The sequence below is a fragment of the Protobothrops mucrosquamatus genome, unplaced genomic scaffold (genome assembly GCF_001527695.2).
Source record: "Protobothrops mucrosquamatus isolate PMUCROS unplaced genomic scaffold, P.Mucros_1.0 scaffold812, whole genome shotgun sequence".
Lineage (NCBI taxonomy): Eukaryota > Metazoa > Chordata > Lepidosauria > Squamata > Viperidae > Protobothrops > Protobothrops mucrosquamatus.
In genome coordinates, this window is record NW_015387075.1 from 1 (window position 1) to 72,089 (window position 72,089).

At 37.0% G+C, this 72,089-nt stretch overlaps 2 protein-coding genes across 3 annotated transcripts; one reads left to right on the forward strand and one right to left on the reverse strand.

Annotated features, from left to right (window-relative positions):
* The first annotated feature begins 10 nt into the window (after nt 1-10).
* PPP2R3A (protein phosphatase 2 regulatory subunit B''alpha) lies at nt 11-26,045 on the forward strand. Of its 2 annotated transcripts, none has more exons than XM_015818883.1 (13): nt 11-2,129; nt 5,208-5,468; nt 7,260-7,363; nt 10,767-10,869; nt 11,287-11,361; nt 12,709-12,795; nt 13,155-13,311; nt 15,487-15,535; nt 16,059-16,148; nt 17,870-18,045; nt 19,226-19,344; nt 22,023-22,129; nt 23,553-26,045. In XM_015818883.1, the coding sequence occupies exons 1-13, from the start codon at nt 195-197 to the stop codon at nt 23,647-23,649; spliced, it is 3,360 nt and encodes a 1,119-aa protein (XP_015674369.1). In that variant the 5' UTR covers nt 11-194; the 3' UTR covers nt 23,650-26,045. The 2 variants fall into 2 exon arrangements, with proteins under 2 accessions (XP_015674369.1, XP_015674370.1); XM_015818884.1 differs by lacking the exon at nt 11-2,129 and adding an exon at nt 2,826-3,676.
* Nucleotides 26,046-35,410: 9,365 nt separating this feature from the next.
* Nucleotides 35,411-48,538, reverse strand: MSL2 (MSL complex subunit 2). The gene is made up of 2 exons (XM_015818885.1): nt 48,394-48,538; nt 35,411-39,398 (listed from the first exon to the last, which is right to left on the reverse strand). Exons 1-2 carry the CDS (start codon nt 48,536-48,538, stop codon nt 37,819-37,821), a joined length of 1,725 nt encoding a protein of 574 aa, XP_015674371.1. The 3' UTR covers nt 35,411-37,818.
* Nucleotides 48,539-72,089: the final 23,551 nt, after the last annotated feature.

Sequence of the window (72,089 nt, forward strand, 5' to 3'; positions counted from 1 at the left end):
TATTATCTAAAAGACAATTATACATTATGCTGGACATTTTAATTTTTTATAGATTATTGTCTGCAATCTTGACAATGTATTGATTTTAGTACATTTTTAACAAAACTACGTCAGTGCTTATAGATGTATGAATATGAGATTTAAAGGGGGGTAAAGTGATTGCTCTCAGAGTGCAACAAATTGAAATTCATATCATGGCAGCAAACTATAAAAGAGTAATAACAACAGTGAATTGTTACAGCAGTGTTATAATAGATAATCAGCTTCATAATGTTGTGCATTATTGCACAGGGACATGTCAAGTATTCAAACAAGGAGTTATGTGCATAGTGGCCCACCACAGTGTTTGTGCAAAACTAATTAAAGTTTCTACACCTAATTTTAGAAATTCAGATTTGACCCACAGATTTTCGATGCCTGAAAATTCCATTGCTTTGTCCGGGGATGAAGATTATCATCAACTCCTTCCTAGTAATCCAAAACTCAAAAAAGGATCTTCTGTTCAAAGCAGTGGAAATCTGAAAGATATCACTGAAGAAGCCATAAATCTTGCTAGTGGAAAAATAAAAGAATTCTCATTTGAAAAACTAAGAAATTCTTCAAATCAAGCGAACTATAGAAAAGGAAGAAAAGTTAAGTCAGACCCATTCAGTAGAAGATCACTAGATTTTGACTTGATTAGTGGACATTTCAGCAGTGATGAAACTTTGTTCCCTCCTAATGGCATTCTAAATAATTGTTCCCATGAAGAAAAATGGCAGGTCAACAGCACCCCAGTTAAGGGAAGTGAGAGTTCTATATTTCCTTTGCCTATAGAAACTTTTTCTGATGGCAGTTTTATAACACAAATTTTGGAAAAGCACAAACTGGATGGTTCTTCCAGTGGAGATATTAAGATGTGCTTAGATATCTTGCTAAAATGCTCAGAGGACTTGAAGAAGTGTACAGATATAATAAAGCAATGCATTAAGAAGAAATATTCAGGTAATGTCAGTAGCGGAAATAATAGTGAGTCATTGGCCAATTCTGAAATAATCTATATGAATTTAATGACAAGATTTTCTTCCTACCTTAAACAGTTGCCTTTTGAATTTAGACACCCGGGTGACGTCGTAGAACTGATTAGTAGTTTGTCTGCTTTGGAGCAGTCTCATTTCTCCCCAATATTTGGCAATGAGCAACCACCAAGATATGAAGATGTTGTAACTTCTGCATCATCTGTGGCAAAGCAGCCATTTACCTCTAACTTAAAAAGAATTCAGGAAAATAATGATACAAATTCCTCAACCAACCTTATTCAAGTCCCCAGTGTAGATATTTCCTCAAATGCATTGCAGAACAATATAGATTCTAGAAATGATTCTCATGTACTATCTCAGTTACAATTTCTAAATCCATCAGATTGCGTTTTCCCCACAGAATCTCTCTATATTGTAGAAGAATCAGATGAAAAAAAAGTAAGGGGAAGTGCGTCAAGTGTTCAGAGTAAAACAATATGGGGAAATTCAGAGAGCAACCAGGAGCGAGCCGAATGGGTAAATCCTTTGGAACTTACTAAAACTTCACCTACTATTGCGCAGCCTCTATCAAAGGGTGAGCTCTCCATTTTAGCAGATTCCATTGATCAAACCTTTAACTATAATGTTCAGATCCCTAAAGAAGAGCCTAGAAAAAACAATCAAGAAGAGATAGACAAACTTTTGTTGGATTTGGAGAATTTTTCTCAGAAAATGGAAATTACACTGAGAGAAACTAATGTTGAGCAGAATGACCCTAGCTGTTTGAAAAGCAGTGGTTTAACCACTGAAAACAAAGGCAAAGATTGTTTTCCTGAAGACAAAAGCATGCCTTCTTCCTTATCAAAACTTGTAGAAATCAATGGTCATAAAATGGATGAAGATGACAAAACTCTTTTATTGCGTATTTTGGAGAGTATTGAAGACTTTGCCCAAGAACTAGTAGAATTCCAATTGGGCAAAGGAAGCCTATCAAAGGAGAAAGAAGTGATGCATATTCTTCAGGAGACTTTAGCCACGCCTTCCGTTACAGTTGACAAGCAGAGCTACATAGATTCAGTGAAGAAAAAAACTATCTCACCATTAATTCAACAGATGCCAGAGATTATCAAGGTAAGATTGCAGGATTTTTTTTCATTAACGCTTGAACCCATTCATACAAAAACAATGTTCTATGGAAATACTGTAACAGAAAATTATTTACATGTCATTGAACTTGTCCCTCTTTATAGTAGATTGGAAATCTGCCACAAGTCCAAACTTTCTAGTGCACAATACAAAAATAGACATAGCTTGTCATGTGTGAAAACCATCCAGAATTCACTGGAGTTGGGAGGCCAATAAACTTAAATAAATTTAAAAATAAAATAAAAGCACAGGTAAATCTGTTAGTGATTTGTATGACACTTTAAGAATAAACGTGCTTATATTCATTTCACTTCCATTTTTACATAATCGTTGGTTTAAATAATTATTAATTATCCCATTTTCAATCCGAGTTTCAAAAAAAGAAGGGGTTGCTGCCATTTTTAAATGAAATTGTTCCAAAGTACCTGTTTTTTATGAGAATTGAAATCGGTTTTAATACTTTTCCCTCAAAGGCCCAAATATGTCTAACTCTCCCTCCAATAGGTTTGGTAAATCAAGATTTCATTTATATTTAGGATATCAAGGATGACAATTTGCATAATCAGGTCTTTTTTGTTCCTACATGAAATTAAACACATTCTCTGGATTTCAAGTACTGTACCGATTTTGGTAGCTCCATTTTTGATCTAATTTAAAAAGCATATTTTTAAAAGCGCTGATCTTAGGAAAGAGGTCTACTTTAAAGTGTTGTTGTCTTATTGACAAACATGTAAGGAAAATATTTAACAGCCTGATAATTACCATATAATGTCTCTTAGACAGAAGGAAGCTGTATTTTTTTAATCACATGAAACATAAAAACTAAAAGAGACTTCAGTCTTTTTATATGATAGTCTAATCAGAAAAGTCTGTGCTTTTATTGTGGCTTCTGTAGATTATGGCTTTGATTTCATTTGAGATTGATATTTAAATTTGCACCTAAAATTTCACCATGGAACATCATAAAATATGTATCTTGGAAGGTGATATATTTAGCTATCTCTGCAATAAGTCTAACTTTAGCACCACTGCTAGTAGTGTGGTGGATGCCTCCCTTCCCACAATACCTCTGCTCTGTTACCAGCCAAGGACAGATTGTCTAACTGTCATGTAGCCAGCAGGGACAGATTCTGGTGTAGATTATACTTCTTGATAAATAATTGGTAAAAAGCATCTAGAGATCTTTGTGCTCAGGGATTCTTCGAATGTCAAATAAATGGCCTTGGGATGAGATATAGACAATTCTTTCTGAGAATAAAAAGACAAGGTATGTTTCACCTAGAACTTCTTGAACCCCAACCCCCTTTCACACAAAAAAATCAAGAAACTAGTTGAAGTGATACCTCAGAAGGACTTTACATCTTTGCTGGGAAGAACAATTTTCTGAGGAAGTAACAAAAATGATGATCAAAGATAGATCTCTGCGAAGGGACCCTGATTTACGAGGAGAGTTAGCTTTCCTTGCAAAAGGCTGTGATTTTGTTCTTCCATCCCGGTTCAAGAAGAGGTTGAAGTCATTCCAGCAAGCCCAGGTTTGAATGTGCTTTATTTTTTCTTCTTATTTTGTATCTCTGTTTTAGATCAGTGGTTAGAATGGTTTCTTCGCTTAGGCTTCTCTATTTTCAGAAGGTTATTTGCACCGAATACCTATTGGTTTAAAAATAGATCTTCCAAGCTTAGTATATAAATATCTTGTTGGTAAATAAAAGGAAACAGGTATTTTTTTTTCTTTTGGTATTTTCTTCTTGAAGGTGAAAATGTTAAAATAAATAAATATTATTACCATAGTAGAACATGGTAACAAATTGACTTCTGTTTCCTTTAAAAAGAAAAAAGAAATGGTCCTGAAAATTTCTATTTATTGTATATGTTACCAGCAATGTGTGACAAGCTGGCATTGTATAGAATGTCTAAGAAATCTTATTAAATGTGTGACATTTTTAGGCAAAGTATGATTATTTTAATATGCTGTATACTTTTCCTAGGTATGATATATAATACTAGACATTATGCAGAATGATAAGAATTATTTAGGCGAAGTATGAAAAGAGTCATGAAAAGGATTAGAGTTAGGGTTAGGACCTTAGGACCTTAACACTAACCCTTTATTGAAAAGACATATATGAAAATGAAAGAAACAAATGCAAAATAAAGGACTTTCTTACTGAAAAATGTAAGAGAAAAAAACAGCATTGACCTATTTGTTGCAACAAGGAAGGCTAGAATTGCATTTTAGCGAGAGTCTTTCATACTTTGCCGGTTTACCTTTTGCCATTGCACAGAATTCCTAAGAAATGTGTGAAATATTAAGCGTTTCATACTTTGACATCCCATTTCTGGCACTCGGTACTGTACATTTCTATAAAATGCCTTATTTCATACATTAATAGTAACATATACATTTTGTACTACATTTCAAATGTATGGGGGAACAAATGCTGACTATTAAATGTAAAGTGGCTAAGGAGATTGAAGTTGTTCCCAACTAATATTCAGTGAAAAAAACGATTTAATAGTATAAAAAGTATAAAAATGCTTCAAAATAAATGTCAACGAAAACTAGCCCCTTGCACTACCCCTTACGTGGAAAAGTAAAGAAAACAAGGGTATGGACAAAATACACCATGAAGACATAAGTAGCAGGGAGCTGTAAAGAGGAAGAAGTGCTCCTGATAGCAAAATACATTTATGAATTTCTTGGTGATATCCAGTGGCTATTTTTTAGTTATATTTTGGAACTTAAAAGCTTGTCTTCTGTCCTGGAGAGCTTTGATTAGATGCTTAAGAACTTTTTAAAAATGTACAGTAATAGTACAATAAATGCAGCATTTACAAGATATAGTATATAGAGCTGAATTATTTAATCATATAGGGTGAATTGTCTATTTATACCTAGAATTTCAAAATGTTTTAATATTGTACTTTTCTGAGAGATGACTGTTCTGTATACACACAGCTTGGCTTTTTTTTATCATAACATTGTTTTGTTCATTGGAAATACTATTTTTGTACATTCCTTGTTCACATTGTATAAAAATAGTAATTTTGTTTATTAACATTTAGGTCCAAAATAAGCAAGAGAAAAAACCAGTGACACCATCTCTAACTCCTTCAAATTCAACAATCACTCCACAGTCTCTATTGTCTACAAATAAAGAAACTGTTGATGCTCCCTTGTCCATAAACATTCCAACTTTCTATTTTCCTTATGGACTTCCGAATATCTGCAGTAATCATGACGAAATTATTATCAAAGTTGAAGCAGCCTTTTCAGAGTTTGAAGATAAGAAAGTTCCCTATAATGAAATGGGGAAAATTATAAAAGTAAGCATGATTATCTCCTGAATTTACAGATTATTCAAAGCTGGAGTTTCTTTTATAATATAGATAAAAATAATAATTTATTAAAGTATAAGGAAGTTTTGGGATGAAGCATATTTTAATTTTGTGTTTATGACATGAAGCCTTGAATGAATACAAATTCTGGTATCCAATAATGACATAAACTCACTCACATCAGAACAAGAAGTGTTAGTCATTGAGCAAACACAAGTAGATCCTTTGTTGATTTTAGACTAATAAAAATCTGAACATCATAGCTTTAGGTTAGAACTGGAGAATGATCAGGAATGCAGTATCCTCTAGATGAGGCCAGAAAGTACTTTTGGGTGGTAGGCAGAGTAAAAGAATCTATAAGTTCTGGTGGACAAGAAACAAAAGGATAACAGGATCTCTAGATTTATCATCTTCATCATACGTAAAGATTTCTAAATGAATTTTTAATAGAATTTTCATAAAAAGTTTTAAAAGCAATAAGAACTAATACAAATTAAATTAGAACAGAAAAAGCAAAAAAGAAAGAACAGAAAAAGCAAAAGGCGCAATTAAAAAAAAGAACAGTGAAAAAAAAGAGAAACATATCTTCAGGGAAAAATAATACTATTTTTTTAGGAGCAGGGGAGGGTTTGGTGTTCAGTCTCATTCTGATTGCAATAATAGTGTAGTGCAATTTTATAAATTTAATACTAATACTACTAATAGTATATCCTCATGTCAATTAGATCAATTGACTCTATCCAGAGATGTTGGTAAATATAAATTAGACCTCTTAAAATATGTCTGATCTGTCTTTTGTGATATTAAATTCTGATGTATCCAAAATCACTGCTATATTTCTTATTGAGCAGAAAAGAAGCCAGATGTTCTTATTTGCACCTGATCAACTGCAAATACAAATCAATAGGAATGAAAATTAGCAACAAAGTTCCTTATTGTTATTGTTGAATGATATTTTCCCTAGGCACATTCATGGCAACCAGTTTTAAATTATTGCATCTGCGAATAGTGATGAAAAAGATAGTTCTAATGAAGGAGAAATATAAGGAAGAATAAACACCCAAATACAGTATATGCAGCTTAATAGAGCAATAGTAATTAGAAATTAAAAATATGCTGGAGATTTGAGTATTTCTGTTTAGTTTGTCATATCAATGCTACACAAGTGCTGTAAATATTAGAGTACGTTTGTAAACAGCTTTGTTCCATATAGATCAACCTTGTTAACTCTCAAGAGTCTTTTTTCTGCTATGTATTCAAAATGGACTGTGATTAATACAAGTTTTGGTGTCATTTTTCTATAACTTAATATTTGGTGCTGCTGCTTTATTATGTTATTGTTATTCTTGAGATGGTGACATTGTTCGTTGGGTGGCATTCCTTGTTTTGAGAGCGGGGCATCAGAATTTCATTTTAATGTGTGCCATTGTGTATACAGGTAAATGACAAGGTTATCTTAAATCATTTGTGGTCATTAATCCATTTAAAAATGCAAATAAAATACATTTAAAGCAATCTATTAATCTGATTAATGAGATTAAAGCTTCAAAATTGTTTCATGTATGAAAGATTTGCACAGCAAGAACTATTGTTTAAATAATTCAAATAATAAAACTATAATTTAAGAAATAAGTCTGTGAGATTCAACTCAACTATATAATGCACTGCTTATAATTTGCCTGGGTTTTATTTTCCAACATATTCTAATAAAATGGCTTGAGAAAAATAATGTCTTTTCCTGGATATTAACAACAATATTTTGTTTTGTGCTTTTTACAGATATGCGGCTGTCCCTTATACTGGAAAGCTCCCATGTTCAATGCATCTGGAGGAGAGCAGACAGGATTTGTATCTGTACATTCATTTGTGGCCCTGTGGAGAAAGTGAGCACAGTGTAAAAATATTCTCTTAAAACAGGGATCTCCAACTTATTTGTGCGCTAGGTATTTATAATTTTGAAGGCATGTCCAGAGTACTACTGCTAGTTGCCATGATATTTATATGCATTTAGAATGCTCCTTTTCTGTATATATTTATGAGTGTATGAAATGCTTGCTTTCTACGAGGGCAATTCGGAAATAAACCTCTGTTTGGTTATCAGTGACAGAACTTTTATTATAAACGTTAGAAAACTACAACATTACATTACTTTTTGACATAATGGCCCTTCAAATTGAGGCACTTGTCATAACGTCTTACAAGGTTTGAAATTCCTTATTAGTAGTCGCTCGACACCAAATCTGGGCTATGGGGGGGGGATGATGTTTTGATGAAACAGTTTCCCAATGAAACTGCTTCATAAGTTCTTGGATGCGTCTAGCGAGCATTATCATGAACCAACACCGCACCGGAAGTGGTGCCATAGAAAATCCCACCAAATGTGAAGATGCAAAGGAGTACTGCTAGTGAAGTTCATGGAGCGTGGATCGACCATTCACCAGTCTACTGTGAAACGTTACGAAAACTTAGACGAGCCATCCATAACAAGCGTCGGGGCATGCTGACTTCCGATGTGGTTCACGATAATGTTCGCCCGCACACCACTAGATGCACCCAAGAACCTTTGAAGCAGTTCCGTTGGGATGTTTTTGATCACACACCCCCATAACCCAGATTTGGCGCCGAGCAACTAAGTAGTAGTTTGAAATTCCTTAGTAGATTTCAAACCTTGTAAGATGTTACGACAAGTGCCTCGATTTGAATGGTGATTGTGTCAAAAAGTAATGTAATGTTGTAGTTTTCTAGTCTGTATAATAAAAGTTCTGTATCTGCGAGTGTCTGTCATTGATAATCAAACGGAGGTTTATTTCCAAATTGCCCTCGTACTTCCTTGTCTGTTTTATCTGGCTTCTGTTTAAGAGGATTCCCTAACCTATCCTGATAAGGTTTCTAAAACCTCCCCTCATTTACTCCAGCCTTTATGCTGAGATTCTTCCACTTTCCCTACTGGGACCTTCAGCCTTTCTTCTTCAATCCTCCTGCTAGGATTCTGCATTTCAGCACTGTTTTCCCCAACTCTCTCAACAACCTTCTCCAATCCAGCCATTCCCTCTCCCAGACCTACATTCCCTTCTGCCACCACCTACATTACTGTGCTTTCAACAACTACTTCCCATGGGGTTTCTAATCTCATTGTTTTCTCAGCATGGGAAAACAGCAGGGTTTTCCAGCACTGTCTTCTTTAAGGGCAACTCGAAAGTGGTTAAGGCCATCAGATATCCCTCTTTTACATCCATTGATTTCATAATGCTAAATCTCTGTAGAAGAAAATATAATTCAGTGAGGACTTCGCTGCAAATTTTTGTATGTTTCAGAGGAAAAAAATTTCTTTATTCCCACTTCACAAATTAGAGGGAAGAAGTTTGGTCTAGTGGTTAAGGTAACAGCCTAGAAAGTGGAAGGCTGTGAGTTCAAGTCCCACCTTAGCCATGAAAGCCAGCTGGGTGATTTTGGACCAGTCACACAGTCTCAGCCCAATTCAGGGTTGTTTCTGTGAGGAAAAGAGGAGGAAAGTGTGTTGTATATGTTTGCTGCCTTGTGTTATTTGTAAATATAATAAGGGTAGGATACAAATAAATAAAATTGCCTACATCATCCTCCATACCTGTTCTGGGTTCACATTATGACATCTGTTTTCTGCCTGGTTGTTATGAGAGGAAGCTGTAATATTAGTAAATGAGAGATGGTTCTGAAATAGTGAGATGAAAGTTCCCACTAGTGGGAAAACAAAATGTTTGCAACATCTGCAGAGCTGTGTGCAGCAAAAGAACATCCCAGCTTTCTCCCAGTTCAGATAAAGCAGCATGGAATTAGAGGGGGGGAAAGGACTGATCTAACGAACATAGCAGGCTCTGTTTTTTGTTCCCTGGAGAGATTACTTAATCCATCTAGGACACGGGTGTCAAACTCGCCGCATCATGTGACGTGTCACGATGTATCACAACTTTTTTCGCATTGCCGGAGCTGGGGTGGGTGCGGCCTCCGCATGATGCAACCGGCCCACAAGCCGGCAGTTTCATCCCCCTGATCTAGGGCATGTAGGGCAAAGAAAGCTAATTTAACTTTTTTAAGTGAATCAGATTTTTACATATCAGAAATCATAACTGTTTAAAGGTGGTCCTCATTTAGCAATTGCCTTGGACAGCAACCATTCACAGTTACAATTATGATGTACAAGTTATTGGTAGATGATTTATCCTTCCAGAGCAGAAAATTTCTACATGACTTTTTTTTTAACTTTCATTGAATCAAAAAAGAAAGGAAAGAAGGTAGACTACATGCAGGCACTTGTCAACTTACGATCACAATTGAGCCCAAAATTTCTGTTGCTAAGTTGTTAAATGAACTTTGCCCCATTTTATGATCTTTCTTGCCATAGTTGTTAAGTGAATCACCACAGTTGTTAAGTTAATAACACGGTTGTTAAATGAATCTGGCTTCCCCATTGACTTTTCTTGTCAGAAGGCCCCAAAGGTCATCACATGACCCACTGCAACAGTCAAAAATATGAACCAGTTGCCAAGTGTCTGAATTTTGATCAAGTGACTATGGGGATATTGCAATGTTCCTAAGTGTGAAAAATGGTCATAAGTCACTTTTTTCAGTGTCACTGTAATTTTGAAAATCCATTAAATGAACGAAGACCACCTGTACTATATATATTCACATTTTGTAGGGAGTTAGGAAGATTACCTTGACGGACATAGGCCAGATCTGCAACAGGGGAAAAATAAGAAGAAGGTATGTTCAAAAGACTCAGGTAGAAGATTTCTTAATTCATAATCATATTTGGGAGGAAGGATGGGGTAAAGTATAGTCAGACTTGCAAGATTCTGTTTTTATAGCCAATATTAATAAGAGTAGTTTCAACTTTGTGTTGATTTCTTGGTTTGATCTACATAGTGGGGCTGACAGATGTGCATACATAGAAATATATAGATATAGCTAGATTTATACTTTATTGTGGCCTAGTTTAGTTATTTATGTAATTTTTCTTATTATTGCTATATATGAAACAACAACAATAACCTTGCACTTAAAGGCAAATGTAACATGTAGCTTTGGCTCTATATTATAGGTATTGATTAAAAGGTTATAGCAGCCTTCCTCAGCTTGAGAGACTTCTGGTTTCATAGACTTTGGGTTCTAGAATTCCCCAAATATGTCCCTATTTGAAAAGTGCCAAGATTGGGTAATACTGAATTAAGCTGAAATCATAGAATGTTTCCCTTCTTTGGAAACTCAGATTGATCGGAATATTCTTACAGTCTTGCTTCTTCTTTGTAGGATTCTAAACAACTGTCATGATGATGCATCAAAATTCATTTGCCTTTTAGCAAAACCTAACTGTAATTATCTGGAACAGGAAGATTTCATCCCAGTACTGCAGGTATGTTTGACCAATCCTTTAAATTCAAGCCTAGAACCTCCTAATAATAAAAACAGTTTGATAGTAGAACCAGTTACTGAGATAGCTCCCCCTCACCAGATGAATTCAACTGAAAGCAGGATATAGTATCCATTTGTTACTGACTCTGCACATTGGGATTCTTGCATTGAGCAGAGAATTGTGTTTGATAGGCCCCTTCCAATGCCAAGGTTTTATNTATGATTCAGTGGTGTGGCAAAAAGAGTAGGGAAAGTCCAACATCTCTTCTTTTTTTGTTTCTACATAATTAGAGCATGTTAGCATAGCTTACATTGTGGTAATTTTTTATTTTACCTTTCCCCAGCTTCCTTTTAGGTACTGTGCTAGTTTAAAAGGTTATGGCATTTTTCAGTATTTAATAATTCTGGTGTATTTCAGGATATAGTTGAAACTCACCCAGGACTGACATTTCTAAAGGATGCCCCGGAATTTCATTCCCGCTACATTACTACGGTTTGTTGGCTACATGTATAATGTTAGCATTTCTCTCTGCAAAGTTTCATTATTTCTAGTGAGATTGAAGCATGACCAGTGTCAGAAGTAAGACAAATTCAGGTTGGCTATTTGGCAATGATTTGTTTCAGCTATTTAATTTTTCCTTAGCTTTCATATTTGGTTTGCTTTTTCTACAAACTTTGCTCAGTTCTTTACAACTATAATCAATTCATAAAATGGTTCTTTGTGGCTGCATATCCATATAGGGATTTTTAATATTATAGAAATGGTTTAACACGTTTTCCTTTCCAATTCTGCTAATGAAAGGAATTTAGTGCAACTGAATGCAATTAATATGGCAGTGTTTCTCAAACTTGGCAACTTTAAGATATGTGGACTTCAATTCCCAGAATTCCCCAAAGGCTAGCAACCTATGGTGGCTAGGGAATTCTGGGAGTTGAAGTCCACATATCTTAAAGTTGCCATGGCTGAGAAATTGTAATATGGGATTCTCTTTGAAAACTATTTAGAAAGAAAAAGTGCAGCTGTTATGTTACTAATTAAAATAGCATATTGGGAATATGTTTTTCTGAATCTTTAAATTTTGGCCCATGTTCAAACATTGCTCAAATTGCCAGTTTTACCTTTAAGGCTCTGATATTACTAAATGTATATAACCGATGGACTGTCTATGGCACTGTGATTGGATCAGGTCTGGGATTTGAAAGTTTTATTCTCACAGGACTTCATAGTAGTATGAATTCTGATGAATGGTTTGATATATAATCAATAACTCAGAAAGGTTGTGGATTTCCCTTCACAGAGTGCATTCAGACAAAGGCTAGACAGCCATCTGTTATAGATATATTAATTTGGATTCCTAAATTGATCAAGTCATTGGACAGGACTGTCATAGGGAAGATTGGGGGGGGGGGGGAAAGAGATTTATTCTCTATAGCACCTGAGGGCAGGACAGGAAGCAATGAGTGGAAGCTCATTAGAGGGAGATCCAATCTGGAAATAAGGAAGAATTTCCTGACAGTGGAAATTATGAATCAATGGAAGAGCTTGCCTGCCAGCTTTGTGGGTGCTCCATTGCTGGAAGTTTTCAAGAAAAGATTGAACAACCATTTGTCTGGGATGGTATAAGGACTCCTGCCTTGGACAATGGGTTGGACTACAAGATCTCCAAGGTCCCTTTCAGCTCTATGATTCTATGACTTGATGGCCCTTTCCAACTTTATGAGGCTCCTGTTTTTTTCTGATTAAACAAACCTGAAAAAGAGATCTGTACAACTATCATGATGATGCATTTCATCTTTAATTTGTCAGTGATTTTGAGGTGTATATTTAATCTTTTCCCAGGTTATTCAAAGAATATTTTACATAGTGAATAGATCATGGTCTGGAAAAATATCATTAATAGAGATGAGGAAAAGCAACTTTCTGCAAGTATGTTAATTTTCTGCCTCCATATGAACAATATGTGTCTTAAAATATTTTTTATTCCCACAATTTATTCAGTGTATTTTGCAATTCAGTTGAATTAGCAATAAAAGTACTGTGCATTCTGGGAAGATGGGCATACTTTAAATATGAGGGAAATACTAGAGGTATGCTATCTAGCTAGACACTACTAGATAGAAGAATTCTAGAGGTATGCTATCTTGCTGGACATACTAGATACAAGAATTCTTCTATCTAGTACTGGCACAATCAAATAAAAATCTAGACTTTTATTAAATATACCAGATTCCTGGTACTTTTTTAGCATCTTTTTATGTAGAATTAATCCATTCTCATCTTTTCAGACTCTAGCCCTCTTAGAAGAAGAGGAAGACATTAATCAAATCACTGATTATTTTTCCTATGAGCACTTCTATGTTATTTACTGTAAATTCTGGGAATTGGACACTGATCATGATCTCTATATCAATCAGAATGATTTGGCTAGATACAATGATCAAGGTAAGGAAATTCAAACGCAAAAGAACATATTGTAAAGGTACTATGCTTTTGTCCAAGCACACATTTAGACACACAATCCTTGCAGGAATTGATTACCAAACTTAACTAACTTCCTTCATTCTTTACTAAAGACTTTTCCTATATAGCTTCCTATTTTTTCAATCATTAACTGCCATTCAGAACTGGCTTATAGGAAAATAGTCCTTGTCGTTATTGGTATATGGATTGTCATTGCTGATGTATATAAAGGATAGCTCAAAGCAAATTGTTAAACAAAATTATGTGTTTGCCATAACATTGCAAAGAAGATGAGTTAAAATGAAAACAATCATAAACAAACTAAATCCAAACTTCTTCATTGTCCTCAAATCCTGTAATAATGGTAATTTTTACCTGGAAATTTTGTTTTTATCCTACACTTGATGGAAGCATGCAGCTGTTCATAATTTTAATATTTGAGTGAACATCTCAAATTTATACCATACTATATGGATTTACCCTAATGCCTCTTCTACATATTAAAAAGGAATTCTTGTGTTAAAAGATGGAAAAAATGACTAAAAGGAATTCAAACTTAAAATAATCATAATAAATTGATGTGTAGTAAAGACATCAATATATGTAGTATACAGCTAGTTCTCAAGCTATAACAAGTCATTTAATGGCTGTTCAAAGTTATGACAACTCTGTTTCAAGCTTACAGTGGCTGCAGCGCCCCCTGGGTCATTCGCCCTCACAGAGACACTGCAGTGCCTCCCTGCATCTCTCCCCCCCATCCCGCTATGATGATATCCTATAGCACTTGGACCTGCTCCCTGTGCCTCCTGGAAAAAGCCATTATTTTCAGCGCTCAAAACAATTCCTTGCAGAAATGGCAGCTGCTTTCCTAACTTTCTGCCTCAATCAGCTGGACATCAGGAGATTGCAAACCTCTCCTGGCTTTCCCAAAGGCTAGTAAGAGGCAGGAGAGGTTTGCAGTTATTTGACAGCGAGTCTATTCCTCCCACCACCATTGAGCTGGTTTTGGCTATGCAAAACTTTTGCTGCTTGTCTGCCTGCTTTATGGACCCAGCTGGGTGGCAGGCCTCCCTCACTTCTGAGGTACCCATGCTTACTTAATGACCTGTGCATTCATTTAATAGTGGCATCAGGTAGAATAAGTCGTTAAGCTAGCTAGACTATCTCACTTAATGGTTGTCACCACTTGCAACCATAATGGGCAGGCTCCATGTTGATGTAGGTTGAGGACTACCAATATCTAGGAAAATGCGTAATGATAATGCTCATGTTGAATTTTGTATATAGTTGGATGTTGTGGCATGTACTAGTCTTCATATATTTTATTTTTAGGAATAAGATAAACATTCCTGACTATTTGTCCAGGTCTAGTTCAAAGGTCTCCAACCTTTCTGGGCTCACAGCCCGGAGGGAAGGAGAGTAGCTTCTAAATTGGTACGCGTGCACGCAAACAGCACCACGTGTGCTGGTGTGGCACTAGCAGCCCCATTTGTGCATGCGCAAACAGGCCATGCACACCCATCTGGCACTAGCAGCCCCGTTCGAGCAAATGGGCCGCGCAACCCACCTGGCGCTAGTGGCCTTGTTTACGCATGCGCAAATGGGCTACGCACACTTGCCCAGCGCTAGCAGTTCCGTTCACACATGTGCAAATGGGCTGTGCACACCCATCGGTGCTAGCAGCCCCATTTGTGACCACACGCATATGCAAATGGGGCCGCAGGCACTAGCGTGAGTGCAGGGGAGTGCGCACGCACATGTGTGCGCACCAGCCAGCCATTTCCGCGGCACACTGGCCAAGAGATCGTGGCTGGGAAGTGGACCACGGCCCATAGATTGGGGACCCCTGCTCTAGTTAATTCAAACAGTAATGTGTTTCTCAAGCAGAGCCTTCTAAACAAGATTTATTGAACTGAATGAGTAAGGTTACAAGAATTTCAGCAACTGAACTATTTTTCATAGGAATCTATTTGTTTTCTAAGACCTTTGGATGATACTTTTGTAATTCCTTTCCAATGGCTTTTTTGTGATCTAGCAAGGAGTCAGGTCTTTTTATCAATAAAATATGAGCTTTAGGTAGTTAACTTTTTACATAACTGTCTCCTGATCAGCCTACAAACTACCCCTCACACTTTTGTTTGTTTTTTTAATCTACAGCTTTGTCAAGCAGAATTATAGAACGAATATTCACTGGAGCTGTTCTTAGGTAAGTAGTAACATAAAAATAAGATGGTAACATTTCAAAAAATTGAATTTTGAATTTTGTCTTAAATTGCTTAATGTTATGAAAGGAATCATGGTTACAAATAGATACTCTGCCATAGTTTTCTCTCCTCTTTGAGAGGCGTTCACCACCTACTGTTCCCTAATAGGTTTCAATGATTCCCTATTCACATTCCTGGTTGTGAAAAGGCATTGATGCCTCATGAGAAGAAGATTCTCCAAAGGCAGTCCTCACATTTATTGCACTAAAAACCAACCCAGAATCCTGATTTCAAAGTTGCCATGTTAGTAATATTAGGATAAGATTCCAAATCTGTCTGGACTATAGTCGTCTTCAGGTTAATAAAACATTGATTTTCCAGGAATTAGGTAATGGATAACCTTAATACATGTTTAGGGATAGAAATTTTGTCTTTTATCTCCTTCAGATTTTCTGCAATTTTTAAAAATTTGCCTCTGGTTATTTTTTAATTAACAAATTAATTACGTATTTTTATATATTTTAGAGGAAGTCAAGAACAGAAAGAAAACCAGATGAGCTATGCAGATTTTGTGTGGTTTCTGATCTCAGAAGAAGACAAAAGATGCCTCACAAGGTAAAATAAATATCTAAAATATAAACAGTACATGATGACTGTTATCCGTAAGTGTCTAATTTCTTAATTACTTTATTGTACCTTGTGTGGGTTTACTCTTGAACTGGTCCAAAAGGTAAAAGAAACATAGAATGCAATGGATATAACATCAACATTGTTCAAGAAGAGAGGACAAGAAATAATAGGTTTAAATTATAAGTTGCTTTGGCTTGACATAGATAGATTTCTTTGAGAAGTGATGGCATTTCCTTCCCTGAAGATTCTCCACAAGAGGCTAGAAGTCCATCTCTTGGGATACTGTAGCAATTGGACTAGATGAGCCTAAAGATAGTATTCCCCAACCTTTATATTCTTTGATTCTATGACTGTCAGTATGTCAGCCCTTAGAGCAGTGGTGGCGAACCTATGGCACGGGTGCCAGAGGTGGCCCTCAGAGCCCTCTCTGTGGGCACATGCACCGTCACCCCAGTCCTAGGCCTTCAGCTGGGTTTTAAAAAACCTTTTCGCTTTAGGCCTCTGCCGCCGTGTGCAAAAAAAAAAGGTTCAATAAATCAATCAATTTCAACTTCTCGCGGGAAAAAAAAAGATTTTGCAAAGTTGGAATTGATTGATTGAACTTTTTAGTCCCACCCAGTCTGCCGTTACCATCTCAGCCACGTCCACCCAATTGGGCACGGCCACCCTATTGGCCACATCCAGCCAATGGGCCACACCCACCCGGCACTCGACGATGCATAAGTGGGTTTTGGGTTGCAGTTTGGGCACTCAGTCTGTAAAAGGTTCGCCATCAATGCCTTAGAGATAAGCCTGCTCAGGAAACACCTACTTCATTGATGCAGGGATAATAATCAATTCTTGAAAGCATGCTAGGGTTTCCCTCTGCTCCTTCTTGTACCAAACAGATCCAAGGTGGGGTTACTTTGAGTTTCTTTTCTTTCTCATGATTACATTGTCTCTTTATTTTTCTTTCCTACATTCCTTCTTCAAGAGTATCTTTGCTTTCCTCTACACAATGCTTCATAACATATTGAATTAATGGGTCCAAGTATTAGGAAACATAAAATATATTTCTCATTACTTAAAAATGAATTTAATTTACCATAATACATTTTGAGTTTATTGAATCTATCAAAAATGTTTTAAAATGGATGTCATTAGGTTTTTTTTAAAGTTAACTCATACAGTATGTTGTGGACAATATTTATGTGGTCACCAAGAGACAACAACTTGATGGCACATAAATCATATATGGCACCTATATATGGCACCTACCTTCCATGCCACTCCAGCTTCACTGACTACGAGCCACAAAATTTAACATGAGAGGAGCCTTAAATAGGAGAGAATGTACCTTTATATTGTAAAAATTATCTTTATTACTAAAGCCTTCTTCCAAGTAATGTATTCTCATCCTTTGTGTGTTGTTTCTGTCACATAAAACTTTTATAAAGCTGCTAAAAATATCATTCCATCCAAAAACTCTCTGAAAGTCAGATTTAGGATGGGAAAATAATACAGAATTTTCCACTGAACAACTGAGGGTATTATGTATTTTAACTCATTGTCTGAACTTCAAGGTAGCCTTTTCGGTGCAACCTGTCGTATAGGAAAGTCCAGGCAAAGCTTTGCTATGTATTATGTACATAAAAGGCATCCCCAAAACTCTTGTTACTTGTTGCCATACTATAAAATGCATCTTGATTCATCTCTTTGTTTTGTAGTATTGAGTACTGGTTCCGATGCATGGATTTAGATGGGGATGGCACACTATCAATGTATGAACTTGAGTATTTTTATGAGGAACAGTGTGAGAGGATGGAATCTATGGGTATTGAGCCGTTGCCCTTCCATGACCTATTGTGCCAAATGCTTGATTTAGTAAAACCAGAATATGAGGGTAAGAGCTATTATATGATATTTTCCCCTTTTTTTATTAAATTTATGATGCTTTAAAGAATTGTATGTCTTTACAGAAATATGCCCAGAGTAGCTTTCACACTAGCTTCCTAATCTTTGCACCTTCAGTTTGAAAATCACAAAAGTTATCCTGATCTACCATAATACATAATATGGAATTTAGTTAAGTTATTCAGACATTTGTAACTACCTCTTCAAATAGGTGTGATGATTAAGTGTCTAATAGATGCATTTATGAATGTTATTTTTAATGGGATAATAATTCCCTACAAATATGTCATCTATAATGTGAAGTGATCATCCATTTACTCACAAATGAGACATAATGCTAATTGGAACACACATCACATTGAAAGCAATCTTAATAAACATCTCCACGTGGGCATTTTTGAAAGGCATATGACAAAATGCACTGAATTCTTTTTGTTAACTTATCTGAATTCATTTTTACCGGTAGCAATTAATCTAGTCCTCACTGCTAGCAAGTAATCATATTATTTGAAATCAGCCTGGTCAGTTCAGTCTACCTGGGAAAACTATTAGCAATGTCCTACTTTAGGTTTCTGTGCTAGATCTTCCAAGGGCCTCCTCCACCCCTGAGGCACCACATAATCCACTTAACAACCTGCATGTTTGTTTAAACAATTCATTGGGGAGAGTAGGGATGGGGGGAGTCATTAATGAGAAGCTTCACTTAATGGCCGACACAACATGCAGTCATAATGGGCAGGGTCATTACGGTTGTATCTCAAGGATAATAATAATGTTAAAGCCGCTATCTAAAGTTTTTCTACTAGCGTTAGCTGTGTTTCAAACTACAAGTATGTTTCTTTGTTTATAAACACAACTCAAACATCCTACTTGGCATTTACACAAAATGACATTTTACATGATTTCATGGAAAAGGCTTGTGACAAGTTCACATGATCAGGTTGGTGCATACTGATTCAAACTGAATGGACAAAATCAATCAAGTTGTTTTGGAAGTAAGCCTACTGAGAAACTTGTGATTCAGCTTTGAAATACGCTGTTACTCCTTGCTCTCCTTGACAAATCTTTAAATAGTCATTGTTATAGGATACATGAACTAGGAGCTCATTTATTCCAATCCACTAAGAACTGTTGATTTAATAGTTAAATAATATATGCTGTTTTTTCAGGAAGAGTTACTCTACGAGATTTGAAGAGATGTAGAATGGCTCATGTATTTTATAATACTTTCTTTAACCTCGAAAAGTATCTGGACAATGAACAACGGGATCCCTTTGCTGTGCAAAAGGTATAAAACAGCTCTATTTCAAAGTAATGATTACTTAAAGGAAAAACTAGAATATTATCGAGAAAAATAACAAAAACAGTTTTATGTAATTGAGGAGGTATGGCCAGTAGTGTAAATTCCATGACAATGTCTGCAGATGAGCATTAAGGCAAGTGCACATTGCATTATGCTCTTGTGACCCAGGGCAAATTAGCCATCACGTTAGCTCCCGGCATACATTTCTGTACCTCATACTAAGCTGAAATTATTACACCTGATTGCTTGATCTCATTAGTGGTAAAGGCTGAGCCCATTGACATTAGTGACAATTTGGGGTAGTTTTAATTCACTGAAGTGAGATGGATGCCCCTAACATGCTCTTTATTTAAAATTCTTGGCAGTGTTTTGCTCTGATATACATACTGCAAAAAGGCAGGTATTAAATTTCATTTTAACATTTAAATTCCCTGGTGGAAGAGAGGTAGGATGGGGGAAGAGGAGGTACTGAATTTAGCGATTAATATGTGTCTTCTCCAAGTAATCTTTGGGGTGAAGCTAACATTGATTGCCCCAATTGCAGCCTTTTGGATTGTTTGTGAAATGGCTTGTGGAGTCTGATCCATATTCCTTTCAATCATGCCTCATGGTCAGCCCCCTTACTAGGACTAGGAGGTAAATCACAAAGCTTCACAGCTTTTATCCGAGGCTAAACTTTGCAGACAATTCAGCTAGATGAGAATTTTATTGCAAACAAGAATGAAGAATGGAACTATACAGTGCTGGCCATCAGTGAGAGTTCAAATACCCACAGTAGTATAAATGCATGGATAAGTATTTGGTGGTTTTGAAACTGAGTAGCTGTCATATATTTACATAACTTCCATATCTGGGCCAAAAACTGTTAGCTCCATCTTCAACTCTCACACTCATTTAGATTCTGAATGACTTTAGATATGAGAGATTGTGCATAGAACACATTGACTAAGTCAATTGATAGCTTATTTCATAAGTGGCAACAGTGCAAATGGGGAGAAATCTGACTGATTATACTCCTCAACTACATATATAATTGTAAATGAGACTGGGAAATTCATCTTAATTTTCAAGAGTCTATATTTACCCCAGACAAGCATTACAAGATATTTTATTGAAATACCTGTAAATCTTGTTTCCTTGGTCTTGCGAACTTACCACATTGGGCTAATTATTCTATCCCAGCCAAATTACATCATGTGATGGTTGTAGAGAGAAACAGGATGAGAGAGTACTATATGTAATATATAGTGTATAGTATAGTATAGTATAGTATAGTATAGTATAGTATAGTATAGTATAGTATAGTATAGTATAGTATAGTATAGTATAGTATAGTATAGTATAGTCATGAAATAGTATATATATCATGCCTTGAACCTCTAAATATAAGCCAGGATATCAATTCCATGCATGCATACATATATACATCAATTATTTATTACATGTATTACAGTAAATTTAGATCTCTCTTCTAAGCAAGACAGTAAAAGAAAAAATGCATAGAAAAAACACATTTATGTGTACACTTTTTTCTGTGCACTTTTTAAATGTCTTGTTTAGTTTTGTTTTGTTCTTGTATTTCCCCCCCTTTTTGGGAGTTTTCTGTTGTGAAAAGTAGAATAAGAACCAAACAATACAATTTCCTGTTAATATCTGTTAATATTAAACCAATGCTCAAATCATGTTTCTGGATTTCAGTTACTGTTAGCTGAAACCATAACCTCTTGGCTTTGGGCAAGTTAATATGGTTAAGGAGCCATATGATGTTGGTGAAAAGGTGGCAGTATGTTTGTGTGGGTTTGTGCATATATTAATATAATGATTTAATGTGTTATGCAAACTCTCAAAATTGTTTCAGTTTGAAAGGATAGTAAGATCAGAAATACTATGCCACCTTTTCCTTAAGTCAGAGATTAAATTTTGAAACAACTCCTAATTTTTTAAATATAATAATGAAGAATCTGAAGTACTTTTCCTTAATAATTTTAAATATAAATAATTTCAATAGTTTGCATTTTTTTTTAGCAGGTAGCCTTCAACTTACATTGTGACTAGAATTGTTGTCACTAAGCAAGATGGTCATAGAGTGTGATGTTATGTGATTGTGTCGCTTAGTGACATCAGTCCTGATTGTCATTGTTAAGTGAGCTCTTCTCATGACTGTGACTTCCAACTTCCTGATGGCTTCCCTATTAACTCCTTGTGTGAAGCCAGTAAGGAACATTGGAAATAGTGATCCTATGACTGCAGCTCACTGCCATGTAATCACGACCCTGGCATTAAGCACCCAGGTCATTATCGCTTAACTCTGGAGATGCTGCAACTGCTGGAACTCTGAGGACAGATCATAGGTCTCCCTTGTTCAATACCGTCATAACTTTGGTCGCTGAACAAATTGACTACCAAACTAAAATGAATTAAGAAAGATACCTGCAAGCAAGATTGTTAATTTTTAATTATTTTGTATACCTGATTAGGAACTTACCATAATATTTGCAGGATATTTCATTTACAGATATTACCAAAAATATGCAATGATTCTTCTTTGAATGCTTAGTAATAGTGTATTACACTATTTATTGCAGATATTTACAATTATGCATGTCCTAATCTATAAAAGATTTGTTGGGTTTTATCTATTTTTTTCTAATCCATGTATTTAGGATGTTGAAAACGATAGTCCAGAACCCTCTGATTGGGACAGATATGCTGCTGAGGAATATGAAATTCTTGTAGCTGAAGAGTCTGGCAGTGTACAGTTACAAGAAGGGTGAGCAAAATCATCTTAAAGTTGCTGTTCCAAGAAATGCTGAAACTCAATTGTTGAAATTAGTAGTGTTTTGAAATGAAATTAGAATGACAAAGCATGTTAAAACAGAAAATTTTGTTACTAAAAATCAAAATCGAATGGCTAATTAAAGGTCTCTCCAGCAGTAAGATGAAAAGAGAAGCCCAACCTCACAACTCCATTCCTTAGGCCATGCAAAACATTTGCAATTCTTACCATTCCAGGGTCAGTAGCAGTCCCTGGAAGTTATTTTGAATCCACAGTGGGAAATTTTAACCAACTTTATAACCAAAATAAATAATTTCCACCTCATGTTTGCAATAGAATGGAAATATTAGAACAAAATCGTGATGAAGTTAAAAAAGAAACATATTAAATGACAGGCTGAGGTCAAAAGACTTCTGATATTTAGAAGCTCTGACCTCTATCCACACTAGAAGAACGGACTGTACTGTTTGTAATTAACTCTGCAATGCTAGCTATTACTGTATGAGTGTTTGCCTACCTTGGCTGATTTCAAAATGCTAAGCATGGTTTGACCTGATTAGTATCTGGATGGAAGGCCATGCATTTAATGCCATACTGGAAAGTTGAAGGAACATCCTGGAAAAAGGAACTGGCTCATCATGAGGAAATTCAGCCTTGATCTAGCTATTTGCAGACTAATTTTGATAAGATTGAATGAAGATGGGCAGTATTTCAGAGTAGTGTAGTCCTTTTGGAAACACCCTGTCAGTATCAACCAAATGTACTTTTCTTCTCCAGCATTCCTATTAGAGACACGTGTTATGCCATACTTATTCTAGAGACCAAATAATAATCTGTGTTTTGGGAACCTGCATATTCTCTTTCTCCAATTCTGCTCAATAAGGAATGATACTTGCATACCTTCAAAAGTAGTGTGCTTCTTCCTGTACTGTTTGAACCCAACATTTATGAGGGAGATGGGTGGTTAAGGTTTGATAAACAAACAGACAGACAGACAATCTATGTCTTCCTTCCAAAGCAATTATTTGGGAAATGGAAGGATTGTCTTTACTCATTTTGCAAAACATATACTGTGTCACTATAGATATAAATGTGCATGTAAATGCATGCTCAAAAAAAATCAGAAAAATGGGCACTGAAAAAAATGGCTACAAAAACATTTGCAATTTTTATATTTGAATGTTATGATAAATTATCATAGCCTGTATCCTGAACTATCTTCATATGAATCCTTTACTTACACTCAACTATATTTATTATTATGTATCTATTTGGTAATTCAGACTTACTTGTCTTTAGGCTTCATAGGGCTATGTTTTATATTTGTCTTCATATTTTCTAAAATTAGTGTAATTTGAAAATTAGAAATTGATAATCAAACCATTTTAGTGTTAATCTCTTTATTCATTTCTTGTAGTTCCTTTGAAGATGATTATGAAACAGATGAATTCTTATCTATGCCTGAAATTGGAGAAAAGTCAGATAATTTAGTTATTTCGCATATTTCAGCATAAGAATGGAGATTTGTCCCTAAAGACTACTATTATTAAATACAAGAATCTTCAGTTCTTATATTTGAAGAAATAATAATGTTATTTGACAAGCTACCAACGTCTGAAACAAAAACATAATTATACAAGATATATTACTTCTTTCTCTAATGTAATAATTTTTCCTAACTATTGGGGTATGCATAGAATTTGTGCATTCATGGAACCTGTAAGGAAACAACAAAGACTGGATAAAGGTGAAAAGGTTCATATTTATATATAAAAAAGAATTTAAAACAACCAATAAATTCTTGAGGATTTTTTTTCCATTTTGGATTCTTCCTCCTCTTTTTATTATTTAGAAGCTATCTTCAGCTTCTTTCTTGTCTTACATAACTGTATACTAATTTTCAGTTTTTTGATATATCAGAAGTACCTGTCAGTTTCTAAATTATTTCTAGCTCACTGCAGATATTTATATGCATTATAGAATACTGAATGGTGATCATAATATGAGATTTTCAGGAGTATTTAAATCTAGTATCAAGTTCATGTTTCTTTTAAAATATAATATAGAAAAGTGATGGCCCATTGGTTTTATGGTCGTTCTTCATGAGATTTTTTTCTTTTAACAGAATAATTCTGTAATTTTATTAGAATTCTTCCAAAAAAATTCTTCCTTAAGAAATGCAACAATCCCTCTATAAAAGAAAAAATAGTATATATTTTCCAAACTTAATCAAAAAAATGAACGACCCAAAATTTATAACTGATATAAAGCCCTACCAAATTAAAGCATTTTAAATTGTAGTGTAGAAAATGAGAATCAGTTGACAAAATGAGTACAACACTCTTCCAAAAATAAACAAAAATCAGGTAAAAAATAACATTTACAAGATAGGTCCAGGAAGATACCGATAATATCTTATTTCCTTACCCATTCTTTTGAACCTTGTTTGTCAAAAAAAAAACCTTTTAAAGCTAAAAGGTAGTTCCCATTTGTATAAAGGAAGCATTTACAATAAATTGTTTAAATAGTTCTTAGTGGTATAAAATGGACTTCCTCATGAGGTAATATGTTCGCCTTCAGTGAAGGTCTTCAGATGAAGACCTGTTGAAAATGTTTTAGCAAATCCAGAACTGAGTAGAAGATTGAACTATCATTCAGAGGTGCTTTTGTTCTATGGTTCTGTGATAAAACAATGTCATAATGACGACAGATACAATCTGCTTAGAAGTGACAATGAAGATACTTGAAGCAGTAAGAAAGCGTGAACCATCAACAGTAAAGAAACAAGCAATCAAGGAATATGCTACAGACTAGCACTTAGTAGCTATGAAGGCCTTGGAAAAGATACTCAGATGCCAGGATGTGTGTATACCTACAAGGATCAGAATACTGGAGGCAATGATATTTCTGTGACATTTTTTGGAAGTGAAAATTGTACTTTGAAATCAGGCTAGAAAAGAGCATTGCTGCTTTTGACTTTTTGTGTTGGACAAGACTTGTTAGAATATCATGGACAGCTAGGAAAACAAAGAGCAAATGGATTATGAAACAATTCAACCCGTAGTTCTCACTTGGGGTACAGCTGAGTAGGTTCAAACTATTCTACTTCAAATGCATCATACAAAGACTTAGCTCTTTAGAGAAGGTGCAAATGCTGGGAAAAGTGGAAAGAAATAAGATACCAGCAGCAAACTGGATGGACTTAGTTACAGTAGTGATAGGTGCATCATTGGAAGACCTGAAGAAGCAGGTTATGGACAAATCATGGAAAAAAATCAATGTGGTCTCCAAGAGTTGACAATGACTTTATGGTGTATAATCAATCAATCAGCATACACTGACATTACACGCAACAAACAGAATATTGTAGTTTAATATTGTGGATAAACAAATATTCCTGATGATGAAATGATTCAGTTCAGAAAATATGATAGTCCACAACAAACACACATTAAGTAGTAGTATAAAATATTTGAATTGCAAATGAGAAAACTTTTTCTGAAAAGACCTTTTGTTCAATCCTGCAGGTTAGTTTTTTTTAATGTTTTTCAAAGGCACCTGGTTCACCACCACTAAAAATCTATAAGAATATAACTGTTTGAAAATGTTTTTACAACATATTTTAATGCCAATGTGTATAAGGATTTTTCTGTGTTCTGAAGGCATTTGTGATAAATTTGTGTCCATTTCTCACATTGGAACAGCTTAAGCCCAATTTCCTTTGAAATACATGTTTTGCATTCATCTTTAAAGTACTGTCTTAATTTAAATGATTAAATATGAGCATATTTTGGCAAATTGAACAAGTTAGAAATTATAATGTTTAATTCCTAAGTGCTTAACTTTTTTCTGATAACACAATATAAATAATTGTGCATTGTAAAAAATACACTAAAAGAGTTTATTTTTCCTATGTGTGTATTTTTGTATATATATCATATCTTGGGAATTCTGGATAGAAAGATGTCAGGATGATGATGATGATGATGATGATGAGACTGTAGTAGCAACAATATAGTCTAGTCTAACCTATCCTTTACAGTTTAATTTGCAGGCTAAAAGTGTGAACTGGAGTTGAGCTTCAGGATTCGGTTTAAATGCCACAAGACAACTGTGAAATATCTACAGTAACAATGTGTTAGAGTCATTAGTATCTCTCTAACTTATTGATGTAGAATATGATTCTCATTTTGTCTGTGAAAGTTTTGCTCCATGGCCCTAAATAAATTAATTTTCTGGGTTATAAATCTGTGGGAAAGGTTCAAAGCAATTATAGGGAAAAAAATTCAAATTCAGTATCCAGCCAATTCCACCTTTTTTAAAGAAAGCCATAGTCTGAAAGCCTGGAAGATCATTACTAATGCATTTAGATAATATTCATCTGGAAGAACCTATGGCATAAGATAAATTCCACTATGATGTACATTTTTACACTACCAAATATTTTTCAATAAAATCTTATATAGTTGGAAGAACATTTTGTTTCAAAGGCTTAGTCCAGTGATGGTGAACCTATGGCACGTGTGCCAGAGGCGGCACTCAGAGCCCTCTCTGTGGGGCACACCTGCCACCGCCACCAGCTCGCGCAGGTCCATTAGGCCACTGCTGGCGCCTGGAGCTGCAGCCCCACCCAGCACAAAGGAGGCGAAGCAGCTGGCTAGCAAGCTCAAGTAGAGCTGGTAGACCACGCCCCATGCTCTTGCTGGTGTCTCTGTGCAGGGGCTGATGGTGTCAGGCAGAAGCCCCCCTGCCTCGCCTTGCCCCGCAGCAATGGCACCCCTGCCCTATTCCCTGCCTCACCCCACAGGATGAGCCTCCTGCCCACCGCCCCACCCACCAGAGACCCCCTGGATCTCCCCCATTCCTACCCAGCCTCCACAGGCGTCCCCCCACGAGCAACATCAAGGTGGCCATGCCCACCCCAGCTGTGTCCAGTTTGCCGTGTCCACTGCAGCCATGCCCACGCCCACCCCCCCCTGAGGGCACCACAATGCTGATGCGGCCCTGGCACTTTGCGATAAATAAATGGGTTTTGGGTTGCGGTTTGGGCACTCGTCTCTAAAAGGTTCACCATCACTGGTTTAATCTATTGCACCTTATTGGACTATTGCACCTAGAGCTTAATGTATTGCACCTTCTTTTAAAAATTAAATTTTATCCTAGTATTATCATAGTACTAATATTTTTAACAGTGCTGTGTGCAATTTTAAAATGTTTTTTTTCCCCAAGGATTGCCTACAGCCAGCCTTCAAAACAGAGACTGTTATATTTGCAATTTTAAAAATAACTTCAATAATTTTTTAATTGCAAGCAAGGTGTTATAATCAGACTGTGAGTTCAAGTCCTGCCTTAGCCATGAAAACCATCTGGGTGATTTGGGGTCAATAACTTCCAGTCCTATCCACTTCCCAGGGTTGTTGTTGTGAAGAAAATACAAGAAAGAAGGTGTATTGGATATGTTTGCCACCTTGAGTTGTTTGTAAAAAAGTAATAAATAATATTAAAAATAATAATCAGAAGCATTCTAGAAACAACTAGAAAATGTACTTCTGAAGCAATAGCAAATAAAGTTTTCTCTACACCAGAGGGGGGAAAAATCAAGCTCTTATCATTAGCTCCTTTTGAATATGAGCTGATAAATGTTAAAAATAAGAAGAAAAGGGGGGGGAATCAATTATAGGAAAGCTATACAACATTCACTTTATGTAAAGAATCTAAAAGTAGATCTCTTAGTCTATGGTTTATACAAGAATAGCAGATTTGTCAAAGGTTACTTTTGAGAAAAGTTGCCTCTGAATAAGACTTTAATTAACCCTTTCAATGAGTTTTATGGGGTCCAGAGAATCTTTTTGCCTTTGTACCCTTGCATATATTTCTACTTCTTTTTCCATAAAAGAGCCCTGCTGAAATAGAGTAAGACTCTATTTCCCCCATGTTTAAAATCTAGGGCTCCCTTGGTGTTTTCATTGTGATGGTAACAAAAAAGCAACAGTGCATCACATATTATGAAGGACTCTGCTGGAGAATCTGTTTATTTTGGGGAGAGGAAGATTTACTCTGCACCTCTAGTCTAGAAGCCAAGGTTCAGCTTATGGGATGCTTCCAATTTTTACTGGGTAAATTAAGGGATTTCTTCTAGCTTCCTGGCATGTTTTGTTTTCTTGAAGTATGGCAAGACTTAGTATGCTTTTAATAACATTAGCACCTCTCTGCTTGAAACATGTGAAAGCTTACAACAGTTATATTTTGTTTCCATGCCAACCAAAACTGTTTCACCGGCTAAACATACAGTATATTAATATACATTATTTTGATTTGGATGCATTTTCTTCAAACTCTTATAATTTGAATCTTGTATTCCATAAATGCTCCCTTTAATACCATCCAATTGTTAGGAAAACTATTTAATTCTGTGCCCATTTTCCTAGTATATTTGATGTAGTCTCAATGTATTTATGACAGTTCTACAGTTTAACACTAAATATCTAACAAATTGTACACATTTTGACCTAACAATTTTTTCCTATGGTGCAGAAATTGATAATACGCCTTAATTTATTATATACAAAACACTGGTGAAATGAGTTGACAAATTCCAACTTTTTTTTAAAATAGAAGTGTCTAGCATGATTCAAACTGGAACGAACATTGCTGTATACAATACTGAATTCAGGTTGGCCTGCATGGCGAGCCAAGCTCCTGCAAAACTCTTACAGCTTTTACTTTGAAAATTGTTCTAATAATTAGTCATCTAATCTATTTTGAAATACCCTTATATGGTTTATCTGAAGAAAAATGCTTTAGGGAAAATTCAAAAACAGTTTCCTAAATACAATTTGCCTAAATTTCTCAAAAATGTTGGATGTCCCACTTATTTTACTAGCAATGTTGTTTCTATTGTAATGTTCCTATTACAGGGATGCTCTAAACTTTATATTTCAAAGGCATCCCTTTATCACTCCCAAAATCACTTTATGTTAAAACACAAATGTGTAGATCAAGAGATAACTGATAATTGTTTGGAGAGATCATTATTTTGTTGTCTTAAACCCTATCAAATACCAGAGGCCATTGTTAGTATTATTACACTTGAAGCCAAAAACATATTGACAGAAGTTATGTTTTGCTAGGCTACCTTAAGATATTGTATTCAAAAGCATGGAAAAAGTGATTTTATTTTGGCTTTTATGAGATGCTGTAAGTTAATCTTTCTGCCTAAAGACAGACATAACACCACCTACCTCATAAGAAAGGGTTAAAATGGTTCAGTTCGGTATATTGTGTAGATATTCCTTTTAATAAAGGGCTCCAGCAGTACTTGGTTAATTATACAGTAGCTTTTCCTATTGAGCAAAATGCTTTCCATTAATTGAAATAGGATTGCTTCACTTTATTAGAAAAAAGTATAACAGGTATAAAGTTTTTATCCATGGTTTATTTTTTAATAGAGCAAGCAGATATTTTCTTGGGCAGCAGGCATGTGTGTGAAGGAGGTTGCCACTAAGAGGCAATATTGAGCAAAAGATATAGACCAAGCTAAATTATTCCAAGCAGTATCAAGTCTATTAATAAAAATAATAGGTGCAGATAATTTGATATAATTCTCCAGTTTTAACATGAAAACTGCTCTGATAGCTTTAGAGCTAGCTTTCAAAGACTGAGTACAATGCCAAAAATAATTTGTCCTGCATGTTTAAAATCAAAGTTTATTAAGTTTAATTAAAATATTTTAATGAAGAGCACAGAGATTATAAAACTAAAAAAGGACAAATTCTTGTAATTAATACTTATTCATGTATCATATGCTTTGTTAAAGTTAAAAATTATAGATATTCTAAGAGATAGAAAAAAGTTATGAAATTTGTTGAGAGTTTTGTCAAACTTTACTTATGTTGGGAATGGCTTTGCCTTAGCTATTTGTACTTTTTTCTTTTGCAATTAAAATATATTTTTAAAACTAGTGGATGTTGTTTGTACTCCAGTTCATAATAGGAATTATGGAGACGGAGAAATATCTAGAGAAGCAAAATAGAATTCACACTTACCCAGAACTAATTCTCATTGAACTGGATATATTTCTGAAGAGAAACGAAAAAGGTTGTAACATATGTTGACAGAATATACTGCCATTTTGAATCAGTTGAATAAAAATCTACATTTGATACAGGGGAGTATCTAAATATCAGAGATATTTCCTTATATAAACAAAGAAACAAAATGACCATCAGTGTGGGGGGGGGGGAGCAGTTGGAGAAAGAATGACATCCGTGAGGAAAACTGCACCCACACTCATCCTGGAGTACCCCAAGAGCTTACTCTCTCCAGGGAGAAAGAGGGCTCAGCCACTGACCATCGGCACCCCCCAGCTATTTCTACCTCGCCAGTAGGCATTCGAGTTTCTCCTTAATCCTTCTTTAGTTACCCACTGCCATTAAAGAGATTTCAGAGTTCAGCCTCTATTCTAAAGCAACCAAACGCTGCTCACCCATCAGGCCTTACTGCCAGCTGATTGGATGAGCAATGGCAGTGGGAGTAACTTCCTTCCAGCTTCCCCATTGATTTTGCTTGTGGAAAGCTGGCAAGAAGTGCCAGAAATCACTCCTCCTCCTCAACTGACCTGTGGAACTGCCTGCCACTTTGCTGGGGGGAGAGGAAACAATGGAATGAGCAATGGATGAGCAAAAAAATCAACGTGTGTGGGACCAACTTCCAACTGACTTTCCCATCGATGCTGCGTGTGGAAAGCTAGCAGGGAGCATCAGAAATCACTCTTCCTCTCCTTGGCTGACTGACAGGACTGCCTGCCACTTTGCTGAGAGGAAGAGAGGAACAAAGAGCTGCAGACTGCAAGGAAAACTGCATCTCACTCCCCATCCCAGTGTGTCCCAAGAGCCTACTCCCTCCATGGAGGAAGAGGATTCACGCATCAACTGCCAGTGCTTCCCAGCTAGCCTTACCTTGCCAGCAGACATCCAAGTCACTCCCTTGTCCTCCCCTCACCACACATTGCTATTAAGAGATTTTAGTTTTTAACCTCAGTTTCAGAGTATCCAATTGCCACTTACCTGTTGGGCCTTGCCACCAGCTGAATGGGTATAGCAGTGGGAGCAGGAGCAACACCTGACTTCCTGCCAGCTTTTCCATTGGTTTTTCATTTGGGAAGCTGGCAGAGAGTATTGGGAATCACTCATTCGCATCAGCTGACCTGCAGAACTGACGGCCACTTTGCTGGGTGGGGAGGGGGAACAAAGGTAACTGGACAGCAAGGAACGCTGCTTCTCCAGTCTCCATCCCAGTGTGTCCCCAAGGGCCCCTCCTCCAGGGAGAAAGAAGGCTCGCCCCTCAATCACTGGCACCCCCAACTAGCCCTACTCACCAGCAGGCATCCACGTTGCTCCCTTGTCCTTTTCTTGTTACCCACCAGAGATTTACATTTTGGCCTCTGTTCCAAAGCAGCTAAATGTTGCTCACACAACTAGCCTTGATGCCAACAGGTTAAATGCAGGGGCCAGAGGGAGGGAGGGAATAGGACCAATATATGCCCCTCCCATCTTTCCTTGTGCTGCACAATGGACATGTTTCTGCTTAGTGTAGTCAGAAGCCCAGTGGTACCGAAGCAACCACAACTTTGCTAAATGTGTTGTTTTCCCCCCTCACTTTTGTCAGTACTCTTAATTCACTGACCTATATATACTAATAAAAGGCTTGAATTTATATCTTGAATTAGCCACTCATTTTCAGATGACTTTAACATGCTCCTCATTAGGCTAAGTTACTGAGAAAAGTCAGAGAAGGTGCCACTGTTCTTGAAAATTAGAGATGGATTTTCTCTGAAATAATGGATGGTGCTAGCACACCAAAAAGCAACATGGAAAGGGTAGTATGAAGTTATAGAGACTCTTTTGTAAGCGCCATGGGGCTTAAATCACCATTTTTCTTAACATATGTGTGCAAATATGTGTATTACACGTGCAAATCCCAAAAAATCAGGTTAATAACATATAACATGGCTTAATCAACCTCATATAAGTTCATCAGGAAAACATAGCCATAGCACTACTTTATAACTGAAGCCAACTTGTATTATTGCCTGTAATTAATGCATTTAAAATTTCATTAATAAACCAACGGTAAGACTTGATTCATACAGTGCGTTAAATCATAGTTCAGTTTGATTCTGGCTTTAACCCTGGTCTCTCATATAAACTATAACTGACTGCGTCAAACACATTATGACATAAATGATTTTTCACCAATCCCAATTCAGAAAAAAGAACCACTTGGATTTCTGGAAGGATCTTTATTGTTGATAGGGTAGTATAACAAACTTTTGAAAGCCTACCAAATTCTCTCAAAAACCTATGCTTAATGTGATTAAAGCAGTTACTTGAGTCTTTTTTCTCCTATGATCTCTCTTCTGTAATGGCTGTTTCTTCCCTTAATTGTCTCACTGCCTCCTTTGTGTTCCCAAGATCTTTTAAAAATTCCACTCCGTTTATTTATTTTGAGCTTCAGATCCCATTTCTATAATCTTGATAGATTGGAAAAACTATGGAAAATATAGGAACCCCCCAAATATTATGAACATGGGGAAAAGAAATAATATATATTAATATAAGATAGGTGTATCTGTGATGGTTTAGCACATGTAAAAAGAATATTGGGAATAATAAACTGAATCATAAACTGAACTTGAGTTGACAGTGTGGTATCATTGCTAAAAATGAAAATGTATTGATATAATACAGTCTGTAGCAGGAAAAATATTATTTTCCAATAGAATATATTTAGTATTGGTTAAACACTATTTCAAATATTAAGTTCAATTCAACCCATTAAACGTATTTTAAGAAAGGTTCAGGTAGTCTTCGACTTATAACCAAGTTTATTTTGCTAAGCAAGATAGTTGTTAAGGGAGTTTTGTCCCATTTTGTAACTTTTTGCCAAAGTTGTTAAGTGAATCATGTGGTCGTTAAGCGAATCAGACTTCCCTCATTAACTTTGCTTGTTGGAAGCTGGCTGGGAAGATTACAAATGGTGATTACATGACTCAGGGACAGTGCAGTTGTCATAAATACATGCCAGTTGCCAAGTACCCAAATTTTCATCATGTGACCATGGGGATGCTGCAATGGTCGTTAAGTATGACAACTGGTCATAAGTCACTTTTTTTCAGTGCCGTTGTAACTTCAGTCGCTAAACAAATGGTTCTAAGTCATGGACTACCTGTATAGGCAACAAGAATGTTCAGTGTACTAGAAATTAAGTCTAACAAAGAGTGTCTGAAGAAACTGATTATTAGTCCACAAAAAATATGAATAGGTTGAGACATAATAGCAGTTTTCAAATAACTGAAAGTGTCATACAGAAATAGATTGAGAACTGGAAGTAATATTTCAAATGAATGTTAGTTCTTCCTAACAATAATATCAATTTGACAATGAACCACTTACCAAAAGCGGCGATTAACTCCCATTCACAGGATGTTTTTGAAAGACAGCTGGATAACCACATGGTACAGGATTTGGATTTGGATTCCAATACAAACAGGAGGTCAGGAGGTCGACTGTTAATAGATTAAATTGTTGCTTCCAACTTTATGATTTTATGGTTTTTCCCCTCTTACTTTAGACAAAGGGTTCTTTGGGTTTTCTTGCTAAAATTAGAATTCATGTCAAAGATACCAGATCAGTTAGTTTGATCTATTAATCTCAAGAATTATAAGTGGTGGTTAACAGCAATAGCTGTAAAATTAATAAGAAATAAAATTTGCAAACTCCCTCCCCCCATTTATTTGAGCTTTCAACCAATGCAATAATAAATACAGCAGCTGGAAAAAGATCCAAGGCCACATTCTCCTTTTGAAAAACTGTAAAGTTATAAGGTATGTATCTCTCTTGTATTTTTCCCTACATCTGTACAAGCTGTTTTAGTAACTGTTGTACAAGAATCATATATTTTGTAATATTTATGTTGGGAACACTACAGTCTGATATTTAATATGTATATGAAATTATTTTAAAAGGTTATAAAATAGAATTATGCTGAGTCATTACAAAACATGATTGCACAATAAGAGCACTCAAAATGTTGTACAACTGATTCATCTGTTATTGTCTTTAACAAGCCAAACGTATTGGAAGTGTGATCTGCCCTGCAGTTGAGTTTAAATAGGTACCATCTGGGCAAAATTTATACACCATTCAGCATTACATCATTCATTATAAGAAAAGACAATAACATTTTTATTTCATTTACCATCTACTGTTTTCCTTAGAAATGGTAGTCCTACAGGAATCTTTAAAGAAAACCAATGACTTCAGCCATATCATTGAAGAGGTACCGAAGTTGCATTTTGAAAGAAATACATCAGAATCTAAACCATGATGTTTTAGAAAGCAACACCAACCACATACCCATTCTTCGCAACATTTAAACAGTAAGAACTACATTAATACCAGAACATCATCCCAAGAAGCAAAGGCAGGGACCACTGCATGCCACTAGGTTTCAAAAATAATAATAAAAAATCTAGAACCTTTGCAGTGAAGGGGACTAGACCATACAACTGAAACATTCATCCATTCAAACTACAAATCTAACTTACATAACTTAAATTATATAAGTTTGCTTCCCTTTTGGAAAAACAAAACAATGTTTACAAAGCAGGATTCCAGAGAAAAACATTCTAGTGTCCTTCCCTCACTGTAATTTGTTCAATTTCCAATGAAACTCTACATATGGATCTTACAAATATATACTGACATCTGAATCCAGAATTTGTGGAATCACTATTTTCAATTAACAATCAACAGAACTTAAATATGCAAGTTATTTTTTCACATTTATTTTTCAGTTTTAGTGCAATTTTGTTATTGTTCTGTGAATGCTCAAAACAGTGACTGTGTGACAAACATTTGGGCAATACATTTTTCTACTAAAAACTTTGTTCTGAAAGAAAATGGTCTATGAAGCAGTTATAGCAACAGCTAGATTTAGCAAAGGTTGCAAAAAAGTTCCTTTTTTTCTAGTAAAATATATTTTCATTCAATCAAACTAAGAGGCAACAATGGAGGAAAATTAGAGAATGCAAAAAGCACTGATGTAATTTCCTTCCCTAAAATTATGTTTTACAGTAACCAAAACAACAAAGAAAAGTTGTTAGAATATAGGGATTCAAAACTACTACTTCTGATAACCTTTTGTGGATAGCATGGTAAGTTGTACAATTATTTCATTAAATTGAGCACTGATATCTTTAAAAAAGTATTCTTGAGCACTAAATATTTTATGTTGTTTTACAAAATTCAGTTTTAGGACTGACATTTATTACCTCAGCTTCTATGGCAGTGAAGAAGAAAACTTGTATCATTAAAACAAACTTGAATTAACCGTCAAAGATACAGAATAACAAATAAACAATTCCAAGGAATATTTAAATAATCAGCTAACAAAATGCTATTAGTATGTCTGAAAAATACCAAAATATGGAGAACAGGCGTATTTATTACACAGTAGAACTTCATAACTGAACTATCAGAAATGTTTAGAAAGAAAGAAAAAGTTTAATGACTACTTCCATTAGCTTTCCATTGCACCATGTATGTTAGGATAAATTTCAAGACTTCTGCTTTGATTACCCTTCTTAAGATACTGAAAGAAAAAGTTTTGCTTTAGAAAGTTAAGATTCAAAAATGGGACATCCTATTTGGTCCGCATAAAAATCATATTCATATTCATCTGATATATTTTAATAGGACATATTAAATTACAAGTTAAATGTAAAATTCAAGAGGTTAGCTGCAAAAAAAGACAGGAATACTAAAGAGCATTTTCCACCATTTACTCTCATTATCAAAAATATTTTTCAACTCTTCTTGCAAAACAGAAACAAAAAAACATACTGAACACTTACATCACATTCTTCTTCCTATGGCTTTAACCCTCCCCCCACACCCTGCCCCACCCACAGAAAAGACAGGGGGGAAAACAAATCTGAAAGTCAACAAAATAATTATTTGCTCACATTGACATAAAATGACACCTGGTACACTATAGAAGAAAAAGGAGACATCACCCAACCAGTATCCAAAACTTTTTGTCTTATTTTTAGACCTAGTAACCATCATTGTACATGCTTTGTGCCAAATCCAACATATCTAATGTTACAGTTCATTAGCAATATTATCCAGTTAACAATTAGATGGCAAACATAAATGTGTTTAAGAATCTATGGTATAATGTCTTTTTATAACAGCTGCTGAAATATTGCTGTAAATCAGAACATAGTCCTTTATAAAACAAGATAACAAAAAGGGCAAAATCCAGTGTTGCAAAAGAAATCTTTGACTTGTACAATAGGACATTTCCTGACGACAGTCTTCCCTCCCTCCATAGGGTTGTAAGGAAGAGGTTTAATTGGATACAACCCAATATTTTCTGTTCTAGTCAGCCCATACTTTATGCAAAATAAAATAAAGAAGTATTAAACACTAATCGTAATTCGTAAAATTGATACGAATTAACATATTTTCAATGTGGATTGACTTTTCCAATGGTGTAACTTAGAATTAATTTCAAAATCCTGCTTAATCAGCAGGTTTTATATCAGCTCTTTAAGGATATCAACTAAGAAAACCTCCATTCTTGACACATTCTACTCTTGCATTGTAGGATTTAATCCAGGAGCCTGCCACAAATATAAATTGGGGAAAACCAAGGGCCTAATCTTGGAACAGATATGGTAATTTCAAGTGAAAACTATGTTTTGACAGTGTTACATGCCTTAAACTGCAAGAATGTGCTAATAGCTGTCAGATTTTAAAATCTAAAATATAATGATGTCTCAATAACTTTGGCATAAGACTTAAAACCATTTTTATTTTTTAGCCAACTAGCATAACAGAGTTAAAAAAATACAGTATCTATTTCATAATGAACTCAGCAAAAATATCCCGATGATGAATGTTAAGTTTATGACATAGCATGACACAGATTAATGATATCAATCTGTAAAAAAAAGTGTGAAATTAAAAAACAGGAACAACTTTTTCTTTTCCAAAAGATGATCAAGCTTTTGAACGTCTTGAGTGATATCAACTGAAGCTAAAGTCCAGTATGATCATTTCTTGGTTTCAGGTCAGCATACAGTAGCTGGACAATTATAGTAATATCTTTTATTTCTGAACAAAGTTTAGGTGCTGAATTATTAACTTCCCTATCCACAAATAATGTGGTATTACAAGATTGGCTGTTGAAGTTTTTATTAGTTTAGCATGTCATTTTTCTTGCAATGATGATACTGAACATGGATACATCATGTATTAGCACAACTGTGATGGACTGACTAGAAATAATTTCCGTATATTAAATCAATTTCTGATTAAGCACAAAGCATGAATTGGTACAACAAGGTCAGTATATGCCAAAAAAGTAGTTCTGTATTAAAAATCATTTACATTAGGATTTGATCTCAAACTATGAGATGTTGTAAGAACTAAAGACTGTTTTGGGATAATTCCGCAATTACCAGCAAACTATTTCCCTGACACTAACACACAACATAGCAATGAAAACACTTGATACAAGTGATCTATATGCAGGAGCTCCGGCAAGTTAAAGAGAACCATAGCTGCCTTCAAATTGTAGCAGTCCCCTTACTAAAGGAGGGGAGAAAGAAAGACTCAGCAGTCATATCTCATGTCCATAGCTTCATCCAAGTTCTTATCATCGTTTGTACTGGCAGCTAAAAATGTCGTTACCGGTGACCCTGTCATATTAATTACACTGGTACTTGTGCTGGCATTGCGCACCGCAATGCTGGTCACATTAATGCCCAAAGTAAGCCTAGTCTGCTCCAAAGCTTTTTCTGGCACTGCAAATGCTTCCAATTTCTTTTCCCCATTAGCCATATATGAATTTTGGCAGCCACGGCATATGCAGTCTAAACAGGCTTTGCGATTTGAGTAGCAAGGGCAGCGCTGGCCACGACATGTAAGAACACTTGGATTTTGTGTAGCTCGGCCACATTTGCACCCCTTTTTCTCTTGTGCCTTTTTGTACACAGTTTTTGTTGGACTTCCTGGCACAACGTGACTGCTAGGATTTTTTTCTTTCGACTTTTTTAGCATTCCTGATTTAGATTTTGGATGAGATTTCTTGGTGGTATGGTCTATATTTTTTTTCATGCTTTTATTTGATAGTAGTACAGTTTTACCTATTTTAGGAGCAGTACCTCCATTAGGTACAGCTACTATTGACTGCAAAGACATCTTTGATTCCTGCTTCATCATTACTGGAGCTGAGGCCCCCAATGTTGGGCCACAAAGAATGCTAGAAATTGGAATATGCTGAAGCTTTTCACTGTCACTTTCTGATCGTGATCGCTTTCTGTTTAATTTTGCTACCTTAGGTGTTGCAGCTGTACATGAAATCCCATGAGGTGAAGCATCCACTGATATATACACATTGTGGCTAGTTGGTGGGGGTGAAAGCTGCAAAAATGGACCATTTGTTAAATTGGTTTCCAAGCTGTGCTGTAGATTAGGGCTACATACTCCTGCATTGGAGTCCAAACTCCGTAGCACTTCCTCAACACTAAGTAAAAGAGGGTCACCAGGTTTGATGTCTTCACTGAAACCATGAATATCAATGCCGGTTGCACACAAGTCACCAGGGGAAACTATGTCACACATAGGCTGAAGACTGCTAGAAATATCTTCAGTTTTTATGTATTGTCCAGGATTACATATACTGACTGTATTTGCATGTTCAGGAGATGGAATATTTACTCCAAGTTTATCTACTGAGAGCCCATTACAACTGGGCAGACCATTAACAGTGGAGCCTTTTACATCACAATCATAGGTGCTTTCAGGTATAGAACAACTTGTTGGAGGCTCGTTAGCATACTCTGAAGTTGAAGGTGAAGGGGAACGGATCAAACACATTGCCAAGGCTTCATCAGATGCTTTTTCTGTGTCAACACTGAGTGGGGTGCCATCTTTAAGCAAAGTCAAAAGATCTGGGGAACTGTCAACAGCTTGCTTAATATCTCGTCCTAATGGCGTTTGTATTATGTACTCACATAGTTTTTTATAACAGTTCACCAGAATGCTTAACTGTTTATTTTCTTCAAACTGCTCATAGTCTTTGCACCAACTACATGATGGTTTCATCATCATCTTCTTGCCTTTACAGGTTTTACAGACATAATGTTGACATGTAGAGTTGGTGGGTGCAATTGGATCTTGTAGCAGATTTCCTAAGAGGAAAAAAAAGGAGATTATAAAAACTCAAGAGTAATTTAAAAATTGTTTTTCAACAACTAGAAAGTCTGTGTAATGCCACTGCTGTATGTTTTAGCTCAGGGGTAGTCAACCTTGGCTCTTTTATGACTCGTGGACTTCAACTCCCAGAATTCCTGAGCCAGCTAAGCTGGCTCAGGAATTCTGGGAATTGAAGTCCACGAGTCATAAAAGAGCCAAGGTTGACTACCCCTGTTTTAGCTGATCAAGTTAATAGCAACATTTGGCGTATCATCAACCTATGACAGCACATACTTTCAACTTCATTGTCAATGCTCGAGTATTTTCAATATTAGAGCAAGATACAAGAATTTCTACAATTCCATAATAACATTTGATTGTTCTAGATTGAATGATACAAGGCTCTTCCAATAAGTTTTCTGATTAATTATGTGATATAAACCTTAGTTTAAACTTTTTTAAAAAATGATTAAAATCTTATATTAAGTTTAATAAATAAATACTAAATAGGCATGTGACATAATTCCGTTTTAGTGAAGTATGAATTTTGAAGACATCATTTATAATATTCCTAATTATAAGGAATTGGGAAGAATAGACAAATTTGATCAAAGCAACAGAAGCAAAACATTTGTCAATAAACCTTAACCACCAAGAGAGAAAAAGTATGTATTCTATACTATAACATTTAAAAGATGGCCAAATTGTATATATGTGTGGAAGGGTGGCTATGCATGTGCACACGTATATTTAAAATATTAATATTCCTATGGAGCCTTCCAATACTTCAAATATAAAGTATAAAGCAGAAACAGAGAAACTGGCTATGCATTGCACATACTACTTAACTACTGAGCCATTATCTATGCCCATTCTGGACACAGAGAATCCCCAATGCTGAAAATATCAATAGCGGGAGAATAAATTATTGTTATCTCACTGTACAGAGAACATGTTTCATTGACCCTACTCATAAGGCAACTAATAATAAGAAAAATGATGAGCAATAGTCAGTAGCTTCACTTATTAAAAGTAAACATGTTCTATGCAGTTTTTAATAGCTATTGGTAGGAAGTCTTTTGATTATCCATAGGGAAATCTCAGGTAAATACAACATTTAGTCAGATCTTAGAGAAAAGCTTTAACATATTTTTAAAGTTAGCAAGTAAGAACTTTTGCTTGTTCTAAATTCTTGCATATTTTTACCACTGAACATTAGTAGAACTTCATGTGGATCCTCTGAATAATGCCCCAGTGACAAAGTTTTCCAACATGTGATATGCCAATGTGAAAAGGTAATTACTCCCTTGGATTTAGTAAAAGAGTGTGCCACCTCTATCTGCAGTGATTGCAATTAAACATTTCATGTAATAGATAATCCATCTTTCTACTGGTGTGTAGGGATTTCCCCCTATTTCTCCATTGTAAACTGTTTCAGGTCGGTAACATTTGATGGTTTTCTAGCATAAACTGCTTGTTCTTGCTACAAATTTCTTTGGAAATTGGGTCTGAAGTTGGATTTGGTCATTTAAAAGCAATTAATTTGTTGTTCTCCAGCCATGCCATATTACTGTAATTGCTAGACAAATCATAGAAAGATGTGAGTTTTTTTTTAAAGTTTTTTTCTCTCACTAAACAAATCTCCTAGCCACCTATGTAACATACTAGGTAACATTATCCACAGAGCTACGTACATCTTCCAATTCTAGTGCATTTCCTTCTTCTTTAAATTTTAAATTAAAAAATTAAAAACCTTTTAAATTGAAGCTATATTTATTGTATGAGTATGTCCTTAATTTCCGAAATGTTATCAGATTTATTATTATGACTTGGTCAATACATATTTGAGCTAGATGTAGTTTTTAACTGATATTGAAAACAATGGAACACTAAGGATATATTATATTTGTTAATGCTCTCTCCCTTTCTCATTACACAGAATTGGTAATTACTAAGGCATTTTTCTTAAGGTTGTGCTCTGAAGTTATAGATTCATAACCTGATAAAGAATGAAAATATTTGTATTGGTTTTTAGACTAATCAGAGGAGGACATAAGGAACTATTGCTTCCCGCTGAAATCAGATTAGTTCCAACCCTTTTGACGTTTCAGAAGTCCCACAAAACCTGGTTATGTTATCAGGCCTGGGGCTCCCAGAGAACTAGAGACATGCTTAGATAGCTGGATTGTTGAGGTGGACATTCTTATCATTTCTCTGCCCAGGGTTTTTATATTGTTTTTATAATATTTATTTTTAATGTAGATTTTTATATTTATTATCTGTTGTTTATTTAATTGTTGTACAACGCCCAGAGTTGCTTTAGATGGGCAGCTATACACATTTGAATTTTGATTAATAATATTGCTGTTTTATAACTCAAGTTGGACATTTAACAAATGTCATTCTTGAGTTTGTAAAGGTTAAGCTCCAGCTGCATCCAAATTTCCATGCATCTTAGGTACCAATGGAACTTTATGAGCTTTTTGATTTAATAACTTGCAGTGTAATAGCCTCTCTTTTTAGATTTTATTCAGTGTAAACTGTTATTAAAATACTGAGTATTATTAATAAAAATAGATGAGAAGCACACCAATATATCCTTTATTCAATCATTACATATTCATTAGATTATTTATCTGTTATCTGTTTATGAATAATTTATTAGATTTACAGTATATTCCAACTTTCATTTATGAGCTTAAGGAGGCATATTAGTCCTTGCTTAATAACCATTTGCTTAGTGACCATTTGAAATTACAATATACCCCAAAAAGGTACTTACGACCTAGATTCGAAGTTCTGATGTCCGCCCCCCAGTCACATGATTGCATTTTGGGCACTTGGCAACTGGACTGCATTTACAGTTGTTAGCAGCATCCTGTGGGCACATGATTAATTTAGATTTTTTGCCAGAAATCAGTGCTTATTTCCAATTTCTGGCAAAAAACACCCATTGCAAATAATGGGTTTGCTTTATGACTGCTGCAAAAAATGCTGTAAAACCAAATCAGTCACATGACTCAAATTACAACCATAATTCTTATCTAATCCTTATGCTTATCTAATCTAAACTAATCCTTATGATTGTAAGTCAAGGACTACCTGTGCAGCTCTCCTTGCTCTCATTTTCCTTCACAACCCTATGAAGAACATTAGCCTGAACAACTGCTTCTCACAACAGTAATAAACTACAGGGAGTCCTCGACCTATGACCACAATTGAGCCCAGAATGTATGTTGCTAAGTGAGAAATTTGTTAAGTGAGTTTTGCCCCATTTTACAACTTTTCTTGCCGCATTTGTTAAGTGAATCACTACAATTGTTAAATTGTTAACTGTTGTTAACTGACTCTGGTTTCCCCATTGATCACAAAAGGTGATCACATGACTCCGGGACACTGCAACCGTCATAAATACGAATCAGTTGTCAAGCATCCAAATGTAAATCATGTGGCCATGGGAATGCTGCAATGGTTGTAAGTGTGAAAAATGGTCCTAAGTCACATTTTTCAGTGCCGTTGTAACTCTGAATGGTCACTAAATGAACTGTTGTAAGTCGAGGACTACCTGTAGACCAGCCTTGCATATGCACAAATTAATATAAAAAACTAGCACTAACAGAGTAGCTTCTTCCTTCGATCCTTTACAAAGCTCAGCTACAGCAATACAAGAATGGCAGTTTTTCTTCCCCAAAATAAACCAGAGTGGCATGACCAACCTGGCCTTAGTAAGGTACATGCTCACAGCCATTAGCACTCCATACTGCTGGTATTGGTCTTTCCCCCCACAGATTCTGCTCAAATAAAATATAATTTATTTCCTTGTTTATTTATTTCAATTCAAAGGCTGCACATCTCAAATTCAGAATTCTTAGTGGCTAATAGCTAAAATCAGCATAAAAACCATAAAAAAACAATAAATGACAACACAAATATAGACCACAATAACCACTGACTAGCCCAACTCAAAGTACAGGCTTTAGGCTAAATCCTGTATTAGTCAGAATCAACAGTATTGCAACACTTAATCATTTAATTCAGTTGTTGTATAAGTATTGCCAAGAAATGAACAAGGAAGATGAACATGCATACCCATATACGTATTGGCCACAATTCTTTGGATATTTTATAGAATAAACATATAATATATAAAATCAAATGGAAATAGCAGAACCTCTGAGGTAAAATCAGTAGCAGCAATAATATATTCAACATATGAAACCATAATGATACTATATGACTAACACCTTCTTTGTTACTATCAGGTGGGAGGTCAAAAGAATAGGAAGGATGGTAGTGCCACAATAAAGCCTCTTTTGGGGTTATGAAATTTTATTATAACTAGAATATTGAAATATTACAATCTTCCCTGTTTAAATTAAACAATCTCAATATTTAATAAAGGAGATTCACCTTTTTTCCCTTCTCCCTTAATTCAAAAAGAAACATCTATTTGTAAAACACTTTTCCTAAAGAGGCAACTAAAACCACAAATTGATATAAATTCTAAGGCAAACTTTTAAAAGTATCAAGAATATTTGCTAATGCATGAATTTAAGCAATATTTACTTTATATTTTCTCTTATTTTTATTAAGAAATCTGTCCTCAATTGTTGGGAGCAGCAGAAAAAAATTGGAGAAGAAGAAGAGCTGGAGTGCAGAACTGTTGTGGCAGAAACAAGGAGACATTAAGCAACTCTGAGCTGATGAAATAACTATGTTTTGGGTCATTAACACTACCACAATTCTAAATCCTACTATGTTCAACGCAATAAACTCCCTAGAAATTCCTCAGCTTGTCAAGAATATAAAATCTAAGATCTAAACTGAGCTAAAGCAGTTATACTTACAGAAATCAAAAAATACATTGAAGGTTTTTTGTAAAAGTATTATGCGATACAGCCTTTACATCTTAACTTTTTTTCTAAGAATCATAAAATAGAAGGATCTAACCATCACTGCAAATAATTTAACCAAAGCATTGAACTCTACTGACTTTACAGTAGGCTGAAGACCTTACATCAGGGGGTATCAAACTGGCGGCCCGTGGGCCAGATGTATCACGCACAGGCCACACCCACCCCAGCTCTGTAAATGCAAAAAACATCGCAATACGCCATGATTCATCATGTGATGTGATCGAGTTTGACACTCGTGCCTTACACTGATCAGAAAATTCATGACCTCAAATTGAAGTTTATGTGGGATAATATGCAAGAATGCAATTATATGCAAATAAAGATTGTTCTAAGAAGACAGTAAGAGTTTGGTTCCTAGAATGAAAGATGCTGCTTTCTAAAATCTGCTTTCTATATAAGGTTATAAGAAAAGAATGTCAGTAACCATGTCAAAAATAAGCACATTAGGATTTTGGTTAGCTTGCTAACTCAAAAGCTACCTTTACAATACAAGACTTTTCTTGCCCTTTTACTATCACATCTGCTTAAGGTTCAAGGACATTCTATGAATAGAGACACCTGCTAGAGCTAAAGTGGTATATTGACTGTGTTTAAAAAAATGGGCTAATATTTTGTATAATCAGAGTTTCTTAAACTGCCCAGGTTTGCAGAATACGTTGATCCACAAACCAACCTCAAAAATAATTATGGGTACTAAAAAAAAAAAGAAAAGTAAATGAACAATTATTTTTTTATACAGTAAATCTCAGCTTAATAACCATTCAGGGAGATGGAGTGTAAGTAAATATTAATGCAGTCCAAAATGTAGGTATTTGCATCAATTATACAAATAATAAAAATAGATGCAAATAACAGAAGACAATTTATACAAACCATCTGGATTATTTCACATACAACAGACTTTTTTATTTTGAGGTAATGCCCAAATGGAAATTTTATCCACTATATTAGAAATCTGCTTACTACAGATCTGCTAAAATTGATGGTTTATTTCATTTATAACTGATTTTAAAGGGGAATCTTATGTTATTCTATTACAAGAGAGATTGGGGAAAATCAGGACTAAGCAAAACTAAGGATCTCTATTAGAGATGCCAAGCTGCTATGAGGCACTTCTATAGTAATAAATGGCTGTGACACTCAATATAAAAGGGTTGGTTTTTTTAAAAAACAAAAAACAAAATAAAAGTTAAATTGTCCCTTTCAACATAACTGTTATTTCTTTTAAAAACAGGAATTCAAAAAGGTGATAGAAATTGAAAATCCAATATATATAAAAAGCAATGCAAAACTTACATTATTTATTCATTCATTCAGTTTATATAGCTGACAATCTCAAATATGATTCATAAAAACAGAATATATTAGAAATAAACAACCCAGATAAACCTTCTAAAAACCAATTAAAACATTATTTGTAATGGAATACAATCCATACAATGATTGACAATACAATCAGCAAAGAGGCTCCATTCCATCACCACTGGATCTCCAGTCAGTATGACAAAGTATGTTTTGAGAGCCTTCTGAAAGGCGAGCAGGGTCAGGGCCACTACAGGTAGCCTTCAACTTACAACCACAATTGAGCCAAAATTTCTTTTGCTAAGCGAGAAGTTTTGTCCCATTTTACAACCACAGTTAAGTGAATCATTGCTATTAAGTTAGCAACATAGTTGTTAAGTGAATCTGGCTTCCCCATTGACTTTTATTGTCCGAAGGCCACAAAAAGTGATCACATGACCTCGGAACACTGCAACTGTCATAAATATGAGTCAGTTACCAAGCATCTGAATTTTGATCATGTGATCATGGGGATGTTGCAATGGCTGCAAGTGTGAAAAACAGGCATAAATCATTTTTAATGCCATTGTAACGTTGAATGGTCACTAAATGAACTGTTGTAAGTTGAGGACTACTTGTATAATTTGTGGGGGGGGGGGAGAAATGTTGTTTCAAACCGTAGATACTGCAATAATAAAGGCTTTTCTTCCAGCCCCAATTGGATAATTAGATGTAAGAGGGGAGAGGTGGTCTCTCAAATAATCTGGCCTCTTACAAAGTACAGCTTCATAAGTCATTACCAGCACTTTGAGTTCAACCTGAAAGCAAGTTATTTTGCATTTTACTTCAATAATTAATTCAATATTGCTAATTTTAAAATGTAATAGCCATGACACAAAATGACACATTAACATGAATTGAAGAAAATGTTACAACTTTTCACTGTTCAATAGAATTTCATGTTTGCATTCTGCAATCTTTATAACAGTCTCAATACTCTAAAATGTCTGTGGAAGTTTTCTTTTCTTTTGCTATCTAAGTACTAGGGTGACCTTATTCTTTTTTACACTATGTATTATGTCCTAATATTATTATATTCACTTACATAAAATTCCTTATAAGTAACATCTAGAATGTACAGTTTTATATTATTGTAACTAAGATTTGTTTACTGTCCAATTACAGGGATTCCAAGCAGTTTACAGCAACAAATAAAGGAAATACAGAAATGCCTTCAAGTTAGTCTTAACTCCTGGTGACTTGCTGGAAAAGCCTCTACAGTTCTCTTGGAAACATTTTTGGATATGATTTGCCACCGCTTTCTGCCTAGGAATCAGAGAGAGAAAGACTGACCCAAGGCCATCCAGATGAACTTGTGCTTAAGGAAGCACGAGAACTCTGCCAGGTTTTAACCAACATAGCAAACTGGTTCTCATATACAGATATGACTGGCCATAATATTTTAATTCTTGAATTATGCTAAAAAGAGGCACAAAACCTTGTAACACCTAAAAAAATATCATATGGGTTGGGGGAGGCAGTGTGGATTCACATCTATTTCACAAAATTTATGAAGTGTTACTCCGTACACATGGCTTAGAAGCAATGTACTGATATCACAGACTCTTCATAAAGTTGCGATACTGACAGCACAAAGTTTACATAAATAATTTTAGTGATAGTGCAAATAATCTGCATTTTAAATGAATGAAAACATCTACTATGAACAAAACCTCACACTCAAATCACCACAAATATTTAATGAATTTACGTAGGGCTGTAACTCAAACAATGTGAATCTGGGCAGTATACAAGAAAAAAAAACAAAGCCAAAATATAATCCATACAGCATTAAACACCTTTCAATGTATAAAATTAAGTAGCAAAGGGCTTAAACTCTGATTTACCCATTTATATCACTCTTTCTGTTTGAAGTTAGATACCTGCCACTTACAATTCAATATAGATTGTTACAAAGTTGAAATAATTTTCTGAACATTAGGGCCCCTAATCTGTTGTTCTACTTCATATTCTAAATTTAACATCATACATAGAAGTCACATACAACAAATTTATTTGTAATTAAGATACGCACTTTATGTTACAAATGCAAGGAAGACATCAAAAATGCATCCACCTAAAAAAAAGTCTTTAAATTAAGCATACAGCCCAATTTTGAAGGTTTATGAAAAGGTTACCTAGTCCGAATGATTTCAGAAACCAATTATACCGAAGAATTTAAATAACATTTCAGTTGTATATTTTTAAATTGTTACTCGAATCTTGCTTGGTTTGTTAAGTAATGGATGTATTCGCACATATATATCCATACGTAAGTTAACCACAATTTCTTCGATTAACCTATTTTTAGGAATTAACACGAAACACACTATAAGTACACGGGCTGAGTTTGCCTAGCACAAAAATGTTAGCATGTCGTTTTGTTTTATTAGATCGTGAAAATCCAGACCAGTTTCCATTTACAAAATCTTCTCCAAGGGCAAGCTGTTTAGTTGCGAAGCAGTTTCTAAAACCCGACAAAAGAGAGGGCAACTTTCAAAACTCCCGAGAGGGCTGAGGAAGCCCTGAGGGCAGGCGTCTCTCGGCTGACGAGGACCGTCCTAAAAGGCGGCGGCGGCGGCATTGCTCCCTGCCCATTTCAGTGGGTGTAACAGGGGAGGCGAGAGCGAGCTAGACAGACGGACTGACGGAGACAAGGAGGGAGGGAGGGAGGGAGGCGAAGGAGAGTGCCGGCTCGCCCGCGGCCCAGAACAATAGAAAGCGCCTCACTCACCGCACACGCAGCAGGAGAGCGACTGCCGGAAGTAGGGCAGCAGCTTGCCGATCTCGGCCAGGCACTGCGGATCTTCCCCGGGGCCGTAGTTGAGTACCAGGCGACTGGCGGAGATGTACAAGGCTGTAGCATTCACCGGGTTCATCGCAGACGCTGAGGCCAACGGCTCCGGGCTGAGAAGAAAGCGCGGCTCCGCGCCCAGGCAGGGCAAGCCGAGGGGCGGCTGCGCTCCTAGCCCCGCATCGACGCGCCGTCACAGCCAGGGCCGGGCCTGCTTTTCTCCACTTGCTTGCTCCCCCCGCCCCCGCCACTGCCCCCGCCGCCGCTCTTCCTTGCTACCAGCGGCGGCCGTCCACGGATTATTCCAGGCGGCCGGCCATGCCGGCCTTGCTCCCTCGCCCTCCCCGGGCGCCTCAGGCGGAGGGGAGGCCCCGCATCGGGGGGGCGGTGGCGGGATCCGCGAGCCCGGCGCAGGGCGACGGCCTGGGCCCGGCTCTGATAGGGGCGGGGGAGGCTGCTCCGCCTAGAGTTTCAGCGCGTCCATATTACCGCGGATTCCCTGCGTCTCTTCCGCGGAGCTAACGGCTTTGTCGCTCCCAGCCGCCCTCCGCGCAAGAGCCATCCACCACACGCCCAGCTCCAATGTCAATAGCAACCGTTAGCTCCAACCGTCACTGCGCAGCCATCACCGCGGCCGCTTAGGTTCAGTACTGCGCATGCGCGGCCATTCTCTACCTCATCGCACCCACCCCCTCCGCGTCCTCTTGAACACTACGGCCGCCGGGAGAGCAAGCAGGGTGGGGTTCCGTCTTGGGTTGCGCCCTCTCTGGGCCTCCGCTGAGGTTTGCTCCGCTATTCGGAAAAATAACAAGAGGCCGCCTCGTTCTCCGATTCGCTCCAGCAAAAGATCCTCAAAAGGCTGGTACTTGTCTGATATCCAGAACTACGGCTTCAATTTGTATCTTGCTTATTAGGATGGAAGGTTTGAGTGCATGATAATATCGCTTTGAACATAGACAGAGTGCCCTTGCCTCTCAATATGGAGGAATTGATGCATTCCTGGGTTGATCCCAGGAACTATTTACAACCAAATATTGCCGAAAACAGCTTAATTTAAGATGCAGTCGACCACAGCACTGTCTATGAGTTTCCGTAAATTACATACGGGGAGAAAAAGAATATAAAATGAATTAAATGTATGTACTTCCCATAGACAGTTGTCCTCCTCTGCACAATGTTCATTATGCAAAGAACCCGAAATTTATATTGAGACACACAGATTAATTCTAATAATCTGATTATCACTCTTCAAAAAAATAAATTCGAGGTCAGTGTACAACATCCAAACATCTAGATCCTGCATAACTTCAATGTCAGTGCATAGGCAAGTGAGAATAAAACATGTTACATTTTCTCTGGAAATTCTGATATGTGTCCAAAGTAGTTTAAGATAAAATTAAACCAAGTTACAAGAACAAATGCAATAAAATCTGAAAATATGTGTTGTTATGGCTTCATTTCCATAAAACAACTAACATGTTAATCTTGAGTCTGGCAAGTGTATAAATCACTGAAAAAATCTAGGGCTGTTATTAGAACCAATCTTGGCTCAGTCTAGGCACCAAAGCTGACTGGGTGACTTTGAGCCAGTCACTCTCTTAGCCCAACCCACCTCACAGGCTTGAAGGAGGAAGGAATATTATGTGTGTTTGCTACCTTGAGTTACTTTTAAAACTAAATAAATGTGGGATAAAAATAAATAAATAATACATATTTGCATAACAAGTTGTGCTGTTATCACCTTTAAAAATATACAAGGCATAGGATCTGGTTAGTTGTGGGACCACTTTTTCCCAAGAATATCTGCTTGCCCCACTCACTCCCAAAAGGAGATCATGCTCCAAGTTCCCTCTTTTAGATCTTGTCATCTTATGGGACGTGGGAAGTGTGCCTTTTCGGTGGCTGCCTTTGTTCTCTGTTACAATTTTCTCCAACTCTGCTCATCTTTAGGATAGCCATTAACACTTTGCTTTTCAACCAAGTATTTGGGGCCACTTGAGTGGAGTCTCCTTTTAGCTGTTTTTATTATGGTCGCTATTTATATTCTGAATTTCATATTCATATTTATTTGTGCCTGTTTTAACATTACATGGTTCTTTTCTGGTTAAAGCTTCTTTCTTGTACACTGCCCAGTCATATTGAGTTGTGGGGGGGTCTTATAAATCCACTAATATAAAAAATAAAGTTAATCATATTTTCTGTTTAGTGATATGTGTTCACTTGTAGTGATTCTGCAAAGTCCTTTTTTATGCCTTAGCATCATTTTTCTATATGACCTCTTGACATACAGCACTACTGTTGTCCTAGTTAATAAAACCTACTATTTTGGTCTTCATTTTGTATGTTTTTATAATGTGTACCTTTGAAAATGTATACTTTAAGACTATTTTTTCACATTTTAAAAACATTTTAGAACAGTTAAATTTATCTTCCAACTTTTGTTATTAAATACTATGCTATTCTGTTGTACCCATAACTTCTCTTAAAGTTATTTTTTAAAAATTCATTATCCTTGGTCAGCAACATAATTTTCTTCAATAGAAACTGAAGCCATCAAGGCAATGTAATAAAGATGCTTATATGCATAAAGGCAGATAAATTACTAGTTGTTAAAGCTATCTGAAGCCATTACTGTTTGAAGATTTCTTAATCTCATAATAGAATATCTCCATGTTGCAGTTCATGGTGCTATACAACCACCCATTTTTCTATTTTTACTCAGGAGACTACAATAAAGGAAGAATCAGCGTCACCTCAACTTTCAGCCAAAAAAAGAGGCTACTTTTTTTTCAGAGAAGCTTTGAAATAGTGGCTTTTTGTACATACAGTACATAGATGTGCTTTCATTCTTTTTTAAGATATTACTGAACATTTGTGCTCAGGAATTAATTTTGGTCCAGATCTTTTTCAGAGTGCTGCAGATGGCCTGCTAGGATTCAGTGAGGTCAGAGTTTAAAGATTTATGAGTTTCTTACTGTTTACATTAAAACAATTGCAGCGAGGCTTTCACGTTCAAAATACATCTGATTTCCAGGTTACAAACCACAAATATATAATCTACATAATCAGAATATATAACAACAATCAATAGAAGGAAAGGAAATACCATTCCGTCTTTTCTAGCAATCTAGCAATCTAGTAGCAGGTTACTACAATTATCAGTGCCATTGTTAGAAAAGGAGAAGCAACAATCCAGCAAGTTCACTGATATCCAGAAGAAATCATATTCCCATCTTTCCCAGCTGATAGGAATACTAATGCCATTCTTGTTGTTTCCTTGCTGCTATTAGCAGCAGAAAAACAGCCATTTGTTTCCCATTACCTTCTGGGAAAAGTAGGTGATGCTCAATCATCTAAAGCATGGGTGTCAAACTGCTGGTCTGCGGGCCAGATGGATCACGCGGAAGACGTACCCACCCCAGCTCCGGCAAGGGGAAAAAAGTCACGCTGTCATGACACGTCACGTGATGTGGCGAGTATGACACCCCTGATCTAAAGGAATAAGCACGAAATATTTCATAGACTAGCACTAGGTAGAGTAACCTTGAAGGCCTTGAAAAAGATACTTACATGCCATGATGTATCTATACTTACAAAGATCAAAGATTTTGCAGGCAGTGGTCCCCCTGTCACATTCTGTGGAAATTAAAGTTGGGTAGGCAAAGCAAGATAGGAAGAGTATTGATGCTTTTGAGCTTTGGTGTTGGAGAAGATGTCTGAGAATACTGTGAGCAGCCAAGAAAACTAACAAATGGATAATCAAATCAACCTAGAGTTCTCATTTAAGGCTCAAATTCGCAGGCTCAAATTATCCTACTTCAGACACATTATGTAAACACTTAGTTCCTAGAGAAGGTTTTAATGCTGGGAAAGGTGGAAAGAAAGAAGATGACCAGCAAAGGTGGATAGGCTGAATTACAGTGGCGATGAGTGTGGGTTAGACCTGAAGGAGTGGGTTAAGAACAGATCATCATGAAAAAAAATCTATGTGCTCAGTAAGAATCAACCAGACATCAATAAAGCAATGAATCCAGATAGCCAGAGTCGTAGTCTTAAGTCATTTTGCTACTAATGTTTTGCTTTCCAAGTGTTATTTGCCATACAACTTTGACTCTAAAGCAAAAATCGTCACAAATACCTCTCTATCTTTCCCTCAAGAAAAAACACTTAAGTGTAATAAACTGTTTCACTTTGCCTAATGATAAAGGTAGCTCTGGAGTTGATTGTTAATCTCATCAGTGATCTGCCCAAAATGTTATCACATGTATATAATTTTTATTAAAATTTTTGAAAAATATAAAAACTAACACAAAATAAAAGTAAGAAAAAAAGAAAGAAAAAGCAAAAATGCAAGAAAAGAAAAAATGAAGAAAAATAGAAAAAAGATATAAAGAAATGGCTTTCGATATTCTTCACATCAATTATATGTACACATTTATCAAATCTATATGAAATTTATATTTCAACTCTTTCTAAAATTATATATTACTCTTCTTTCTCTAAACTATCTAATTATTAACACCATACAAGTCCATTTTTTTCATTTTTGCAAAATCTTCTTAAGAGACTTCTAATCATCAATAAATGTACAATCTGATTATTATGGATAGTGATGACATTCACTACCTTTTCTAAAGTTTCATCCCTAGAATTCCCATTTCTTAAATATTTCCAGGCACTTTGTTGTTTATGTCTACACTAAATTTAACAATATTCTGCTATGATAATTTAAATTGCTTTACTGAGCTTGTTCTCTGAAAACCTTTAAATTACAGTTATCACCAGACACTTCTACAAATACAGAATTAATGTCAAAATATTAGTCTATTGTTTTCTAGATTCAGGATATAATATGCACTGGGGGCATGATATACAATATCTTGGCTTGGATTCTTACATTTCTTAGGGCACTTAAAAATATTGTGTCTCATGTATCATATAGCTCCATAGTCTGTTCCATTTTTAAAGTTATTCAGCCTTTTGACAATATTCAAAATGAAAAAGGAATGTTTCAGAAGTCTGTTGACGGGCTTTTTTTGAATTTTATATTTGATCTTTCAAATGAAACTTTTCCAACTGTATATTTTCTTATTTTAATTGAAATGGGGCTTTGATTTTTGGAACAGTATTACATAGCTCGCTTCTTTGGTTGATTTTACATACTGTAATTGAAGTATTTTCCATGAGTTATTTACATGTTTTTCATGGAGAGGCTATGCTGAAAAGGCTTTCAAGTATTTTATTCTAAGCTGCCTTCAGAAGGCACCTAAGGTGTACATTACAAGCACAAAAAAAATGTTTTTCATCGCTAAATTTTACCTTTACCCAAAATGTATTCCTAGCTTAATAGCGGTTCCTTAATAATTTTTATACCCAAACCATTGTGTTAAAAGCAAACTACTTTTTAAATGAGCACTATTATATTCCTGAACTGAAAGTTACATTACAACATTTAAAGTTATCTTCTGGTTTTGAGGTCATTAAGCTTATAGCTCCCTCTGCGGTTGACCTAGTGAATGACAACAAAGCATACAAATGACAAGGGAAAGCTTTCGCTCGCGCGTCAATTGCCCAAAAGTAAACAAAAAAAATGGCGAAACAAAAAGCTGCCCCTGGAAGAACAGAAGTGTCACGTAAACCACTTCCGTCCAAAGGTCGAGTTGTTGCGCGCGCAGATAAAAGGTGTACGGCGAGTGCTTGGGGACAGAAAAGAATTGCGCTTGCGCGTCTATTTTCGCGCGAAAGCTGTTTTGGGCGCCTTTAGTGACGGGCGGGGCTCCAGTGTGTAGTATTTGCACGCGGTCGGCAGGAGGCGCGCTGGGTTCGGTTGGCGGTGGCGGCGGCTGCGCCATTGGCGGGTAGGAAATGCCGCCAGATGGCGGTTTAGGATTGCAGCTCTACTGAGGTGCGGCCCCCAGCACCACCGCCTGTTCGTTCCGGCCCGGCTTGGCCCCGGCCCGCCTGGACCCATCTCCCGTGGCACCGTAGGATTCCCGGGGGCGCTGCCTCAGCTGAGGTAAAAGAGTTAACGCGGGCGGAGGGAGGGGGAGGGCTCCGAGGCTGAGATCCAAGATGGAGGCGTGAGGGGCGGGGGCAGCGGGCCCTCTCTCTCTCGCTCCCTTGTTCACACACTCGAGCCGGGCCAGCGGGCGGGAGTCAGGTGGAGGAGGGAGGGAACCGTCGGCCGGGCGGCTCTCGCCTGAGGAGACCGCTCCTCGGCAGCTCCGTTCCCTCCCTGGCCCTGCCCTTTTACTTCCCCGTGGACCCGGGCGACAATGGAAGGGCGGCGGCCCCACGGGCTGCCTCGCCTCGCTGGCCCTGGCGGCACCTCTTCTGGGCCGGGAGCCCGCTGCTGTGTGCCCGCCCCCATGCAGGGCCTGCCTTCGCCCCAGTGTTCATTTCTTGCTTAGTCTTGGCCGGGCGGCGGCGCTGAGCGAAAGGGACGCCGGTGCCATCTTCGCTCCCTCCCCGCCTGATGTAGTGGTGGCGGTGGTGGGAAGGAGGGGTTACCAAATAGTGGGGTACTCGGGGGCGACCAAATAAATCGGCGGCTCCATTTGTGTTTTTTTTTGCCATAACCATGAGGAAAGGCGGAAAGTGGGAGGCCATTCGGGGTGGCGGTGACCCTGGCTGGCTGACGGAGTTTGAGTTACCTTAACTGTTAAGATTGAGATTTTGAGTTTGGAAGTAATAGCTCTCCGATGGGATTGTGGCCAGGGGAAAAGGTTGGAGGCATTCGTTTTTAAATGCTTTAGGGACAAATCGTTATAGCAGGCAGTGAGTTTGATCCTAGCAAAGTGAGAGTTCCTGAATGTTTTGAGAAATGAGTGCTTGCTCAGTGGCCATGACAAAAAGTGTCTGAAGTTTTGTGCCTGGGGCTTTCATACGTATATACTGTGACTCTTTTTGACTATTTAAGACTGTTCTTAAATTCTCCTACAGGCACCGTAGTAAAATGTATGATAGATAGCAGAGATAGCAAGCGATAAATGAATCCTATCAACAACAGTAGTACAAGTTGTAGGAAGAAAAACAATTCTATCCCTTAAGTGATAACTACAGGATACCATTTTTAATATTGCACAAGACTGAGAAAAGCTGATGAGACAAGAAGCTGATTGAAGAAACTTTTGTTTTCAAGGTCTTTAATATATATTCTAAATAACATTTTTTTAAATGCAGGTGTGAGGAACATATGTCCCTTTGGTTGTTTATGTACACAAGACAACCTTTTACATGAACACCATGGCCCTGGGTGAGATTAAATGGGAATTATGATTCAAGAAATTTGTGCCAGAGATTTCTTAATCATGCTTTAATCAGATACATAACTGGTAGATAAATATATTGATATTGTCTGAAATTATTTTGATAAGCAATTTTTGGATAACCTTTATTGTAGTTTTAATTTATGAGCCTAGGAGATAGTGAACTTATTTCCCTCAAGTTATTCACTTCATATGGCTAAGTTTTCCAAAGTTTTGATAAAAATAAAAGAGCAGATGTAAGTGATATTTTTCCCAAAAACTAAATGGTTGAATACTGTAAATAGCTCAGTATTTTTCAAAAACACATTGTGACAGTATTATTGTGAGTAGCAATTAGTGAGATTACACTGAAAAGCGTAAGAATTAATACATTTCTTGTTCCATTAGAGTCATATAACTAAAACAAATACTATATTCCTAAATAGTAGTAACATGCAAATTGTTTACATAATAACTGGAATAATTTTGTTCCATCTTGACTTAATTTTCTTGGAAGACTAGCTTTTCACTTTGGAATAATAAATTTTAACTTCTCATGTTATGGTGTGATGACTTCAAGGATACAGGATGGATTATAAATTTAATCTGCAAAACAGTGTTGCTTGGCTGTCTTAGGAAAGTAAGTTATTGAACTAAATGTGATTGACTTTTAATTATTTTCTTAGTTGTTGATAATTTAAAATATAGCAGTTATTTAAATATAACAGTTATATAACAGGGCCACCCACCGCCTCCACAGCCCGCTGCAGCAGATTGCCCATGCGGCCGTGCAGCACCATGGAGGTCACACCCTCTGCCCGCACTCCGCAGCATCATCTGCGTGCGACGGGGTGTGAGGGCGGAACCTTGTCCCTGCTGCCCAGCTGCCATGTTCTTGGCTGCGCTGCTCCGCATGGGCCACGCCCAGGGGCAACTCTCCTGCGGTTGGACTGCTGGTGAGGAGGGGGCGGTGGGGGGAGGAGGGGGCGGTGGGGGGAGGTGGCTCTGAGTGCCGCCTCTGGCACATGTGCCATAGGTTCACCACCACTGATATAGATAGTCCTCAACTTACGACTACAATTGAGCCCCTAATTTCTGTTGCTAAGCAAGACAGTTGTGGCATTTGCCCCACTTTACAACCTTTCTTGCCACAGTTGTTAAGTGAATCTGCAGTTGTTACTTAACATGATTGTTAAGTGAATCTAGTTTCCCCATGTCACTTAACATGATTGTTAAGTGAATCTAGTTTCCCCATTAACTTTGCTTGTCAGAAAGTCACAAAAGGTGATCACATGACCCTGGGAAACTGCAACTGTCATAAATACATGCCAGTTACCAAACATCTGAAGTTTGATCACATGGCCATGGAGAATGCTGCAATGGTTGTAAGTGTGAAAAATGGTCATACGTCACTTTTTTCAGTGCCATTGTAATTGAATGGTCACTGAACAAAAGGTTGTAAGTCATGAACTATCTGTATTTTTAAACTACAAAAATATAGTGGTTTATAGCCATGGATGATGAGAGGTGACATACAGCAAAATCCAAGGGTATGTATTACTGGCTTTACATCTTCCTAGGAGTGGTAATATTGAGCTGAAGTTTCTGAATTGTTTGTAATATAGTGCTCTGCTGATTTTGAACTAATTGTTTAAGGTTGGGACAACCAGGAATTCTAGGGCTGCTTACTGGATAGTCAGTCAGTACACATTTAAGAAAGAGTTGCCAAACCACTTCCATATTATTGCCAAGAAAACTGAATGGATTCCATAGGTCATCAGGAATATAACTCAATAATTAGTCTAGGCTTAGTGTCAGTATTCTTTTGATATCAATGAGGTGGCTAATAAAAATTTATGGTGGTTACTAATTATTTGTCTTGAAGATACAAAAAATAATTACAATGCCAATTGAAATATATTCATTTAAAAAAGAAATTTTACATATGAATTAGAATGATTTTAACTTTTTCTTCAGTTGTGCCAAAAAGTTGCACTTTAGTTTTGTTGAATGTATTACTCTTTCACTAATAGTGGATTGCACATTTTTTTCTCCTCACTTTCTCAACTAGAGAAATAGGAACGAAGGTCAGGGATTATAAAGTATACTCCTTTTGTAATTATTCCAATATTACCACTTTATAATATGTTATTTTAATACACAATTTAGATTTGCAATTCTTACAATTCTTTTATATGTATCAATAACCCAGTCACCCATTTTGTTATCCGTTTCACTTTTTTCAACCTCATCCAAGTATGCAGTTTTTAATTCCCAAAATTCTCAGCAGTAACCTTAGTACCCAGGAAATTCTGAAAGGAGAAGCAATTCAGGCTGGGAAAATAATCAAGAGAAAGTGGGAGGGGTAAAGGAGAAGCAATTCAGGCTGGGAAAATAATCAAGAGAAAGTGGGAGGGGTAAAGAGAAAAAAGAGGTTTGACTATATAGCAAAACAATAGCATGAAATTGAAAGTTAAATGAAATATATTTATAGACAAGTCTGCATGTAATATTAACCTTTAAACTTTTGTACACAAGTCTTAGATTTCTACTGAATTCATAAAACATGAGCTAAAATGTTATAAAAAAGCAGTTGATTAGTGTTAGTGTTGTAGTTAAAAGTTTAATCTGTTGTGTGAACAATTGTATTGGTTCAGTTAAGGACAAGTTCTGACTTTTGTAATATAGAAAATTGTTTTTACTCTTTCTAGTACTGTAAAAATATTTTCAAAATTCCTCTGAATGGAAATATAAGGCAGTAGCACAGTATGGAAATGTAATATTTCTAGGAAAGCCTTATCACATAATTTTTGAGATCATTTGTGTGTGTGTAGAAACACAAATCACTTATATTAACAATACGAAAAAAGACTATAATGGCAATAAAGTGGCTGAGGGAAATTGTGAAGATTGTAAATACATGCCTTGATTTCAAAGTTATTTTTTTCATAACTTTGAACAGTTGCTGCAGAAGGCAGTCAGTATGTGAAGTCTACCTTTGTAAGGAGGGAAAAGTGTAACATTTTCCAAACTGTTACATTTGGAAACAGGTTTAAAAAAATACTTTCCAATTTAGTATTTTTTTTCCTTCAGGTCTTCAGATTTCTATATGTAAATGATTTCTCAAAGGGAAGATTAACATGAACGTAAATTTTGGGCCAAAAGTTAAGAAAAACAGCCACATTCCTTCCAGATGTTTTGGACTGTGATGCCTTGTATGCTTCACCCTGCATTATCAGTGGTCAGGGTTCTGTGGTTTTCAGCTTATCTAACATATTTGGAGGACCTTAAGTTGTCTTTAGCCTCAGATGTTAAGTTGTTGAAAATAAAGCTCCATAAATATGCTTTGATTTCACATTGAACTCTCTGTTTCAGTGTACTCTGGCTTGGGATATAAAATTTCTATATACAAAATAATGGTAATTTTATGAAAAGTAGGTTTGTGTACAAGGTCCAAAATGATACCCAAGCTCAGCATACACAGTTATGATAAACATAGTATTTATGGGAGAATATAATTCAAGGTTTTTGCATAAGAAAGAAGCGGAGGCAATTTCTAGATTACACACACACAAATATTAAAATTAGTGCAGCATGAATTCATGTGTTTCACAAAGACATAATATAATTTGTATGATTTTCTCTTGGGTATGCTATATGAATTCGATTATTGAAATTTATAAACTGAATTGTTTAATGTTACATTAATTGGGCTGCTGAATTTATATTAAAAATATGCATAAATAGAAATTCCCAATGATGGTAATTAACAGTTAATATCTGTTATTCTGCTCTGAAGATACTGCTTCTTATAGATTATAGGTAATCCTTAGTGACGATTCATTCAGGAATCATTGAAAGTTATAATGGCATTGAACAAGGAGGCTGGTTCTCAAAGTTGTGCCTGTTGCAGTATCCCCATGGTCACATGATCAAAATTTGGGTGTTTGGTAATTACCACGTATTTATGACGTTTGTAGCATCTGTGTTATGTGATGGCCATTTGCAATCTTCCCAGCTGGCTTCTGATAAGCAAATTCAGTGGGGGAAGGTGGATTTTACGAATGAAAGCAAATATACATGTCCCAGGTAATGTTGCAGGATCCAATCTGGGTTGGTCACCAGACCAAGCTTTTGGACTTATGCTTGAGCCCATCCTCAGGGAACTTCTCTATGAGAATGTGTCAGAATGTCTACATTCTGGTAGAAAGAAATTTCCTGAGAATGGGTTCCAGCACGAACCCAAAAGCTTGGAAGATTAAACTTGTGGTCCCAGTAACTGACTCAGATTGGAAATTGGATTTGCTTAACAACTGCAAATGTCTATGGAGAGTCTCAGCCATCCAGATCATGATTGTCTCAAAAGTGCATCTTCAAAAGGCAACTGGTCTATGTTTCTTTCACCTTGAAGAAGACATTTTGCTTCTCATTCAAGAAGCTTCATCAGTTTTGACTGGATACGGGTGGGGGGAATGAAAGGATTAGTTCTGACAGAAGCAGGGGGCAGAAGGATTATATTTCTTTGTAGTGCAAGTTTTCCGGAAATCCATTCATACTCACCATTCTAAGGGTATTCATCCCAAAGTGTATGGCTAAATGTCTATGGAGATTCTCAGTCAACCAGGTCATGGTTGTCTCAAAGGCATTTTTCAAAAGGACAACTGTAATTTGTTATTGCCATTCTATTCTCAATCATTTTTCCTTCACTGCTTTTTACTTCTGTGAATTGCTATGGAATCTTTGTGATTAGTATATGCTGATCATCCATGACAATTGTTCTAGTAATTTTTTGTATCTTTTCTATATTGTAGAACAGGGGTCCCCAACCTGTAGGCCAAGCCCACTACGGGGCCATGGCGTGTTAGCCACCGGACCGCATGAGTTTCGCACGGGCGCTAGTGGCCTTGTTTGTATCATGTGGGCGCTAGCCCCATCCTGAGTGTTGCATGGGCACTAGTGGCTCTATTTGTGGTGCACGCATGCTTGCGGCCCTGTTTACGGCACTCGTGCGCTTGTGGCCCCGTATACGCATGCACACATAAAGGTGCCTGCCCCTCCCTTTCCCTCCGGGCCATCAACCCAGAAAGTTTGGGGACTTCTGTTGTAGAACAAAGTAAAGATCAATTTGTCTTTCTGGCAAATGTGTCATAAATATGTTGCATGGAATAGTACTATTTTTAGGACAAATAATCCTAATGCAAGCTCACTTTCCTTTTCCCAGATATGTTGGTATAGTTTTGCTTTGCTTTGCTGCAACACTGATTGATAGAAATAGATAGGAGTGGAAGTTCATAGGTTCTCTACCTTTGCCCTGATGTACTGTAATTCTTAGTTGCTTGAAGCATATGTATTGCAGGAGCCAATGAAGGTTTGGTCATACACATACAGTGTAATGAATTACAGGTTATCTTATAAAAATACTTAGTAAAATTATATTTCATGATGTTCAGAGAATTCAGGATTCGGTTTATGGGGCTTCATCAGTTCTAAAAGCAGAATAGTACAAAACAATTTTCCAGAGGTATATTAAAGTCATCTAGAGAGTTTGATATCTGAGTACAGTTTGAATTTGATTCCCCCTGTTCTCCCACCACTACATAACTCATAGCTCACATTTTGTCATTTAACATATAAAATTGTCCCTTTCTTCAGTTAAATTAATGTCCATTCATTATAACTTTAAAAATGCTTGCTTTATATTCCACAAGTGATCTGAACGCTGGTAATGCTGGATATTTATATCAAATTTGTCACCCATCTCACAGTTCAAAGTGACTTTGGGTGGTTTACAGCAAGATAAAACATCCAAACAACCAACAATTGTAAATATAAAAACAGATTAGAATTACAAAAATTAAAACAAATTAAAAAGAAGGGATTGGAGGGGAGAGATGTGGTGTATAGTGCTGTGCTATACTATGCTGAAAATGAATCCTGATTTGGAGAAAGTGGTTAAGGTTAAGCTGTAATGGCTCAGAAATCCATATAAGATGATATTAGATTTAAGACTTTGCTATACTATTTTTTAACTACTGAGAAGTTGAAAAATCCTATTTCGAAGAGCAACCATTTTCTTTGTAAAGTGAAAGCTATGAAAAATATACTTTTGGAAAATAACAATTAATGGTTGGTTAATTGAGCAATTAAGTGACAGTGAATAAGCAATCTGAAATAATCTCCAATTTTGTAAATATATTACAAAGTTTTTATTCTACTTTCTAATTTATAGGAAACCCATGGTCTAATTAGGGTTAAAATGGATTCGAATACTAGGTGACTTTTATATTAGTGGAACAATTAGATATTATCTCTTCATTTCAGTACAGCTTGCTCTTGCTGAAGATATTTTTTAGAGCAAGCTGTTATTCTGAAGCCATGGTGGAACTTACTTTTAAATAAATTTTCACTGTCTCTCCACATTTATTTCATCATAATTCTCTTACAGATTGCAGGCTGAACTTTTCTACACCTGCCATTTCAAATGATATGTGAACATTTAGATTTATTAACACTTAGGGGAAAATTGCTATTAGCAACTGTGAACCATAGAATAAGATACATTGTTGTGCATAATTTAAGTGCTCTCCTATTTCTTCATTTTTAATGGGTTTTTTTCTGGGGGGTGGCTGTCACGGCTCAGTAGCAAAGCTATGATCTACTCATAACAATCTCAGATTTAATCCCAGGTTCAGTTTTCCATTTGTAAAAAGGTACAGGTAATCCTTGACTTATAACCATTAGTGATTGTTAGAAGTTAAAACGGCATTGGAAAAAAGTATTTTATGAGTAGTCCTTGCACTTAAATTGTCTTAGCATTGCCATGGTCACATAAACATTTGAGTGCTTGGCAACCAGCAAATATTTATAATGGTTGCAGTGTCCTAGAGTCATATGATTGCCATTTGCTACCTACTTAACTGACTTGCAACAATTAAATTCAATGGTGAAAGCTGGGTTAATGACAGCATGATTTCACTAAGCATCTGATTTGCTTAACATCCATGGCAAAAAAGGTCCTAAAATCAGGTGTGACTCAACTGCCTTGCTTAGAGAAATTTTCCCTTGCTGAGGGAAAATTCTGGTCCCAATTGTGATTGTAAGTCGAGGACTACCTGTATTGAAAAGTTCCATGTTTGAAATCCTAAGGAACTCATATTCATTGCAGACTATAGAAAGTAATTGTTTATTATTTGGATTATGCAAGTAGTTCTTGCCTTACCACCATAATTGAGACTGGAATATCTGTCACTAAACAATGTTGCTGTAAAGCACAATGTCATGTGACTGCACTAGCACTCCCCTTTGGGGTTAACCAAATTCCACTGGTTGTTAGCTTTGGGCCCCCATCCGGAGCCATTCTGAGATTGGTACCTCCAAGCCCCAAGCTTGCACAGCTCTGGGATTGCTTGCCTCAAAGTGGTTCAGGTGCTTCTTGGCATATCTTGGCTCTGGAACTGCACAAAACCCCTGAGCTGTAGCTCAGCAAGAAGATGCAGCCAGGCAGCCTGGTGCAAACCCACAGGGGTATAGGGAAGCCACAGCCTCAGTATAGTATAGGGGGTACCTTGCTCAATAGTAGTAACTGTGAGAGGGATCTCGGAGTCCTAGTGGACAATCACTTAAATATGAGCCAGCAGTGTGCTGCAGCTGCCAAAAAAGCCAACACAGTGCTGGGCTGCATTAATAGAGGGATAGAATCAAGATCATGTGAAGTATTAATACCACTTTACAATGCCTTAGTAAGGCCACACTTGGAATACTGCATCCAGTTTTGGTCACTACGATGTAAAAAAGATGCTGAGACTCTAGAAAGAGTACAGAGAAGAGCAACAAAGATGATTAGGGGACTGGAGGCTAAAACATATAAGGAACGGTTGCTGGAATTGGGTATGTCTAGTTTAACGAAGAGAAGGATGAGGGGGAACATGATAGCAGTGCTCCAATATCTCGGGCTGCCACAAAGAAGAGGGAGTCAAGCTATTCTCCAAGGCGCCTGAAGGCAGGACGAGAAGCAACGGATGGAAACTGATCAAGGAGAGAAGCAACTTAGAACTAAGTAGAAACTTCCTGACAGTTAGAACAATTAACCAGTGGAACAACCTGCCTCCAGAAGCGGTGAATGCTCCAACACCGGAAGTTTTTGAGAAGAGACTGGACAGCCATTTGTCTGAAATGGTGTAGGGTTCCTGCCTGAGCAGGGGGTTGGACTCGATGACCTCCAAGGTCCCTTCCAATATTATTATTATTATTATTATTATTATTATTATTATTATTATTATTACTATTACTATTATTATTATTATTATTATTATTATTATTATATTAATGTACAGTATATAAATAACAAACTTCCTTTTTTATTATCTTGGGGGGCCATTTTACTAGCTGTCTAGGGCCTCATTAGACATGGCTAGTTTAAACAATACATAGGCTAATAGTCTGGTTGATGTAAGACTGATTTCTAAACACTTCCTGTTTTAATAAAGATATTGAATACTACCACTAATAATAATTTTATCCCCTTTTTATATATAATTCAAGGTGGTGAACATACCTAATAGTTTTGCCTCCTATTTTCCCTACAAAAACCATCCTATGAGTTGGGATGGGCTGAGAGATAGTGATCCAATGTTATCCAACTGGCTCTCATGCCTAAAGGAGACCTAGAAATTATGGTTGACAGTTTCTTGGTTTCTAGACCAGCACCTTAACCAGTACATCAAACTGACTGTCATTTATGGTTGTCCAACATAGTTAATTTTGTCAGATAAGTATATTGAATTTTCAGAAGATAACTCATAAGCGCTACTTGGCAGAGCTGTAAGGTTTATAGGATCTCTATTTGTAACAGAAACTACAACAAATTCAAATAAATGAGACTGAGTAACAGTTTTTAAAGACCTAAAATGGATGGGACTTCGAAATATTTGACATCTGAGTGAAACGTGAAAAGAAGATGGCATCTAGTAAAGCCATCTGCATACTATGGTATACTTCTAACTAGTCAACTTTTATAGATAGCTTGGTTCCTGCAGAGAAGGGACTAATGAGAAAAAACTGACATTTTTAGCCATGACTGAATAGCTATTCACTAGTTAGACTCAAAAGGCCCCAGCCTTAGAACATAGAGAAAGGATATTTTTTAGAGGGGCTTTCTTATAATAAGGAAATGTTCTTATACAATGAAACAGCAGGGGAGACCTTTCTGGTTTCTACATTTGTGGCTGAGAAAGATCCACATGTTTTTCTTTAACTCTCACTATATAGATACCACAATTTATGTAAATAATCCTACTTTTTTCTTTTTTGCCTGTATCATTAAAAAGCTAATACAATCCTTGGTTGTATAAACAGGCATAGAATCAAAATCATGTGAAGTATTATTACCGCTTTATAAAACCTTAGTAAGGCCACATTTAGAATACTACATCCAGTTTTGGTCATCACATTGTAAAAAAGATGTTCAGACTTTGGAAAAAGTGCAAAGAGCAACTAAGATGATTAAAGGCCTGGAAACTAAAACATATGAAGAACAACTGCAGGACTTGGGTTTGGCTAGTCTAAAGAAAAGAAGAAATGGGGGTAACATGATAACAGTATTCCAGTATTTGAGAAGCTGCCACAAGGAGGAGGGGTTAATTTATTTTCCAAAGCACCAGAAGGCAAGATGAGAAACAATGGATGGAAACTAATCAAGAAGAGAAGCAACCTGGAATTAAGAAGAAACTTCCTAATAGTGAGGACAATTAACCAGTGGAACAGCTTGCCTTCAGAGATTGTGGGTGCTTCATCACTCGAGGTTTTTAAGAAGAGACTGGACAGCCACTTGTCTGAAATGATATAGGGACTCCTGCTTGAGGTGGACTAGAAGACCTCCAAGGTCCCTTCCAGCTCTATTCTGATTATTATTATTAAGTCTCACTGTTCCTTAAACTGGAGAATCCCTATAGAAGGTCTCAGTTTTGTCTGTGGACTATTACATTTTAGCCATATGGGTCCTGTTACAATTCAAAATATTGAACCAAATCAGATCTGGGGTCCACTTTTAAGAAAGGTTAATATTTGTTTATTGAAGGTGTTATTTTCTTTTATAGATTAAAATTGGGTAGGATAGAAGTTATAGCAAATCACTTTGATCAGTGTGGAAGCATGTGCCACAATGAGAACATGATGAGTGAGATCGAGGTATGTTATATTTGAAACACCATTTTGGTAGCCTTTGTTTATTACTGTAAGTGTTATTGAACAAGTAACTTGAAGAAGCAACAGTGAAACTAGTTAGGCTTTAGGTAGTTGGTTTGCATTGTATTATTGCATTCATATATTTTTTATTATTTATAGAACTTATATGACCACCTATTTTATAACATGATTCTAGGTCACTCTTCACAATTACCACCCTATCTAACCCTCAGAGTCCTGTAAGTAACCTGACTCTATACTATATAGGGCTTTAAATATGCCATGTTACAGATGATGGGCGGGGGAGGCTCAGTCGCCTTACCTGGACCCACTCTGCTGTTTCGGTACCAGGGGGGAGTGATGGCGAAAGGGCGCTGCCCATGTGCATCAGCTGTGGCCTCTGCTGGAGGGGCTTTCCCTCCAGCTTCCAGCGGCCCCACCCCACAGATTACCTGCCAGCGCCCGCAGCCTCCTCCTCCACCTGCCACTTGGGTCGTGCGTTGCGCTGCATCGTGCTGCCTGCTCCCTGTTCGTCACCTGTATTGCATGGTTTCAATGGCAGCAGCTCTGGAGGCCGGTGGTAGGCTCACTCTCTCACAAGCCAAATTGTTTCTTGCTATTAGTGAAACTATATTGAAACAACAATTTGTTTCCTATGCTGGAAGTCTGGTATCCTCCTTTTGCTTGTGAAGAAATGTTAGCTGAAAATATGAGAAATTGGGCTATAGATTCTTTTAAGATGCAAATGCTGATCTCCTAGGACAAGCTATTTGAAAGTCCCACAGGCAGAAAATGAATCTTAGATTGTTGACACAAATGGGATTTCAGGAAAAAATGATTTGAGGCTAGTCTCTTAATGTAAGTTGCCCAGCAGTCAGCAACATTGAATATTTTCCCCCAGTACTTCCTTTTTGTTCAACAAACAGATTTTGCATAGCTTCCTTGTTTTTCCGCAAACTGGCACTGACAGAATGAGAACATTAACAACAACAACAACAAAGAATTAAGCCCTGCTGTCCAAGAGAAAGGCCTTGCTAGAGAAACACAAAAAAATTTCCCTGGCTGGTAACCTGCATTCTGAAACATGCAGAAGCAGTCAACAACAACAACAAAAATTATATGTCAAACACATATTAATGCTTAGGGGATTCTTTTAACTCTTGAAGCCCCAAAAGAACAGAAAATTTGCAGGAAAAAGGCCAAAGTGACAAGTTCAAACATGTCTCAGGGAGTTCACCAGGAATGTAGAAGAACATGGAGAGTTTATACAACACATCAGATTGTACAACACATCATAACTGAATTGGTGAGAACCCACCCTTTGAATTTGAAATTGTGCTTTGAAACCATCAGAAATAATTGGATAGAAGGAAATGCATAGAGTGCAGTAAACATGAAAGGTTAACCAAATAACATATCATGCTAGCCTTTGCTTTGTTAAAAAAAAACATTCTGTCAAAAGCTCCATTAGACATATGGGTAATTGTCATTTATCGATTGCCTTGTGCAACAACCATTTTAAGTTACAACGATGTAAAAAAATAATAATTTTTCAATCCTCGCTTTTACAACCATTGCAATATCTCATAATCATATGGTTGCTATTTATGTGCTTTGCAGCTGGCTTGTAATAAGCAGAGTTGATACAGAAGCAGAAGTAAAATATGTTCAGGTCACCTTTTTTAGCTTAGAAACTATATCACTTGGCTTAACTGAAGGGAAGTAAGATTGTAAGCCCATCATGGTGACATGATTTTCTACTTAGCTAGTCTTGGTTGGAGTTGCCGGTCCCAGTTGTTGTTGCTAAGCAAGGACCATTTGCAGCATAAACAACTTTTTTTTTTGGGGGGGGGGGAGAAACATACATAATGTAGTTAATTTACTGAATTTGCTTGCATGCACATATACACCATATGCCATTATTTCCTATTTATTAAAATTGTCTTTAAATATTAAGATTGACCTCTAAAGGCATCCTGAATAGCTTCAGAGAGACAAAGGAACATGCACAGAATGCCCCCAAGATTAGAAAGCCAATCATAAAACTGTACTCTTTGCACTTTCAACATTGCAATATGATTAGACCCTTGTATATAAACTGAACCTCTTCATTTTATCAGCATCCTATATTTATTCCATCGACCTGCCTTTTAAGTTTACACAAATATAACCCATCAAAATACCCATTTTTACCATAGGACAGTGGTGGCAAACCTATGGCACAGGTGCCAGAGGCGGCACTCGGAGCCCTCTCTGTGGGCACGCACGCCATTGCCCCAGTCCTAGGCCTTCAGCTGGGTTTTATAAAACCTTTTCGCTTTAGGCCTCCGCCGCCATGTGCAAAAAAAAAAAAAAGGTTCAATCAGTCAATTTCAACTTCTCGCAGGAAAAAAAAAGATCTTGCAAAGTTGGAATTGATTGATTGAACTTTTTAGTCCCACCCAGTCTGCTGTTACCACCACAGCCATGCCCACCCAATGGGCCACACCCACCCAATTGGCCACACCCAGCCAATGGGTCACACCCACCCGGCACTCGACAATGCATAAGTGGGTTTTGGGTTGCAGTTTGGACACTCAGTCTCTAAAAGGTTCGCCATCACTGCCATAGGAAGAATCCTTAAAGGAAACATGTCGCCAAGAAAACTTTGGTTTCCTGGATCATGGACTGCATTTCCTACGTGAAGGACTCTTGGCAAGGGATGGGCTGCACCCCACGAAAATGGGAAAATGTACTCGGAAAAAGACTGGCCCAACTCATCAGGAGGGCTTTAAACTAAAATTGAGAGGGGAGGGTGACCAATCTTTAGAATCTCTAGAACCCAAAACCAACCAGTTAACAAATGTATGTAGGAAGCATACCACAGTAGTAATGGGAGACTTCAACTATCCAGATATCAACTGGGAGACAAACTCTTCAATGAGCGGACGATCAAATAGATTCCTGACCAACCTAGCCGACAACTTTGTCATCCAAAAGGTGGATGAGGGACCTAGACGTAACACCACACTGGACTTAATTGTAACTAATAGAGAAGAAGTGATAGAGGGAGTTGAAGTTGCCGGAACTTTGGGCAAAAGTGACCACGTCATACTGGACTTTAATATAATGCAAACGCTAGCAACAGAAAACAATCCAACAGTGTCTTGAACTTCAAAAGAGCTGACTTTAACAAGAGAGAACTTAGGAAAGATCCCATGGATGAAAATCCTAAAGGGGAAAACAACCCAAGAAGCATGGGAAACTTTGAAAAATGCGATCATAAAAGCCCAGACCAGCACAGTACCATTGAGAAAGAAAAACAAGAAATTTAAGAAACCAGCATGATTGCACAAAGATCTCTCTGACAAACTGAAAGACAAAAAGGACAAATACAAAAAATGGAAAGGGGGGCACATAACTAAGGCCAATTATCAGCAGACAGCCAGAACATGCAAAGATGAAGTCAGGAAAGCAAAGGCTCAGAACGAACAAAGACTTGCAACAGAAATCATGGATAATAAAAGAAGTTTTTTCCAACATATTAACAAGAAATAGGTCCACTAAAGAGAGAAGATGGCAAGGAAATAACAGGCAACAGGGAGAAAGTAGAGCTGCTTAACTCATACTTTTCATCAATCTTCACACAAAAAGAAATAGCCCAACATACAAAGAAAAACCACTGCAAAAGACAAATTAGCAACAAAAATTAAAATAAGCAAGAACATGGTAAGAGAACACCTATCCGACCTTGACGAATATAAATCACCGGGGCCTGACAAATTACATCCCAGACCAATCAATTTAACATCAATACCTGGGAAGATCCTAGAAAAGATCACCAAAAACAGAAGCAAACAAAGTTATAACCAGTAGCCAGCATGGGTTTGTTAAAAACAGATTATGCCAGACCAACACCCCAGAAGACAAACTCAGGATCCAAAAAGATCTTGAAAAATTTGAACAATAGGCCCTATCCAACAAAATGAGTTTCAGTGTGGAGAAAAGCAAAGTTTTACATTTAGGCAGGAAAAATAAAAGGTACAAGTACAGATTGGGCAAGACCTGGCTTAAAAACTTCCTGACTGTGAGGACAATTAATCAGCGGAATAGCTTGCCCCCAGAAATCGTGGGCGCTCCATCACTGGAGATTTTTAAAAAGATACTATATAGTCACTTGTCTGAGATGGTGTAGGTCAGTGATGGCGAACCTTTTAGAGACTGAGTGCCCAAACTGCAACCCAAAACCTACTTATTTATCACAAAGTGCCAACACTGCAATTTAACCTGAATGCTGAGGTTTTAGTTTAGAAAAAACAACTCATACATTAACATATTTTGTCTTAAAAGAAAAACACAATAACAAAGCTTTCAGTGATACAAACAACATTTTATTGAAAGGCAAAAGTTTGCATTTAGCATGCTTTTGAACAATTAATGTGATTTTTGCTGTTGTATGCATGCTGATAATTTGTCTAACTTTGGCTCATACTTTGTAAGTTTGAGAGCAATACATGCAGCACTCAGGTCATCTGTTAGTCTCTTTCTGGTGTCAGATTTGATATAATTCAAAGCTGAAAACAGCTGCTCACAAACATAAGATGATCCAAACAAAGTAAGAAAAGCTATCCCAAGTGCTTTCATTAACTTAAAATTATTTGGCAGAGAATTTCACACTTTAAGGATGTCATTTTAAGAACTAACTGTGCTGTCCTTTTCATCCTTGTTTTCGTAGGATTGCTCTCAATAAGAGCGAGGCACGCTTTGACTCTGTTTTCGCCTGGAAGGGGCTTGGGAAATGGCTTTTTCCTGGCAAAAACAAGCGTCCGAACCCGATGCTGGCGGAGAGGCAGCAGAGGCCAGAGCAGACCCTTCTCCAGCATGAAGATGGAGAATCCACGAATGGGTTTAGACTGTCTTCCTGCCCAATTAGACTAAGTCTGACAAGGTTGCCACGCCTCCTGCTGGGCCTTAGTACCTCCCAGACACGACTTAGTCTTCAGCCCAGCAGGACACGATTGTGGTTGGCTCCCTTATCAGACTTTTTGGACAGGTTGTATCTTTCTTATTTCCCCTTCGTGGATTCCCCGTCTACCCTACTACAGTACTGGTATCAGCGCTGTTTCAAACCGCCCAGCGGCTTTTTTTCCTCTCCAATTTGCCCCAGCCAAACTCAGCTCCTAGCAAACAGGCTGTCCGCTCAGCGCTGGGCTCAGCGTTCCCAGTAGGGGACAGACGGCCGTTGCTAGGCCAGCTGAGCGCCGGCCAGCTGAGCGTCAGCTTCAAAGCCTCCGCTCCGTTCCATTTCTTTTTGGCGTGCCAGTTGCGGCCGTCATTTTTAAACTGCGCGGTCAGCGTCCCTTGGAGCTCAGTGCTTCCAGCAGAGGACTGACGGCCATCGCTAGGCCAATTGAGAGTCGGCCAGCTGAGCATTGGCCTCAAAGCCTCCGCTGTGGTCCCATCTTTGGCGTGCCAGTCGCGGCTGCCATTTTGTGGACAACGCGGTCAGCGTAGCTTTGCCCAGCGAAAGTTGCCGCTTGAACTCAAAATAACTGGCAGTCACAGGTCCAGCCAGGAGGCCAGCTGATTGGCTGGATTCCGACGTTTTTGGCCCCGGTCCGGCACTTACGGCCCAGCAAGCTCAGGGAGCTCCCTAAGGGCCCCTGTCCGGCGGCCGCCATTTTGGAGACCCAAACAGCAGAAGATTAATTTAGCGAGGGTTCCTAAAACAGGCCGCATAGGAAATTAGTCCAGAGGCCCTCTTTTGCTAGGAATCAGCCTTAGCCGGTGCAGAGCTCTTGCAGGCAACATCAATCCTTGAACCTTTCTATTCCTCCATCCCTCGAGATACCTATCGGGATCAAAAGGATTTTTAGCCTGTGAGCTCACAGTCACTACAGCTCAGTCCTTAAGGGCCCATAGCCAAACCTTACAACATTAGAGTGTGTTGGCACGCCTTTTGGCCCCGCTGCCACCACCTAGGTCTTGTGCGCAGGCACTTATCACTGAGGTGATTGCCGCCACTGAGCGAGATACGTGTGTGCTGGCGCTCACCGATTGTGATTTTATCACAGCCTGACCAGCACGCTGTGAGTGCGTTATCAGGCATTGTCAGCCATCTGGAGCATTACAGGATTGTGGAGTGTTTGTGCTCTGGTGGGGCTATTCAAAACGCAGGGATTCCCTGCATTTTGAAGCACACTGTGTGACTGCACGGAAAGGAGCGCT

Bases quoted from the DNA above. Each gene is read 5' to 3' on its own strand.
- PPP2R3A (XM_015818883.1), top strand. From the start codon at position 195: ATGGCAGCAAACTATAAAAGAGTAATAACAACAGTGAATTGTTACAGC. The intron at 10,870-11,286 runs GTATGTTTGACC...GGTGTATTTCAG, and splicing joins ATTTCATCCCAGTACTGCAG to GATATAGTTGAAACTCACCC. The intron at 22,130-23,552 runs GTGAGCAAAATC...CATTTCTTGTAG, and splicing joins AGTGTACAGTTACAAGAAGG to TTCCTTTGAAGATGATTATG.
- MSL2 (XM_015818885.1), bottom strand. From the start codon at position 48,538: ATGAACCCGGTGAATGCTACAGCCTTGTACATCTCCGCCAGTCGCCTG. The intron at 39,399-48,393 runs GTGAGTGAGGCG...TTTTCCTCTTAG, and splicing joins GCTCTCCTGCTGCGTGTGCG to GAAATCTGCTACAAGATCCA.